Below are 72089 nucleotides of genomic sequence, written 5' to 3'. Positions count from 1 at the left end.
CGCGCCAACGATCACTGAATATTGTAGGATCACATATGCTTCCAATATGTTCATTTGAACCAAGTTCATGACCCCATACCAAAACTTTGTATTACCTTTAATCATAACTCAATTTTCTCTTTAATCGTCTTGACAACAGGAAGAAAGTTGACGGTGTTTTCTTTTTTCCCCCTCTCTCTCTCTCTCTCTCTCTCTCCAAAGAATTGAGTTATAGACTGTCAAGAGGTTCATAAGCCTGGCTTTATTTTCAGTATTTATTTTCATTTCTCGCTTTCAATTCTTGATCGATTGATGGCGGTGTTGGCAGAAGAATAGCGTGAAGTGGTCACGGAAGGTCAAAGGTCATATGACTGCCAATATCTTTACTACCATGATGCAGTCAAAATACCAATACTGAGAGATGAAGTCGTCGTTATATTTTCAACGGAACCTCCTTTTTTCAACAATATGCGTCCTTTTAAGAGCATCGTTTAACAATTGAGATGCACGGCCCTACGTGATATCAGTGTCTGTGATGTTGTGTAATATTGAAGCCCTAAAAAAATTACACTTCAAAATGATCAAGAAATGCCTAAAAAAAGTAAATATCTTTGAGTGACCGGTTTCACCATACTCGTTTTCACCAATAGACTGTAGTGTTTTGAAAACTGTTAGGCAAACACAGCATTTTGTTTCGTTTTCCAATCATAAATATCTTGATAATCAGACAGGCGATCGGCGTGTTATCATTGCAGCATGAGCTAAATCCAGAATTTAAGTTTGTTTCAGAATCTGAGACACTGTTACCTGATCCCTTTTAGCAAGTTAGATTATTGTTTGAAGAAAAAAGAAAAATCGTTGAGTAAAGCAGAAAGGAGGAATAAAGTTGAATATTTACAAGCTAATGGAGGCTCAGGATGAGACAAAGAAGAAATGCACAAAGGCCTACATGAATACAATAAAATCGTGACAAGCCAGTATTTTATGATTGAAAATTGATTCAATGAACTTCTCCATGTAGGCCTACTTGTTAAAGCCCATCTGCACTAGTTTGACCAGGAGGGATTATACCATGCACCCTGCATGGTCCCTGGCAGGTGAGTATCTCATCAACTCAGCTCCGCAATTAACATAAGAAAAAGAGGATCATGGGGGACCAATGATCACCGATAAGGCATAGTCTGCTATATAGAGGGCACAAAAAGCTTTAAGTAGTGCAGTGGGGCTTTAAATGAACTATCAATCGGAAAACATCAGGTAGACAAGGAGAGGCAAGGGGGGGGGGGGGGGGGGTTGGAATAGAAAGGCAATCTTTTCGATACTCTTCAAATTTATTATTCTGAACATGATGAAAAGTGTATACAAAATAGGATAATCTTTGCTACTCAGGTTAAATCACGATAATGTCGAAGTGCCATATAAGGAGAAAAGCGTTCCGGAGTCTGGTAACTTGCTGCAAGGGGGAAATCCCCAAAGATAACCATAGGCCCTGTTGGGAGAACATTACTTTTCATACAGACAGGTATGAAGTCAAAACAAACTTATCACATGTGTTTACGTTCATGTCAATGGGTAGGTTCACACGAGAATCAGTAAACTTTAAATATATGGTTTTAAACTTCAACTTCGAGGGAATCTTGTAGTTACGGACCTTGCGGACGCATTCAAGGTTTAATCTCGAAGTTTAAACCACGAGCGATCTTGATCAAGGTTAACGCGATATCTACGAGCTGCGGGCCCGCTGCGGGGTCCTCAGTTGAAGTGATGCAGAACAAAAAGTTATGTGCCGTGCAGACACGATTAAGTTCGAAGTTTCGCCAGTATTGGAAACGCCCCAATTTCAAAAAATGAAATGGAAGCTCTCATTACCAATCATGTGAAAGAATATGTTTTGACTAATACATGATGATAACAAATTTGCCGGGAAACCGCCTGATAATTCATATATTTGGTAAATTTGTTTCTCTCATGGTCTGTGAGAGATAAAGGGTAGTCCCATATACATCTTTCTGTGTATAGTACTTGTAACTTTACAAAGAATGGGCCAAATTTCTTATCATTTTGATGATTCCAGAACCTTGCAGATGCTAGATGCTAGATGATCAACCTTTTCTGATCGATTCCACAACGTTTCTTTCACAATGCAATCGCATGACCAGAACTGGTCTTTACCTTTAAAGGGAGAGGGTCGTCAGCTTCCATGTGCAGAAGGCAATAATTCGCTGACACCAGACTTGGTGGAAATACCAACACGTTACCACATGGGGGAACGGGTGGGCCTGCTGGTCATCAAAATGAAGGATTATCGTGGTGATTTACTAATAACCAAATGATGTCGAATTGTGAAAGCCCACTTCTATACGTCCTCAAAGCTACGCTGTCCTACTTGTAGCTACTTGTTCCCTCTATATAGAAAACAATGCCTAATCGGTGACCATTTGTCCCCCATGATCCTCTTTTTCTTTTGTCAATTGAGAGCTGAGTTGATGAGATAACCACCTGTCCTGTGACCTTGCAGAGTGGTCTAATCCCTCCTATAAACTAGTACAGATAAGCTTTAAAGTTTAAAACTAGGATGGTGCCGTGTGAACCGAGCTAGGTGAGACTGGACATTGTCAATCAATCACCGCACCTTCACTCAACAATGGTCCGTGTCCAAATAAGGGTGAAATCAACATGACCTCGTGTCACCCCAAATATCAGGTGTCAATGATATATTGGCAAGTTCAGCATTGGCATACTTCTCCTATTGAGGGCGCGGTTCTAAACAATCATACATTGAGGGCGGGGGGGGGGGGGATTTTGGGTTCTTGTTAACATTTTCTAAATGTGCCTCGCGTATGTAATTTATAATCAAGAAATGGGGGAGGGCTGCTTGAAGATATTTTTGTATAGAGGGGGAGGGTTGAGCCCTGAAGCCCCCTTTAGAACCGTTACTGGAGGGGGGGGGGGCATTTCGAAAATTAGGACCAGTAATTGTTCAGGAGTGAGGAAAAAGGGTCCAAAACTTTATTCCCAATGAATAGTTCGAGAAAGGTTTATTTCTACATTAGTTGAGGCAGAATAATTCCAAGGCAAAACTTTCGTACCTTTTTCTATCTCCTAACCTCCACCCCTAGTCCCGACCCTTAATATGAGAATCCCAGATCCCTGATTGTTTTATTATAACAACAGATTCAAATAAACGCATATGGTATGTTCAAGATAACAAACACATGGTAGATGTAAAAAAAAAAAAATTAAAAAAGGATTAACGCTTATAGATGAATAAAGAAATATGAGGAAATCATCTATTTTCCTAATGAAAGGTACTGACGAAACTGAAAACGACATGGCTGAAAAAGTCGGTCATACCATGAACCTTCTACGAATACCATACCTGACGAATACGTATTGTTATTGAATAAGTAGAAATGTCATTTGCTAGTGTCGTATGACATATGGAGTCGTATATCTAGTCAAATCACCGGTGTTTTGTTACAATATTTGTATCCGTCATGTATGATTCATCTCTCGCGCACATGAAAAGTTATACACACAAGTTTAGAAACTACCAGCAAAAATTACTTTAAAGGTACTATGTCCCATTTGCAGGCCCAAAAATGAAAAAGTTAAATTCCAACTGCATTTGAAAGATAATACTAATTTAGAACTTCCCTAAAAAATGTGGGGCTTGAAAATGTCTTCAAGTTGGAAAATAATGACTATTAGTTGTCAAATCGACTTTAGGGCTATAGAGCCCAAAAGTAATAGTCTTGATTTTCAGACAATACCGAATGGTCATACGTTTTATGCTGCGCAAAGATTCAATCAGTTTAATCTTGGCCATCACAAGAAGTGGGTTATTGATGTAGACAAATGCTCATGTACCCTTTACAACTCTTTTCATGTATGTTATTACCAAAGAAGAAAAGAAGCCAGTCAGTCACTCAAGTGTCTGACAGTGAAGTCTAGCAAGTAAACGGGTTTCCTTGCATAATTTGAATAGTAGGACACTGCTAACGTTTAAATTTCACAGATAGGACATACATGGCATATTCATAATTCCTGCAGAGTTCTACAGAATTTGAGGTTGGCTGCAAAAGGGACATATTACCTTTAAGGGGTTGAGAGAGACTGAAAACAATCAATATTTATTGAACTCGGATGTATAGGAGGCACGATAGCTCAGTGGTAGAGCACTGGTCTGGTAACCGGGAGGTCCAGGGTTCAAAGCCGATTCGATGCGCTAGAAACCTTTGGTAAGGCATTAATCCTCATTACCAAGTCATTCGGAGAGTACTTAAATCCGTCAGTTCACAGGTTGCTTAAATACAACCAAACACATGCTGTCTTAGCAGTCAGGTAAAACAAATGTATATTTTTTTAACATTACTTCTTAATTATTGTCAAATAAGGGAATACGAAATGTAGGCCTATATTATCATGTTCATGGTTTTTAAATTGATGGCTAACTCATGACCTATTCATCTCTGACACTTTAGTTTGTAGAACTTCGCAGCTTTCCGAAACTTCAGAGTTTTTTTTGTGTCGTAAAATTTCGCAAAGTCTCCGCACTAAAGGCGTTTTTTTAACACGATCAAAAATGTTAGTGTTTATTTAGAACAATGTCTCTTGAACGCCTTGGGATAATATTCCATTTTGATTTTTGTTTGCCTACGGCCGAAACCGATATTGTACAAAAGAATATTTTTACAGTGGTCATTCTGAAAACACTTGTAGTCCAAGCTTCAAAAATACCTGCCAGCGAATACAAACAAAATCATGCATCAAAGATTTATTGTTAAAATCCATTGTGAAAACCATAAATGCATTATCGCCTCTTTCAACTTTGACGGAGTTTAAAATCTGATGTGTAATGAACGTTAGAGCTCGGAACGCTCATGGAGAATGAAAATTATGAAATTTCGTAAAGCCATCTGCATATTGACCAAAGTAGCACATTCCCTAGTTACGGTATGAGTGCATAACTTGGCGTATAACCATAAGCATCATAAGCCACGAGCTAGTTTTGATTTAAATGGAATGTAACCTCAAATAAAAAAAACACTACCTATACTACTTACTATATTACTTCTACATTAACTATTAATACTACAACTACTACTACTACTACTACTACTACTACTACTACTACTAGTACTATTATTACTACTACAACTACTACTACTACTATGATTACTACTACTACTACCACTGCTACTAATACTACTACTATGACTGTAACTCCAGGAAGCTTCGACGCCGTAGGCGTCAGCGTCGGAGCTTCCTGGAGTTACTACTACTACTGCTACTGCAACTACTACTACTACCACTACTACTACTACTACTATTACTACTACTACTACTACTACTACTACTATTACTACTAATTCTACTACAACGAAAACTACTTCTACTACAACTTCTGCTACCACTATTACCACCACCACTTTTATTTTTACAGGTCCTCCTGAAGATGTGTATTTTTCTTCTTCTTTTACATTGTGTCTGTCCGTAACTACCTATTCTCTCAACTTATCTCAAAATCTCATATAAGCCTAGTTTTCTTATTATTATGTGACATCCACACAGGCTATTTGTTTCATTTACTAGGTTGTGAAAATATAAGAAAGAACGGAAACGGGGAAACACATTATAGAGCTGACAACTTTAAATAAGATGGAAAAAAAAAATCATTGGATAGAAATCAAAATGGAAAGGAAATAAATAAAGACAAAGTAAAATTGAAGAAAAAAATAACTTAGGCTGTATATCAAAGAAGTATCGTATTGGGGTTTGACCTTTGACCCTAAGCGGACAGCCTTGAGTGGCTTGTTTTGTCCACCTTTTCCAGACGACAAGGATAGGTAATACCCACGCCACGCCCAATCACACCAGCAAATTATGTCCTCATAATAAGAAAACAGTCCGGATGGGTCCTTATGAGTGCCCACTATAATGATCCGGGTTTTATTTCTTTATAGATATAGAGTTCGGATTAGGATTACGGTTACAACTGTTGGTACAGTCAAACCTGTCTATAGTGGCTACCCAAGGGAAACACAAAAAGTGGCCTTTGTAGACGGGTGGTCCTTGTAGACAGGTGGTCTCTGTAGACAGGTGGTCATTAGAGCAGGTTTGACTGTAATTATTAAAGTTAGGATAAAGATTAGAGTTAGCTAATACTGATTCGTCGGGGTTTTTTTTTTTTTTTTTTTCTCAAAAAAGATACTAACCGTGCAACGACCGTCATCAAGGAACGTGTGATACAACCTATTATTCTCTTGATGTCACCTTTTAAACAGCATGCTTTGGTAAAATCATGGACCCTATACTACATTACCATGTTTCATAGTTCCCTAAAATAAAGAGTCAATTTTCACCTACCAGGCCAATCAGCTTGACTGTCACGTTTACAACAAGAACAACAACGATACCATCATATTCGGGGGAGGGGAGGGATCGTAAAGTGACGAAATTCAATATGTCCCAATATTGTAGGGACTTTTCATTTCTAGCAAGACAACTATTTTATCAGTGGACAGTATTTGGTGAGACAGCGCCACGCAGTCTGGCGGGAACCAGGTGGCAACAGGTAACCGCAGATAACTAACAAGAATTCAGCTATAGCCTAATACACAGCCGTTTCTTCCTCATTTGATTCGATTGTACACAATGTAGAATATTTTAGCATAATAATTGTAATATCTTGTTCATGTTTTGGGCAACTTTCTTTCGGGGGGGGGGGGGGACGTTTCTAATCTGGAGTGGAAGATAGTAGTAGTAGTAGTAGTAGTAGTAGTAGAAGAAGTAAAAGTAGCACGCGGCAATAAAAGTATAGACGAAGTAGTTGTAGTGCTAGCAGTAGTAGCAATGATAGAAGTAACGATTGTGGTAGCAGACAACTATTTTTGGTCCCGGAAGAGGATTGAGAGAGATAGAGACAGAGAGAGAGAGAAAGAGAGGGAGAGAGAGAGAGAGATGGGGTGAGCCTGAACACGTGATGACGTCATCATCTAAATGACTCATTTGCAGTAGGTGAGAGGTCATCAGACAACCACAATCTGTAGTCTTGTTTTTCAGTCTTTAATTTCATCAAATGCTGGATTTTTCAAACAAGCAAACAAACAACCAAATGATCAATAGACAATACGAAGAAAAGAGGAAAATCCTGGAAAATCAAAGTCCTTAAAAAAGTCTATGCTTATCCATAGGACATGGCGCTAATTTAAATACATAATCGTGTATATATTATAAACCATGTAAAACTATGAAACGCACACTTCACCTAATGAGAATGAATCGTAAAAATGTTGTAAACTCTAGATGTATACTACACACACACATATAGATATATATATTCATACTATATACATGTATATATGAGGCTAGGTAATTTTTTTTTTTTAAATCTAAATGTGTTGACTGTCGGCTTAACAATATGTCTGACGGATAAAAATTAGGATCTTGGAAATAGATCTTGGAAACCACGGAAACGGCGTAATTTCCTCTCCAAATTAATCATGGACCATGTCAGTAGGCGGGCCAAAAGACAACCTTTAAGTTATCCCTCGGGTATCCCAACTCCCTGGTATACATTATTCCTCCCTCCCTGAAGCAATTGATATAACAGGATATATTTAAAGTTAACCGTCGACCCAGGGATTAAAGATAAACTTGAGTTCTGGTTAAAAAAAGAAAATCAATTCTCACAGAATCAAACGAAACTGACACTGAATGTTCAAGATTACAAATAAATGTCATTTGCCAAACAATTTTGATAGAAAATGTATACTGGCTGAGTAATGAGCATAGAAAATTAAGAAATCAAGGTTAGTACCCCCCCCCCCCCCGACACTATTTGTGTAGTCCCATATACATTTTTCTGTGTGCAGTGCTTGTAACTTTACCAAGACTGGGCCAAATTTCTTATCATTTTGATGATTCCAGAACCTTGCAGTACACACCAATAGTTTATACATGCTACATGATCAACTTCTTCCAATTGCTTCCACACAGTTTCTTTCACAATGTAAAAACATGACCAGAACTCAACTTTATCTTTAAACCATCGACCCAGGGATTGCAAACATGCTATGTCTTTTTCATGTTGCATTAGGCAAAGGCATAAGTCTTGCTCTGAGACTAACACAAAATTTCTAATTTATATCAGTGTCTGGCATCAGACGGTTTCAATCCCGCAATCAAAAAAGATGTCTGCGGTTTAGACAAGGGTAACTCGTAAAAACACATCGGTTTGGGGGAAAAAAGGGAATAAGAAAAGGGAAAAATGGGGAAAAGGAAAGAAAAGAAAAAAGAGCTATTGGCGGCATAGTGGGTAATTTTGTTTTTCGGCGAGAACCCTAGATTTGCGGTTGATTTCTAGGGGGAAAGACGGCTCTTTTGTAGGGGTATAATCATTCATCATGTTCCAACTGGACTTAAAATTCAATTTGGGCGGGGTTTTGGTAGAAAATTTAAAGAAAAGATTGCATTTTGGGAAAGGATAAAAAACAATTTGTGAGTTTTTTTTCATTATTTTTATTTTAGTTTGGAAGCGTACCTTAAAAATATTAATCCCTGAAAAAGATGACACCGCAAATGCCGTCATATTTGAAATATGACAAGTAACAGATAGAGATTGTGGACCACGATCTCATGCCTCATTTTTGTGTAGTCCCATATACACATTTCTGTGTAGGGCGCATGTGAACTTTTAGCAAGATTTGGCAAATTTCTTATCATTATAAACCAATACTGATGTGCTACATGATCAACCCTTCCAATCGCGTCCACATCGTCTCTTTCACAATACAATTGCATGACCAGAACTCAACTTTATCTTTAAAGGCATCGTTTAACAATGTTATATCTGAGATGCACGGCCCTATGTGTTATCACTATCAGTGTCTGTGATATGGTGTAACATTGAAGCCCTAAAAAAAAATCGCGCTTCAAAATGATCAAGAAGTGCCTCAAAAAAGTAAGAATTTTTGAGTGACCGGTTTTACCATACTCGTTTTCCCCAATAGACTGTAGTGTTAGGAAAACGCAAAATTTTGTTTCGATTTCCAATCATAAATATCTTGATAATCAGACAGGCGATCGGTTTGTAAAAGTCATGGGGTTCCTGACTCCTCTAAATGTTTATAATTATCATTGCAGCATGGGCTAAATCCAGGATTTTGTTTCAGAATCTGAGACATAGTTACAGGATCCCTTTAAGGGTACAGCATTGCTGAACGCACGTACACCGTGTATCCTCATGCAACGTTTCTCTGAATCTAATGAAAAAGTCATTAGTCAATTTTCTTAGAAAATGCAAATTATAACTCTGATTGTTACCCTCGACTATTGTTAAGTTCATTCCCAGTTGAAGATGTGTTGCCCTGGGAGGAAAGCAAATTCTTTGAAAAGGAATTACATTTCTTTCCTTTGCACGCACACATTATGATTTCGGCCAGTGTGCTGCTATTTAAAGAAAGTTGAGTCTTGGGAAAGGTTAAAAATTACAAAATAATGTGTAAGCCTTTGAATTCTTTGAATTAAAATATGACAGATTATCATATGATAAATAAGAAGGATGGTTTTGCAAGTGCCCTCATATATATGACAAGGAATAGCTGAAGTATTTTGACAAAACTTTCATGCACCATAATTATGTAGCCTAAACTTTTCTGTGTACAGTGCATATCAATTTCAGCAAAAATGAGTGATGTTTTTTTAATTATAATAATTTTGATGATTAAAACAAAGAAACCCCCACTTTATCCTCCAAGTTTTATGTGCTACATATTCAACCATTTCCCTGCATTTTCCTTTCACAATGTTATCACATAACCATAACACAACATCAAAATATTCGAAATACCATTGAAGAAATCCAACCAAACTTTCCTCTTCCGAATCCCTCTTTTCCACGATTAGTTGACTTTTTGTTGTTGTATTTCTTAGTATCCTTGTGATATTTATGCTCCATAACATTTAATTATATACCTTAGTGGGAACTTTGTCTTACAAAGCCATCATTGTTTTTTTTTGTTATTTGTTTTAGATATGAGTTATATCAAATGTTTCAAACATTGATGATGATATGCATTACTTTGTATACTGTTGTATTTTCATTAGTTTGCTATATAAATACATGTTCTTTTTTTCTTCGATTGTATTTTTATGAAAATGAAATAAATAACAGATTGATTGATCTTTGTTATAAATTGTTAGGGTTGCAGCATTATGCATATAATGAAAGCACAAGAAACGGAGCAAATAAATCCCAAAATAATCATGGACTAGAGCCGGGCTAAATTAGAAAATACTTGAAATATCTTCTGTTTCTAATTGAGAACATAATATCCCAATTTTTATTTGAAACGAAGTGTAATGGCATTGTCTGTAAATGATGATAAGCATTGAATATATAAAAACAATTTATAACAGATGAACTATCCAACGGTCCTTTTAAATCAACTCCCCTTAATGGCACCTTTAAACAGACATGTACACTTCACGAAGGCAGGGATTTTTGTCGCAAAAATATGGCACATTTTTATCAAGGGTTAATAACTTATTTATGAGATATTTAGCTGGTTTCGAGAGCAGTAACTTGCGGATCAATTACTGGATTGTCAGAAGGAAGTGATGCATGAAACGCTAAAAGTGAGTATGGCAATAAATCATTTAGATATTGAATAAGATTAAAAGAGAAGAGAGTGAAGACGAACAAAGGGTGTGATTAAGGTTGACAGTATTAGAATAAGTGAAGTGTCGCTCCTCTCTGAAATGTGTTGATATGTGGTAAAAACTCGTCAAAAAGACATCATATGAGACCCCTTATCGTGAATTAAATGATTTCATTCACTAAAAATCCCCCCAAAGGAATGTTGTTTTGCCTCGACAAAAATTGGAGCGATTAGAAACTAGATGCCAAATAAATTACACTCAAATTTGTTAATGTGCAGGTTCGTAGAAAGAACAGAGAACTTTGCAAATAGCTCGCGCCCCAGTTAATAAATACAGAGCTGCGAGGTAATTGGCCTCAAACTTGTTTATGACACTTTAAAATGGCATCGGTAATGTGTCTTGATTTGATCGACCGAGGTTTAGGCTTGTTTTTTTCTACCGAGAAGTAGGATTTGGAGCATGATCATGATTGAAATTTTGATGACTTGTAGAGACTAACTTAAAGGTAAAGTTGAGTTCTGGTCATGCGACTGCATTGTGAAAGAAACGGTGAGGAATCATACTGCAAGGTTCTGGAATCATCAAAATGCTAAGAAAGTTGGCCCACTCTTGGTAAAGTAACACGCACTGTTCACAAAAGGGTGTATATGGGACTACACAAACATGTGGCATAACAATGAGGTCCTCATTTTTAAGTTGTTACATGTCATATTTAGAATATGAAGGCATTTGGAGAGCTATGCTTCTCAGGGAACATTTTCACTGATGTTCTTTCACACTCGCGTAATAACAGTAGATAATAGTAGATTAATAGAATTAATAGATTAGTAGAAGTGGTTATTTTACCTGACTGCTAATGAAGTATAAATGCTTGTTAGTAAGTAATCAGAAGACCGACGGCTTAAGATCCTCTCCGAGGGACCTGGTAATTAGGATTAATGCCTTACCAAAGGGCACTAGCGCATCGACTTGGTTTCGAACTCGGGTCGCCGGAGAGACCACTGCTCTACCAACTGAGCTATCGCGCCTCCTGAAAATGCTCACAAATTATTGTTCACCTCTCCCCAGAACTCAATTTCTCTTTATAGGCATCATTTAACAATGTTAAATCTGAGATGCATGGCTTTACGTGTTATCAGTAACTGTGATAGAGTGTAATATTGAAGCCCTGAACAAATCGCGCTTCAAAACGATCATGAAGTGCCTCAAAAAAGTAAAAATCTTTGAGTGACCGGTTTTTCCATACCAATTTACCCAATAGACTGTATTATAATGAAAACCGTTATGAAAACGCAAAATTTGAGTTCGATTTCCAATCATAAATATCTTAATAATCAGACAGGCAATCAATCGGCTTGTAAAATTCATGGGGTTCCTTACTGACCTAAATGTTTATAATTATCATTGCAGCACGAGCTCAATCCAGGAATTTGTTTCAGAATCTGAGACAAAGTTACCCAATCCCTGAAAGAGAAAGAGAGATAAAGAGAGGGAGAGAGAGAGAGAGGGAGAACGAGAGTGAGAGAGAGAGAGAGAGAGAGAGAGAGAGAGAGAGAGAGAGAGAGATTTAGAGATAGATTAAAGGTACTATGTCCCTTTTGCAGGCAAACAAAATGAAAAAGTTAAATTCCAACTGAATTTGAAAGATAATACTAATTTAGAACTTCCCTAAAAAAGTTGGGGCTTGAAAATGTCCTCAAGTGGGAAAATAACGACTATTAGTTGTTCAAATCGACTTTAGGGCTATAGAGCCCAAATGTAATAGTCTTGATTTTCAGACAATAATAATGGTCATAGGTTTTATGCTGCGCAAAGATTCAATCAGTTTAATCTTGGCCATCACAAGAAGTGGGTTATTGATGTAGACAAATGCTCATGTACCCTTTACAACTATTTTCATGTATGTTATTACCAAAGAAGAAAAAAAGCCGGTCAGTCACTCAATAGTGTCTGACAGTGAAGTCTAGCAAGTAAACGGGTTTCCTTGCATAATTCGAATATGAGGAATATGCTTACGTTTAAATTTCACAGATAGGACATACATGACATATTCATAATTCCTGCAAAGTTCTACAGAATTTGAGGTTGGCTGCAAAAGGGACATAGTACCTTTAAGAGAGAGAACGAAATAGAGAGATAGAGAGAGAGAGAGAGAGAGAGAGATAGTAAGAGAGACGGAGAGAGACGGAGAGTGATTGCGTATGGGAGAGATATCAGAATTTGGTAAGATTGGGTGAAATATTTTTAAATTAACTTTAGATCTAGTAAAAGGACCGTTTGAATGTTCACTGTTTTTCATTACACTATAGTCAAATAGGCCCAAAACAATAATGGACCTGCTTGATTGCGAAGAAAGAGGGTTAGGGGAAAAGCACGGAATATCACAGTTTCTTTTCCCCCTAAAATTACTCGAATTGATAGAATAGTGAAAGAAAAAAATATTTTGTAAAAGTATTTTTCTTCTCCAGAATTGATAGAATTATACCACAACCACGGACAAGAACAAGAACAACACCAATACTAATCATGATAATATCAAGAAAAAGGACAACAACAACATCATCAACGAAAGCAGCAGCTGAAAAACAGCTTTTTCCCATATGAAATTGTTAAATCGTTTAACGACATCTTTTCGCTTGGCTCTTGACATTGAAAGAAATTGACAGGGTACGGTACAGGAGAAGTAAATTACCATAGAAACTAGACAAGAATTCGAGGAATTCCCCTCTCGTAATGTCGTGAACAGGATTCGGCATTACGCCTAGTCCAGCCTCTGTACCGTTTTCGTTTAGCGCACCCAATCAGCTGATAAAATAACACACCCTCAACGTTGAAAGTAGACCTAGCCATTCCTCTAAATCTGGGTCCTGAATACGGTCCAGACGAATCTGCCATTCTCCCCCGGAATTCCGGGGAGATTAACTCCGCCCACAAAGCTATACACGTTCGATGTACGCTGATTGGACGAAAAACCTGACAATCACTTTGGTGCATTACGTAATGCTCCGCCGCCGTCACGAAGCTACTATTCTCATTATAAGGATTCCATACTTATTTAAAACATTTAGGGCGGAGTGTTTATTACGTTAATGCATTTTAAATTTGTATATGATTAAAAAATCCTCTGTTTGTTGAAAGAAATAAAAGTTTAAAGATTGTGGAACAAAACATGAACTGACTATTGCAAATTGAAAACAAACTGAACTATAAATACTGACGTCCCGACGCCTGATATCGAGTTTACACAAACTGTGCTCTTCGAGTTGGCTTTATCGAGTTGGTTTTCTGAGATTTACATTTACATTTCATGATTTTTGTAACTGTTGTTATCATCGTTTGTTTACCAAAATCTGTAAGAACGTCTGTGGATAATCATCATCGTTTTACGGAGGAGAAGATTGCCGAAGCTTTGAAATATGGAGCTACGAAACTGGGACTGAATGACTCTCGAATCTAACATTTATTTATGTTTTATTTATTACAATAGATAAAACAGTGAAGGGTATTCCGATTAAGTTAAAAGAAACTGCTTTCCAACGGAGCCCTCCCTCACCAAATGATACAATCAAAATCAGTCAACATAAAAACAAAACATGAATGAAAACATCAATACAATTCAATATATAAAAAAAAAAACATGTATACATTTTGATTAAACTATACATGGAGCGCACATGAGATGCACGGCGAGAACCCCCCCCCCCCTACCCCATACCCCCCTTCCCCCACAGTAATCAGATTGTCGTGTTTTTTTAAGCATGTTAGAGAACTGTTTACATTGTTTCTTGAAATTGTGACTTGCAATTCTAGACGGACAATTGCAATTTCCGGTGAATAAAAAGGATAATGTTTATGTATTCTGTTTTAGGAAATGGTATTTGTGGAAGGTTTTGGGTGCATGGTATATAATGGCGAGCATTATATACGATAGGTCGCAAAACAGACAATGGTCATCATATTATAATTTATAATCATATTATAATATCACCAAACACAATAGTGTTATTTGTGACAGAAAATACATCATTAATATTTTGTTATAGTATATTAAAGAAAATTGAAGAGTTGCATCACTGGATGGATCTATATCTACAAAATAGGACTGCTTTGGTGCCTTTTTACTTCTAAACACATCTGGGGGGTGTTTCATAAAGAGTTCGTAAAGTTACGCATGACTTAAAGAACGACTTGTGTATGAAGTGCCAGAGAGGATGCCCAAAGTTTTTTCTGATATTTCTAATAACCTCAATTAAATTATGGCAAAAAATATACTTTGCATTAAAAATGTTTGTTATAATAAGAATGTTAATCTACATCTGCACAGTTCAACTTATTAAATAATAATCAAGAATGATTGAGCATCCTATTTGGCTTTTCCTATACAAGTCGTTCGTAAAGTCATGCGTAACTTTACAAACAGCATTATGAAACACCCCCCAGTTCAATCTTGTGACATTCAGTCCAAATCTGTTCTTCTTAAGTAAGATATATTTTCCTTTATGTGGCAACCCACTCCTCCTCCAACTAACCGGCCTCTATGTTTAACCACACATTTATATCCAGGCACATAATTGATTTGATTCATACAATGTTTCGGACTAACTGAACAAATCGTATGTATTATTTTGTCAAAAAATACTGAACATCGTTCACCTTATTTCTTAAGCTTCTGATATTAACATGGGTAATTTCCATCCCTTTTCAATATGGAAATTCACCATCTCTTGTTTCTCCTAACCTTTACCAATATTTTGATCATATTTATCACAATTATTGTTTCCTGCATAATTATGTAGATGACTCATCATTTTTCATTTCGGATCGGCGTGCGCTCTGCAACTAAAAAAGGTTATAAAAACAACGAGACTTTACTTCGCGCAAGGGGCTTTACAGCTGATTTATCAAAAACGCAATTAATACAAAAATAAGATAATATCGTAATTTGCAAGGCAATATATCATACAATCAGTTTGGGAGCACTTTTTACTTACAATTTTGAGGATATCTGCTCTCAAAATGTAAATTTCCAGACCCTTATCGGTAAGTAGATAATTTTTCGGAACGGACACAAAATAATGACTGCAAAATTTACCGATCTTTTGTCAATATTTTCTCAATTTCGCACCCAATCAAAAGAAAATTTCATCTCTGGTTAATTTATGTTCCTCTTTCCACTATAGGCCTATATCAGATTTTCGAAATCTTACCGATTTTTGAGATAGAATTACTGAGGGCACACGCGAACTATGGTCACACGTCCAGAAATTGGATGGCATCGTTAATTTGACCCCGCGAGGTAGCGAAGCAACCGAACAGGAAAGTGGTCGGAAGGGGTTATTCCATCCAACGTCGTGAATTTCGATATCCCTGCTTTAAAAAACCTGTGGTTTTCCTGCATTTCAAATTTTCAATTTTTATTTGTTGCTCTCTCCACATTTTACAGTATAGAGACAGACATAGAAATAGAAATCATATAGCTATGGTAATGGTATATAATCAAGTTACAAAGAAACTCAATTCACATGTACGATTAAGTACGGGAGCCTATTCACATACAAGCTATTTATTTAGGCTCTCCACTGTCCACATTTTACATTGTTTTACCTTGCCCGTTATATCTACATATTTCGAAATTTCGTACTTATTTTCCGTACATTATATTTGATTTGAAATCTTGAATTGTTTTTCTTCTTGTGTGAAATCTACTCTTATAATAATATATGCCTGTATAAAAATAAACAAATTGAAAGAATATAAACTGTTTTTCTGTGAATGTGGAATAAATAAAACTTCAAGTAAAATGTGAGGAACCTATATTAAAAAATGGTGCTTGTGGATTATAGGTTCCTAATAAAAATAGACATTGTAGATTATAGGCGTAGGAAGCTTTCTTGAAGTTGGGGAAGGGGCGTTGACTCGGAAGCTCTCACCCTGAATCACATCACCAGCGCGATGTGTGAAGTCCCTTTATGCTGGGGTCCAGGGCCTTGGGAGCTCTGGGATCCTAGATTCTCTCCGGTGCAATATAAGCCTTATTTTAGTGCATTTTATGACATTTTTCAGAGCAATTTACAACCAATTTATGAATTTAAAAATACCAAATGGAAATTGTAGACATTATATGGGGAGTATAGCCATGTGAGATTAGGTTTTGTTCTTCGAGATTTAATAGTTTCCTCTTACCGTGAACAAGTGCCTTGGCGGAGCAACTTCCTAAGTAGGGGGGCACCAACAAAAAGGGTACTTTACGGAAAAACGGGCACCTATACAAAGGGAAACCTCAAAGCACAATATACAATTATTGCCATATTGTACCCCTACATTGTGATTAGATTATTAGGGATGATTTCATCGTTTGTTTCTCTCTTTAAATTGTCCAAGAAACTGCTTAATCATCATACTTTGCAGTTGGGTGTGATAGTATGAACATGACTTTGTATTCGTGGAATTCTGTCACACTTAAAGATGAAGTTGAGTTCTGGTCATGCGATTGCATTGTGAAAGAAACGGTGTGGCACCGACCAGAAAAGGTTGATCCTCTAGCATATAAGAATTAGTGTGTATTGCAAGGTTCTGGAATCATCAAAATGATAAGAAATTTGGCCAATTCTTGGTAAAGTTACAAGCAATGTACACAGAAATATGTATATGAGACTACACGAACACGTGGCGTAAAAAGCAGGCCCCCCCCCCCCGATTTTTACGATGTTACATGCATATTTAGAATATGAAGGCATTTGAAGAGCCATACTCTTCAGGGAACATGTCTTATCTGATGTTCTTCCGCACTTGCATAATAAGAATGAGTAACGCTCTCAAATAATGTTTCACCACTTCCCAGAACTCAACCTTCTCTTTAATGTGAACCCATTCCCCATACTTTGAACATACCGAAGAGCTTTTTGATTTCGTTTCACTGGCTTACTACAACAAACACATGGATACTTGATCCCCATATCGAAACATGAAAATCAACATTGATTAAATAAAGAACAATATAACACCATTAAGATAAATGATGTAGAATATAACGTCTATCATTATCATTGTTATTATTATCATTACTTTTTTTTTTACTTTTTTTTGTTGTTGTCATTATTATCATTATTATTATTAATCTTATTATTATTCGCAATTTACGTTTATTCCACCTTTTAATTAGAACATGAACTATGCTCTACGAACGTCAAAATAAACATGTCCAAGATAGATATAATTTACATATTATTCTTCCTCCATCCGTCTCTTTCGTCCGCAGATATCTGTTCGTTCCTATTTTCACCACTTCCCACTCAATATATTGCCTCATAAAAGTCTAAGTGAATGAAACAAGGCAACATTTACAATACTGTTCACAGACTAGGTTTTCCGTTATAATATTAACATGAATAATGCTCTACAAAAATAATATTTCTAAGCGAGAATGGTTTATTATTTTAAGTCGAAGAGATTTTTGAACCGGGCACAAACCTTTCAGATTTAATGAAGAATATCATGAGGCTTAATATTTTTTTTTATATCGCATAGAACTTAAATTCCAAATCCTTCTTGAGACTTAAACTGTTTTAAGTATTTAAAGCTTCATTAATCGAATATACGGTTAAAAGTTTTAATGAAAGTAACTTTTGCAAATAAATCATTTAGGACTTAAAAACTTCTCGTACAATCTGATTGATGTCACTTGCGCGCTCACAGCCAAAAGTAAATCGTATTGGACTATCCATCAGACTTTTTGCCGCTCTTTGCTCACTCTCTATAGATGCAAATAAAATAATAAGCCAAAAGAATTGGGAATAGCTAGCCCACTCTTTTTCTTCTTAAACCACGAATGTCTTTCGTCCACTGATGTTCGTTCTTATTTTACACCTAAAGTATTCCGACCCCCCTGTGGCCTGTTCAGATCATCGGTTCCCAAACAAGATTTCCCCTTTTCCCGTCCTTCGGGAAAAATAAAAACGTAAGAATGATATTAATCTTGGTGGTCCAAATTCCTAATACTAGCTCAATATGCCCCAAAGAAAATATGAAAGTTTGCCCCGTATAACAAATACATATAAAACAAGTACGAGTCGTGAACGAAAGATGCCCGAGCGTTTTTGTGCTGAATTAAGTGACCTTCATTATCATTATTATCATTATAATTGATAGTATCATTATTTCGTTAAACGAGGTACATTAACAAAAGTCAAAATATATATATGATCATATCATTACAATCAAAAATGTAATTTCAACTTAATTGACAAATGCAGGAGACCACCATCTTAAATTTACTGCTGATTTATTCATGCAACGAGAGATAATGGCAGTGATTGCAAGTCAGAATCTTATTAAATTCAGACAAGAATACCGTTTGCATGCATGTGAAGAGATCAGGGAGTTGGGCTCCCTGGTAGTAGGCCAAACACCAGTAAGTGGCTAAAACCATGGACTTCCACTCAATGTTTTTAGTGTTTTCCACTGCATTGGGGCAGTGCGTGTATAGTTTCAGCATGGTCCAAGGTTTCAGGCAGGGCTGACCTAATCCTAATGCAAACAAAGCTCGACGATGTTACTAATGCATATTCATTGGGGCATAAGCGAAGGCACTACGTCAGCATACATTAGCGTGAACCTTTGACCCCCGACACTGGCAGATTCGTCTGGACGTTCGTGTGGACGGAAATTTGGGGATTGCGCGATCATATCAGTGGAGAGACCGCGCTGTGTGTGGGGGATAAAAAGAACGAACGGACTGAATCTGGAATTTGGGGATTGCGCGATCATATCAGTGGAGAGACCGCGCTGTGTGTGGACGGAAATTTGGGGATTGCGCGATCATATCAGTGGAGAGACCGCGCTGTGTGTGGGGGATAAAAAGAACGAACGGACTGAATCTGGAATTTGGGGATTGCGCGATCATATCAGTGGAGAGACCGCGCTGTGTGTGGGGGATAAAAAGAACGAACGGACTGAATCTGGACTACATTACGCCAAGAAATTAGTGTTCATTGAATAAAACTCGATGAATGGTCGTGAGTTAGCCTTTCAACCAGTCTCGTTAATTTGTAAAGACTGGGGAAAAGAAATACCCTAAATCATAATCACCTTCGATCATACCAAACGTGAGGTCCGCGCGAGCTTTGCAAGTCAGTTTGACTTGCCAGAAGACGTACATAGTTTATCATGAGAATTCTTTGGTTAAAAAGTCATAATTACATGTATTTTTGCGGCCACCATAAATACTTCTTTTATTTTTGCAGGTGGAGGGGCGGGGAGATGTTATGCATTTGTTGTGTCAAAATGGAGGTAGATGCTTCCAGCAGCAGTTGTGGCTGTAGAAGTTGTGGTAGGCAATGACTATTTATCATGGAACGCTACCATTTGTGAAATATGATTTTATATACTAATATAGCGCCAAATGTAATGAACTTCAACTCATGAGTTCAGTCTATATGTAAGTGACCGATATTTCCTGTTTTTAAGCCTCCACGATACGGTAAGAATCATCGATTAATTTTCCTGATACTCATAAATCTACCTAGCTATATCTTTCATCATGCCATTACCATGTTCATAATCCACATTTCATCACGGGAAAGCGGTTCACCAAAACGGTGACGAATCGCACTTCATGATGCCGGAAAGTGAGAGATCGTCGACTAGACCAGTCAACAACAAATCGTTTTAGGCCAGGTCAAATTGGTTCCTAGTTTCTCGTACGGAGATTCTAAATAATGGGGGAAAAGGGGCTCCATGTTATTTAATATTTTATATTTTTCCTGTACGGTGTATATAAAATTGTGCTGGTCACTTTCAACTGAAATTCTAGAAATTGCATTTCGATATGTGAAATTTGACTTGTCTATAGATACCGAGTCTCTCAGATTTTTATTTGTTGTCATTTTAGAACAAAAAACATTCAATAACCGAAAAAAGGAGGACGAGCCGAGAAACTAGGAATTGATTTGATTTAGCCCCATTATTATTTTCAAGTTTGCAGGCACATCCCTGCCGGGCATAACTGTTTAGGCTGAGTTGAATCATAAGACTAGATATTTAACCTCATATGCCTTATATCATAGCTGATTCAGTCAGAGACTGAAAGGTTAGGGGATGATGTTGTTTAAGTGTCAAAATAGAGTCTCGGTGTGCAGACTACTTTTCTGGGGGAGGGGGGGGGGGGTAGATAGAGAGGGAAGAGAGTGGTGTAAGGGGAGTATGAACGCGGTGGGGTGGAGTGTGGAAGAGCGAGAGAGAAAGAAAGATAGCAGTGTCCCTTTATAAAGGGACATTAAAAGACAGTCGAACACTACCCCCTCAGCGCTGGCCTTAATTATTCGTTAGTTGATCTACCAAGCATGTCCAATGCCGCCACCCCCCCCCCCCCCCCCCAGCCTCCTCACCCCATGCTGCCGGGGACTCCTAAATGTCTGGATAAACGTTGCACCACCGATGATCGTGTTGTTTAATTATTTCGACGTTACCACGGCAACAGCATGTCCCGCTAATATCCCACTACCATGACTACACTGCTTTTTATCTCGAGCTAAAAAATCATGCAGGAATTCAAACGACACTTATTAAGAACAATGACTTCTTTCATTCGTGTGACAAACAAAATTGACTGAAATTCTACTCATCCGATTAGGAATCCTTCTAATATCTCACTTCTCAGTCACACCGCCAAACCGACTTCGATGAACCGATTCCAAACCGGCACATCCTTGGCCATTCGTGATTCTTGTTCGGTCTGTTGTCGGTCTGTTGTCGGTCTGTTGGCGGTCTGGTTTCGGTCTATTGTCGGTCTCATTTTCGGGCTCGTTGGTGTGACCGATGTATCATTCTCGGTCACACCGCCAAACCGACTCCACCGGTCTGATTCCAAATCGACCGCATCTTGGTCTTGTACCTTTGTAACACCTGTGTGACCGACACCGGACAATAGGGACTTTTAGACTTACACCGTCGACATAGAAAGGCACTGGTAGTGCCTTAAAGGGAAGTCACACGTAGTAGTCCACCATGTCGACGTGCAAATCTAAAAGTCCCTACTAAGACCGAACAACAATCGACATTACGGCAAAATGGCCAGAATCGGTCGGTTATTTAGAGGAAAGGAGAGAGAGAGAGAGAGAGAGAGAGAGAGGACAAAAGAAATTTAATGCAAAAGAAAAAAGGAAAAACATGAAATGAAAAGCAAAGCATGAAAGAGAAAAGAAGAAAAAAAGAAAGAAAAGAAGACACAAAACAGAGAGAGAGAGAAAGAAACAAAAAGGGAGATGAAAATGAAATTATTTAGCTGTCATCCCTTGGTAATAGAAGCTAGGGATGATGTTATTCCGCCTCGGGCTGAGCGTCTGTCGAAAATGGATACCTGGAATCTGATACCAATGATGGCTTGAAGAGAGTATGAATTCTATTATCGCTTTATGCAATGACAAACTTTGAATTTAGACTAAGAAAACAATGGATATATGTGAGTTGCGATGATATGGAAAGGAGAGGGAGAGAGATGGAAGGGGGAGAGAGAGAGAGAGAGAGAGAGGGGGAGAGAGAGAGAGGGAGAGAGAGAGAGAGAGAGAGGGAAGGAGGGAAGGGGGGGGGGGGGGGGGGGGGGGGGGGGGGGGAGGGGGTAACCACGGTAGAGAACCGACCATCAGAAATCATGAATATATTGTGTGACACTATCATTTATTTTTTTATCTGTCGCCAATTACACAATTGATATAAATGTATTGTCTGCTATTTATTCGTGAATTTTCTTCATCCTTTTTAACATCCTTTCTCTGCTCGCTAATTAATTTATTATTTCTAGTAGCATTTTAGGAAATCGATTTTGTAAACATTCACAATTACTCCAGTTCTTCTCCTGTCAATCAACATGTACTATTAAGGGTCTTTGATCGAGCCCCATTTTATCTCAAAGTAATCAACCGCCTCGTCTGTTTTCTTCCTCTCAATAAGAATCATTTTTGAAAAATGTGACCCTGTCATTACCCAACGTGAGCGTGCGTCTATTCGCTTTACCCCCAACACATGACCAAATAAGGGCATAAACGAACGCGCGCCCCCTGTCCTTCGCGTGCCGTGTCATGACGCATGCGCACATCAACCAGTCAAATTCGTCTCGAAATTGATAACGCTCGAACCTGTTTACTCAGATTTTCTCCCATGATTTTTGTTCTTCTTTTCGGTTTCATGTCCCCTGTTGATTTGTGCCGTTGAGATAAGCACCGCTGATAAAATAATAAGCACACACGCTATTTTTTTTATTCGAGCGTCTGCTCGACTTTCTCAAAATAATAATGAAAAAACAGTTTCATTTTTCATTTTTGTCTTTTGTATACCGGTATGGAGGTGCGTAATATTGATATTCACGCACTTGTCTCTCAATCCTTGGAGTGAGAGTTCGAGTCCCAGTCCGGCACTAACGACTTTTGGCAACATATTAAAGATAAAGGTGAGTTCTGGTCATCCGATTGCATTGTGGAAGAAAAGGTGTGGAATGGATCAGAAAAAGTTGATCATGTAGCATGTAAGTATTGGTGTGTACTGCAAAGTTCTGGAGTCATCAAAATCATATTAAATTTGGCCCAGTCTTGGTAAAGTAACAAGCACGGTACACAGACAGATGTATATGGGACTACACAAAATGGTGTCGGGGCTACTAATATAACCTTGATTTCCTAATATTTCTCTGCTCATTACTCAGCCAGTAGGTACATTTTCTTCCAAAATTGTTTGGCAAATGACATTTATTTGTTATCTTGAACATTCAGTGTAAGTTTCGTTTGATTCTGTGAGAATTCATTTTCTTTTCCTTTTTACTAGAACTCACCTTTATCTTTAACCCACCTCTCTCTCTGCCACTCTCCACCCAAGAGCCTATGGGTATCTGACAATCGCTGGTAAAGTACTGATAGCTGCAAGGCCCTCAGGAAGAACAGCATTTTTGTTAATGAGGCTTACCTGGGTAAATAAAATTATCATTGTTATTAATATAATAATTATTATTATCATTAAAAAGACAAGTATTAGTAGTAGAAGTAGTAGTAGTAGTAGTAGCAGCAGCAGCATCATCATCAACGGCAGTAATAGTTGAAGAAGTAGAAATTAAAATAAAATTGATCATGTGTGGCGTTATTCATTATTCCATAGACAGTTATAAATTCATTAATCTAGAAGATTATTTATTCCAGAAATTATTGCTCTTGAAAAAAAATCATAGCTCCTATGAAATAGTTTAGGGTTCTAAATCATTTTCGGAATTATTGACCTTCAGACTTTTTAAAACAGTAGGCCTATTTCATTTTCGGAATAACAAACTTTCATAGTGGTGAATATTCGGTAACTATACGTATCGGTGAAATAATCGAATTAACACATTCGGAAAAAACCGACACGTGACCAAATACATGCATATGGAATGATTGGAAACAGACCATTTTCTGGTCACGTTTGACATGATCTGACCCAATCACATCCGGGTGAGATCACGTGACAGCCCAATCATGAGCCCACTGGAACTGATGTTGTGTTGCCATGGCAACGACCCAAACAATCAAAGGAGGAAAAAAAATGAGTAAAATTAGGTTGATTGGCATAAGTAATGGCGCGTCGGATGAGTGACAAACTACAATCACATGCAATGAAATGTGATCCGAAATCCCACAAGCTCGAAAGAAAGAAATATCAAAAAAGGAGGAAGAAGAAAAGAAAGAAAAAAAGAAAGAAAAAGGATAGAAATCAAGGTAGATTCAACTCTTGATGTGTTCTGAAAACCGCAAATTTGGATAAATTCCAATTTGAAGGTAGTCCATTGACTGTAATTGCAAACCACGTCGGCCCCGATTGTTACGGTTAAAGATATTACATTTTGAACAATAATATAATGAAATGAATATATTGCAATTTCGCAAAGTACGGTGGATGTGTTCGAATACGGCTATTATTCTGTCACTAAATATCACATCAAATAAAATAAAATCAAGTGCAGTTTCAAAAGCAATTCTAAAGCTACCTACCTCACACAAAATCAAAAGTAACGCATATAGTGACGCCGCTCCAAAGCTTATAGGGAAAGCCTCATCTGGTGCCGTCTTCAAAGTTTTGTTGAAAAGACGCACTTGTTTTCAGGAGCTTTTGAATAGTGTGTTTGTATGTCTGTAAGTAATACTGTTACTGTTAGGAATTTTGTTTCCAACCCAGCGATGTAGAGTTTATGTATAGATTACCTACAATATTGATTTGATCGTAAATTTTACTTAGATCAATTTTATAATTTTATGTTCCTTTTGATTATACCTTTATTTGTATGTTTTAAAGGCCCACTGCACTACTTGTAGCTACTTGCGCCCTCTATATAACAAACAATGCCTAATCGGTGACCATTGGTCCCCCATGATTCTCTTTTTCTTATGTTAACTGAGAGCCGAGTTGATGAGATAACCACCTGTTCAGTGACCTTGCAGGGCGGTCGAATCCCTCCTGTAAACTATGGCAGATAAGCTTAAATAGAAACCTCATAGAAGACTCCTTTAATTAAGCTTAATGAAAAATAACCATGTATTATTAATTTTTTTCCTTCAGATAGAAGTTCAGTTACATGTACTTTATATAATCCTTTGAATTTTGAAAAAAAGTGGATGATACTTACATTTTAATTCCCAATTTGTTGATGTTATAAGCAATATTTAGATGTTATCATTATACATGTATAGTTCCTTTCATTTGCATTCAAATCTTTTTCTCGAATATTGTGTATGATCCTTCTTAAATTGTATGATGTTTTTAATGTTTTACATTCTGTAAATTCATTTGTAATTTAGCCTTTGGCTACAATGAGTGAATAAAATACCGTGAATTGAATTGAATTGAACTGCGCTCTATTAATCTAATTATTATTAATAGCAGGATTGTGTAGGTCTAAGCCACTTTTATACTCAACCATGAGAATGAAACTCATTCACTCCCTGATAGAATTAATATTCTCGGAGAGAGAGAGAGAGAGAGAAAGAAAGAGGAAGAGAGAGAGAGTGTGAGGAGGAGGGGGGGGGGGGGGGGGGGGGGGAGAAATAATCACTAGGGTAGCATCTGGGAGGCAGACTATTTGGCAATATTGTGGCTGGAGGTTAATTTGCGGTCAACTACGCAGGGGGTAGGACGCGACGACTACCTGGCACGTGACCAGGCTAGTTACTGATGTGACTGTCTGGACCGGTGCCAAAGACTTTCGAGGGGAGGGGGGGGGGGGGGGGGGAGGGGGCTGGTAGGAGAGCTTCTTTATAGTTTTCTTCATGCACATTCGATTTCGCTTTCCTTTTTACTTTTGATCACATGACTTTTGCTTTCGCCGCGTCTTGATAATGATTGTCAATCGACAACTTCTCATTTACTTTCTCTACTTTTTTTAATATGAATATCCTTCTCGAATCATTTAGTTAGGGCCACTCTTTGTAATAACCTCCTCCACTCTCTCTCCCTCTCCCCCCCCCCCCTCTCTCTCTCTCTCTCTCGCTCTCTCTCTTCCTCTGACCCTTTCTCTCTCCATATCATAGTATCTTTAATTCAATCTGCCTCTTTCACTACTCCATCCATCTTTATAATGTCTATTTCTCCATCAACCCATGGTTTCTCCCTCGTGTTTACTCTGTCTATCCATTGTCCTTTTCTCCACCTCTCTCTCTCTCTCTCTCTCTCTCTCTTTTAAATCTCTCTCTCTCTCTCTCTCTCTCTCTTTCTTCTTTTTCTACCTCTTTCCCTCTCTCATAAAAAAATATATATATATATCATGAAAAGGGAAAAGAAGACAACACAAAAGTATATTTCGATGCCTTCCTTGCCTTCCGCCAAAACAGCGCCAGCGACAACATCCAGACCGTCAACTTCACGACGTCGCCATAGCAACCGAAGCTGTCATCTGTCGTCTACCAGACCAGCTAGGGGTGAGAGATTGACCCCTTCCATTCGTGACTTGAGCCCAAGTTTAAACCTGTTTATCACCCAAACGGCACCAGCGGAATGATGGCGACCCCCATTTCAAAATACTACTGATTTTGTTTTTCGGTTCGGTCCACTAACGTATTTGAAAAAAGGGCATGAGGGGCACTGTGCCCCTAGAAAAATCATAAGAGAAGCCCCCCCCCCCCCCCCCCAAAAAAAGGAGTGTTGTAAATCTTTAATTTGCGAGTCAATAATCTTGACAAGTTTTCAAACTTCAAAGTTTCAAAGAACCTTTCTTCCCAGAAAAGTTATCTTTATACATGCACCCCTAATCTGCCACCCAAATCAAGGCCTTCGAAATGGTGTTTCCTTATTTCAAGCTGAAATGTTTTACCCCTCCTAAGGTCTGGATACTTCACTGCATGGCTGGTTCATAAATGTCTTGAGATTGAATATTATTTCACAACTCACCTGGGGTTTCCAACGACCGCTCTCCGTACCTTAATAGCGCCCCTTGTTGGTATGAAGTTCATTCATGTCTAACTCTGGCGTACTTCAGAGGGCGTTACACAGGCGTAGCCGCCGTACCTCGTACATCAAGACGTTAACATAGTCCTACTTTGGGTACTTATCTATGTATACTTATGTCTGATGTGCACATTGAGCCATCCCCATAGCACTCCAAATTGTTTTCATGTTCTAAATCAAAATCAGTTTGAATTCCCTCCCCTATCTTGTGTCTCCTCAACGACGCAGAATTTTGTTGTTGTTGTTGTTATTTTTTAAAAATATTTTGTCTGCATTTAAATTAACATCTTTAATTCCGAAAAAAAAAATGAAAACCACACGTCGAATCCACACAGAAATTGTTGCTCAAGACAGTGTCGGAGGAGTCGCTGGTATGAGGAAGTAATCAGGAGATGGAAAACTGAAATATATCATGGTATAAGCCCCCTTAGTCACGCTCTAGTTCTAGGGGTTGAAACAGTTTTCTCATTTTGGCAAGTAACCGCCAATTGAAAGCCTAGAAGCCATGTCAAGAATTATTTATGTGATGCCAAGTAAAATTGATTCTTAGTTTTCTCGTCCAAATGTTCAGATCCAAGGAGGAAGGAGGGGGAGGGGTTCTACATCATTTATTGTGATATTTTCTTCTATACATACAATGTCATTGGGTAAATTTCAACACAAATCATCTTCACAACAGTTCATTTGTACGATGCACCTCAGAGGCGAAAAACTAGGGGAAATTGCATTACAAGTATGATTTTGTGTTATCACATTTATTTGTCTTCAGAACATATTTAGTCCATTTTATAACAGAAATATCTCAGAATACTCCCCCCCCCCTCTCCTCCTCCCCCTCCCCCACAAACACACACATGTGGCTTGCCGACAAACAGGAAGGAGGAGAAGAGAAACTAGGTTGCATATACAGACTCAAATTTGAAATTTTACCCCATTTTCCAAAGCCTTAAGGAGAGCCTATCTCTGTCAGTCTCTGACTGTGTTCGAAGCAGCTTAAGTACAGTGCTTATGTTGTATGCTCTCAGCTTAGTCTCACATCGCAGACACTGTTACTCACAGCGACTGACAAGGGTCTGTGCCTGAAGACTAACGAGACACTAAGGATTAATGTTACTTGGCCTTGTATTTGTGGGCGTGTCTTAATGTCCAGACACACTCGAACAACAACATCTAAAATCAAATAAAAATAAAAGGATTGTGAATCATAGCTTTAATGTCTCACTATGCTATTGACAAGAGGGATTTGGGATCGTTAATTAACGGTCTTAGAATAATGGGCACCTCATTGATATGTTTACTTTGCAAACGCGTCATGGGTGACTGTACCTTGTTTACCATCATGTAACGGAACAACCTTGATGAAAACAATGCAAGGGAAGAAAGAGGGAGAGACAGAGACAGAGATAGTGAGAGAGAGAGAGAGAGAGAGGGGGGGGGGGAGGTGGCAAAAACAAAATAATGTCTTGGGTATTTTCGCAAGCCGGAAATAAGAATAGACAAGGGAAGAAAGAGAGAGAGACAGAGAGACAGAGAGACAGAGAGAGAGACAGAGACACACAAACAGACACAGACAGGGAGAGAGAGAGAGAGAGACAGACAGAGACAGAGACAGAGACAGACAGACAGACATAGACAGGGAGAGAGAGAGAGAGACAGACAGAGACAGACAAACAGACAAACAGACACAGACACAGAGAGAGAGAGAGAGAGAGAAAGAGAGGTGGTAAGAACAAAATAGTGTCTTGGGTATTTTCGCAAGCCGGAAATAAATGACATCATGGATATAAAATTTTAAAGAGAACAAAAATGAGGAATATAATCAGGAAAAATGGTTAAATGGTGTCGTAGCCGAGTGGTTTAAAGGGATAGTTGAGTTCTGTTGCAGAGGGCGCTACACAAAATATAAGAATAAGAGCAAGAACCATGCACTTTGAAGGCATTTGCGGTCTGAAAACAGAACTCAACTATCCCTTTAGGCATTTCGATCCCCGACACGGCACCAGTTCTTTGGAAAGGCTTTAATCTATAATTGCCATTTCTTACCCATGATAGAAATAGGAACTTTGTAAGGTGATGCAAGTCTGTATGTTAGTAATTGCCACATGCCTTCACGGTGACCATAACATGGTAGAAATACCTTACAGGGACTGGAGATGGTGCACATTGTACGTGAATGAATGCGATGACCGGGTTTTAATACATGTATATATGTACATTAAAGCACTTAGAAACACGGTATTTCGTATTTAGCGCTATATCTAAATCTCAAATATTAAATTCTAGCCTTCATAATGTACATTACCATATTGGCAGCTATAAACATTGGCAATCATTACGGTAATACAAATATAAACAAATTGTGACACAAAGAGTTACCTAAGTACTTAATACGTAATGTAAATTAGTGTGTTAATCGGACCATTTATTAGTCGGCAAAGTGATCAACTCATCTATTTTAACGCATCATGATGATGTTAATTACCATTATTCGTTTAATTAGAAACTTAATTGATTTGTTAACCCATTGTTTACTGGAACCTGGTGGTCCCTGTGTTAAGCCTATGGGAATTAGATAATTCAGTAGCCAACGGGTTAAGACCAGGTTAGATTTTCATTGTGAGAAAAGGCGCGAAAAACTAATAGTGTCAAGTCAAAACTCAAGCAGACTCCAATCTTTTAGATCACTTCATCTTCGTCTGCCTGTCCTTCCTCTTTCTCTCTCTCTCTCTCTCTCTCTCTTCCTCTCTCTCTCCCTCTCTCTCCCATCTCTCTATCTCTCGTCCCCTCTTTCTCTCTCTTTCCCTCTCTTCTCTCTCCTCTCTCTCCGTTTCTCCATCTCTATCTTAATCTATCTTTTTGTAACTGAGAAAAACTCAGGAACTGGGAATTTACAGAAACGCCGAACTATGCCAATGCGTAATAGACCAATGCCACTCTATAAAGACACAATCGGCATAAAGTACAATCTTATTTTTACCCGTTGATATTGTAATTACTATACTAAATAAATAAAACTAAAAAATCACTTGGACAGACGCCAATCTGAAACAGGAGCATTCACTGTTGTGAGAAGAAACAGAAATCATCGACAAGATCATTGACAAGGTTATTTTAAGCACGCAGATATCCATTATTGATTTAAATCATTGAACTCGAGTAATATCAAAGCAACAAGCACTTGAAAATAAACATGTTTTCCTGAGAGTCTCATCAACACGAGCGAGGGCTGCCTGTGACTCATTCTATTCAAATAAAGATACTATTGACTTTGGAAAAGACGTGACCAAAAATCAGCCTAAATGGTCGCCTATACTTTGTATGGGCGGTGTCAACGGTAACATATTCCTTCTTAAGGAGGAGTACGAGGGTGTGTCATGTTTTTCCTCTTTTTTATGTAAAAAGTATCGCTATTTGGTCAACTCAACACAAATTTAGTTCATTGAAATTATATTTTTCTATCCACTCTATTGAAGGGTAACACAAAACTCATTGACTAGATATCCTGCGATTGTTATTTCTTAAAATTAAAAATCAAAAAAATTGGAAACAATTGAGGCGTGGCGAAAAAAGGAAGAGGGGCGGGACGAGAAATTAGAAATTATTTCTATTTGACCTAACATAGAAAAAAAAACGGGGAATTGAAAATCTACAGAAACACCGACAACTTTTAAAGTTTCATATTATGACCATGAATGAAAAGACTCTTTAACGGCACAATAGGACAATCCACAAAAATTACTATCTTATTGACTCGTTAATAATAGCGTAATCATTATACTGAATAAATTAATCTGGCATGGGCAGAGTCCAGTCTGAAACAGGAGCATTCGCTGCGAAAAGAAGAAAACAACATTGAAAATATCATTTTAAGCATGAAGATGATTGCTTTATTTCATTGACTCAAGTATATTATAGCTTCCATAAAGCATAGGAAAATAAACATATCACTATGAGAGTCTCCTAGCTATATGTGCTGCCTGTGACTCGTACTCTTCAAGAAAGGTACCACTGAATATTTAACAAAAATATAACGCAACAATTAGTCTAAATGGTGGTTTATAAGGCGGATTGCATGGACGGTGACAATGATTTGTAACAAATTGATATGTGATTGCTTCATAGCTAATGACGGTTGTCTATGATTTTGTGAATATTTGTATCGAGGTGCAAACAGAATTCGTTTCGTACACAGCTAAATTGAACATGAAGAAAACTAAGGGGGAAAAGGAGACTTCAAAAGATATCTGTACTTTTAGAGTAATTGTCATGATGTTTAAAGAACATAACTACTTGAATGACCAATTAATTCAAAAGGTTAAAATGCCTTTAGAGCCATTTAGCATGATTCCGATACAATACGTAAATAATAGTCTAAAAATTGATAGAGAATAAAGTCTCAATCTTAATGACGTTTTTGTTTTCATGTCTGCTTTTTGTTTGCTTTTTGTTTGTTTTTTGTTTTTGTTTTTTTGTTTTTTGTTTTTGTTTGCCTATTTGTTTATTTGCTTATTTGTTTGTTGATGTTTGGTCAATTTGTTTCGTTTGACTTCAAATAGAGTCTGAGGAGATTGCCTTTCCTTTGCGCAGAGTTTCTCTAAATTCGAAGATTGATACGTCATGATTGTAGAATTAAGAAGAAAAAAAATCAGCGTCGCCTAGAAGTCAGACTACGATTCCATGTGTCAAAACAAGTCGAGTCGTTTCATATTTGACGTTCTTTATAACGCTCTGACGTAGAATACACACAGACGGACAAACAACTAGCGCAAACATGGCCAAATTAATATTTTATTATTGATTAACAAGTTGGCAATAATAGTCCGATTTTATAGCGTTACGTGGCAAGTGGGAATTATAGAAACATTACAGAGAGGGTTCGGTCCTGGGAATTGGTAATCATGATGATGATGAGGAAAAAATGGTGAGCCCTCTCAACCTTTCAATGTCAGGAGAGAGATAGGAAGGAAGGAAGAGATGGAGAGAGGGAGAGAGAGAGAGTGAGAGATAAAGAGATGGAGAGAGGGAGTGAGAAGGAGGGAGGGGAGAGACAGAGAGAGTGTGTAAAAAGACAAAGAGAGAGAGAGAGAGAGAGAGAGAGAGAGAGAGAGAGAAAGATTCAAAGATTCAAGTACCCTCATATTCGAAATATGACAAGAAGTATCCTTCAGGTTTGTACCGAACATTTTGTGTGTAGTCCCATGTACCAAATTCTGTGTGCATTGCATATGAATTAAGCAAGATTAAATATATTTCTCTTCATTCAGATCGTTCCAAATAGTATACGTGAATTCCTTTGAAGTATATAACCAACCTTTACCAATATTATTGCTTCCCGTTAATTTCTTTTACAAAAGTATATCCCCATAATCATTACTCAAACTTTATCCTTAAACCACCAGGTCATATTAATATCATAATCGCTTACGATATCTTTAAAATAACTAAATTTGATAGCCAAAGAGCTTCTTTTTTATAGACCGAGAACGCCAATGTTCGCATTTAATAAACACTACATTGGATAAGCACAAGAACTATGAAAATCTCAAAAGTGCTTCTTTGTTTAATAATAGAATAAGGAACAAGCAGGCGAAGAGGAAGTGAACAAACTGTTGCCATACCAATTAGAAAAGAATGAAAATGAAAGAGGAAATGTGGAGAAAGAAATGAATGGAAAGATAAAAAGGAATTGAAGTTTTAAAAGGGAGATCGTGATAAGAAGAAGACAACGGATGAGAAGAGAAAGGAAAGAGGAATACGATGACAATGATAACTTCAACAAGAAGGAATAGACTCAATGGAAATGATACGAGACAAATCACATTTAGATATTGAGGAAAAGAATTAAAGGGAAATTCAACTTTGATAGCAAACCAAAAGCAAAAGCAACCAAAAATATATAAGAGAATTGGACTGGTGGAAGATCGAATTAAATCGGACAAAAATGAGAAAGTTATAAGTATGGGCTCTTCGAATTGGATGATTCGGTTATGTCTCTGTAATGTAGGGGTGGACAACTTTCCTATATTGTTCCAACACACAATTTTTTTTTTTTCTCGTCCATCCAAAATTTATGATTCAGACGCATCTTTTCTCTTTAAAGCCCCACTGTACTACATGTAGCTACTTGCTCCCTCTATATAGAAAACAATGCCTAATCGGTGACCAGTGGTCCCCCTTGATCCTCTTTTTCTTATGTTAACTAAGAGCTGAGTTGATAAGATAGCCACTTGTCAATGACCACCCTGGGTGGTCTAATCCCTCCTTGCCAAACTAGTACAGACGGCCTTTAAAAGACATGTGATAATACATTTTTAGTAGTGCCCCAAATGAGAAAGCACCTAGGAGAAAAACAGAAATCAAAGTTATTTTGTTACACGCCACACGATGGAGTTATCCGCATCTACGTCAAAATCCACTGCCTGTTAGAGATTCGTATGGACTTAGTGATCTCATATTTCAAACACTCATAACTTTAAAAAAAAAAAAAATTCTATAGCATACTATAACACGATTTATTTCAAACATATTCGCCACTCTGTTTCTCTTGTTTTTCTGTTTTCATAACAAGGGTTAACTTGCGCTTTAACCTTTGTATTTAGTATAGTGCTAAAGTAAGCTCGTTTCTATCAAGTATTTAATTATTTAAATTGTAACAAAACACAGAATGCAACATCTTTGAAAAGATCCCTACACTACTCTCTACATTATTTACCGAGGTCACTTAGATTGCTTTAATATCGTAGACTACAATTGCAAAGAGCATGCAACGTAACTTACTTGTGTACCACTTCTCATATCCATGTTGTGAACAAGATGTTACTTTTTTTTAATGACAAAGCCATGAAATTATGTCGAAAATTAATAAACGTTGAAACTTTGAGTTTACCTTTCTTCTCTTTAAATTCATATTCTGCGTTTCCATTCTGAATAAAAGAGCCTACTGTTACGTCACCACAAATTCAGTTTTTAAGTAATAATAATAATAATATATTTGTATACCGCAGATAGAAAATTGCCTCTTAGCGGTTTAGAAGAAAATAGCTGATAAGTAAAGGAAACAGAAGTAGGTGGAAATAAATCTATCCTATTATTAGTATTAAAACATGACACCACTTTATCTTAGTTAATAGAATCTGTTTTCTCTTTCAGAAGGCATTATTCATTATATGCTGACATAATGTGGACATTACAAAACATGAAATGATAAATCAGTTTATATTCCTGGTTGCCTACAACCTGCCTATACAAAATCATCATTACCATAATAACTTCCTCCAAGCTAAAAATATGATATCAAATAATAAATTGCTTTTAAAGGGAAGTTTGAGTTGTGATTAAAGGTGAAGTTTGAAGTTGTGAGCTTTCTTGTTCCTTTTCTGTCAGTTTGGAAGAACATCAGTCGAAAAGTTATGTCACCTGAGAAGGATCGATCTTCAAATGGACAATGCAGTAGCACCTGATACTGCCATCTGTCGCCATTTTGTATCATACTCCTTGTTTTGATATTATGTTAAAGGCCCACTGCACTACTTGTCGCTACTTGCGCCCTCTATATAACAACGAATGCCTAATCGGTGACCATTGGTCCCCCTTGATCCTCTTTTTCTTATGTTATTTGAGAGCCGAGTTAATGAGATAACCACCGGTACAGTGACCTTGCAGTGTGGTCTAATCCCTCCTTTACACTAGTACTGATGGGCTTTAAAGGGTTCTTTTTGTCATCATTATTCTAACATTGCACTTGTTGCACAATAATATGTCATGCATCTGTAATCTTCCAATATCGAAATGCATATTATAATGGTAAATGCATACATTTCTTATTTTTACGATGTTATCAATATGTTTCATTTATATGTTTTATTATCAATTTGGTCATTAACGTTTTAACATCACAAGTCTCGTTTACGCTTGTATTGCAAAACGTATATTTTATCTCACACATAATTATGTATCTTGGAATAATTCATTTTAAATATTTGTTTGTTTATAAACGTTTTGTTTCCAAAGCTTTATACCTGTACGAGAGAGCGACTCTGATTTGTATAGTATCTTACTTTAACTCATTATTAATTTTAATTTTTTTTTTAAATTGGTGATACTATTTTTATGACGATTTTTACATTGTAAACATTGTGCAATTACTCCCTGGACTAAACTACTTTGTATTTCTAATAAATCACATTGAATTGAATTGAATTGAATTGAATTGTTTCCTTATTATTTTTTTTTAATTTTCATATTTTATTCTGGTAGGGTCAAGTTTGCGTTTAGATCTAGCATAGTATTAATGACTGCTTCACGCCGAGGGCAATAGCCCAATTATAAGCTTCCCTTGGGCGTATAAAAACAACTATTTCTCGAATATTAAAGCAGTCATTAATACTTTTATATGACGAAAACAAAAGAGTCAACTTATGACACCACCTTGGCCTTTCTCTAGTTTATCTGCACGGTTGTTTTTTATGAGTGTATCTTTGAGAGTAGACTAGATCTAGATTCTAGTCTAAGCAAGATATTTTTACAATTTTGGGGGTGGGCCGGCCCTGTGGGGAATATGGAGAAGAACCTGCGCTTTCATATGACACCTTACTTATTGAGTATCACCTTCAGAATCACGAGCAATATTAGTTTGCAATGCCAATGCATAATCAATGCAATGCAATGTCAGTGCGCAATGCCAATGCATAGGGGTGTGTGCAATCTGAATTCCGTGTAATCTGAATTCCGTGCAATCTCTACGGAAAGGATTTTAGCACTACTAGACCTACTTACTAGAATCTAGGCCTAGACTTTTGACAAATTTATAAAGAATTTAACGGTGCTCTGTCTAGCATGTCCCTGCTGTCAGCAAGTCTTGCATTTGATCATCATCAAGAAGCTGAAATCTTGGAAGAGTTTCTTCAGCCATTTTTTCCTTCGGTTTGAAGTTACCGACCAATTCTTCGCACACGTACGGTATCCGCGATCGCTCAAACCATTTTTTAATATGTGAACCGATGGGTATTTCACCAAGACTGAACTATTTTCCCGGTAACCATGGTAACTGGGATTTTAGAACTATTATTTTAGAACTATTACATGGGTTTGGAATTTTACCGGGAATTTTACAGGAATAGTTAATGTTTATAAATGCAATTTCGACCAATCAGATGGCTGGATTTCTTAAGTGAGGTATATAATTGCTTTTATGTCATGCAATGTCGCCTTACTGTGATATAAGTGTTCACTTCCATACCATTACCTTGCGTGTTCCATAAATTCCGTATGTTACATGTGTTAGTAATGATTAGTATTTTTTTTGTTTTAAACATTAGTGATACACCAGGGAACCGTTTCACAATGCCTTTTTTGTCAATGACAAATGACAAAAAACAGTGACAAATCTGCTGATAGCCAATCAGAAGCAAGGATTTCAGTAGCTTATAACAACAACTGTGATTTGTCACTGATGACAAGTTTTGTGAAAAAGGGACCCAGGTATATAACATCATCTGAGCAGCAGCGAACCAGTTAGATTGGCCTATTTTGGACTCTCCTTACAGGGACTGCTGATGTGATCAGCTGTCAAATGTTGATACCTGGGCCCCGTTTCACAAAACTTGTCATCAGTGACAAATGACAGTTTTTGTTATAAGCTACTGAAATCCTTGCTTCTGATTGGTTATCAGCAGATATGTCACTGCTTTTTATTACTTGTCATTGAAAAAAGGCTTTGTGAAACGGGTTCCTGAACTGCTATTATTCGTAATCTCACAATATATACAAAATAGTCCTCAGATTCGAATAACGAGAAACAGCTCAAACAGCTAAGGTCGATTTTTAAAAAATCTTATGTGTGTTGTCCCATGTATGCACATTCATGTGGGCACTGCGTGTGACTTTTGGCAAGAAGAATGAGTCAGTTACTTCTTCTTTTGATGATTTTAAAAACCTCACAGTAAAAAAAAATTCGTTTGAACTACATAATCATATACAGTAGGCTTGCGGGTGCACCATGTGAGAGAGAGAGGAAGGATTGAGAAGTCCTGAAAAGGACTCTCGGTAATCTTTCTTGAGGGTGTGAAGTCCTGAAAAGGACTGTTGGGGGTAGTCTTGAAAAATACTGTTGGTTATCTTTCTTAGCTTATAGTTCTAAGGAGAACTATAGCGCCTGAAGAGGATGAGGGGCGGGAGTGGCTCGACGTTTTGAACAGGTTGACTATCCGTTGTCAGGAGTGCACCCGCAAGCCTACTGTATATCTACATTACCATGCAAGCCGATACTTACACGCAGTACATATTGATCATACTTTCGAATTGCTTGCAGTAGTTGCTTTCACAATGGTATTGACATGATCAGAAGTCAACGTTATCCTTCGAAGTGGTATTAAATTACCTTATCGAATCGAAACCATGTTCTGATGTATTTTTAGAAGATTTAGTTAATTATTTTTACTACATGTACATTGGCATGCACATTTATGTTGTTCAGTAGAGCGAGGGGGAGGGAAAAATTGTACAATGTATATTTACGTATTTTAACCGCAGAGGATATAATATCCACTCTTGTTAGGGCTCGTTCAGATTAAACAAAACATGTAAATTCTTCACATTTCTGTATCTTATAACACAGAGCTCAGTGAATACGCATACGACCTGTGTTGAGCGCAATTGCCATTCATTTACACGTTAAAAATACCGCGGCGTTTGTTGTTGTTGGTGTTGTTTTATTACTTTCGCACTTTTTCCAGTAGCGTGAATGTCAGTCAAAGAATTCGACGATTTTTAAAACAGTGTTTGGGCTGTGTAAATGGACCTATTGTTTAACCTTTCTTTTCCACAAGAACTCTAGTTAATAATTAGATATAACACACACCCAGATGTTTATAATTGGCGTTGTTTCACACGTCTCGAATATGATAAGTTGTGGTATGTAGAATTAGTCTGCAGGCACAAACTCTAATTTGACATTAAACAAAAAACATAATTCTTAAAGCCTTGCGCAGAGACTCGCTCTGTCAATCTCAGTACATATATTTTAAAAAGTAAATCTAATTTGAAGGGAAAAATCCTAACAGCAAATATTCACCCCTAAAAGATAAATGCATATAAACCTAAACAACAATAATACCAGTAGTTTCAGTACAGAGCCTATGCAGTATACTGTCATCATAGTCTTACAGTACAGACATTGCTATGCACAGCTACTAACAAGTGATTGTCAGGCCTACATACTAATATAGAATCGGGATAGGCTGGCAGGTTGAAATAAGTGTTGCCCCAACATTTGTTCAAGCTTTTAAACATTGGGTAGAAAATTTGCTTTAAAGGTAAAGACCAGTTTTTGAAACGCCCCAATTTCAAAAGATGAAATGGAAGCTCTCATTACCAATCATGTGAAAGAATATGTTTTGACTAATACATGATGATAACAAATTGACCGGGAAACCGCTTACTAATTCATATATTTGGTAAATTTGTTTCTCTCATGGTCTGTGAGAGATATAGGGTAGTCCCATATACATCTTTCTGTGTATAGTGCTTGTAACTTTACGAAGAATGGGCCAAATTTCTTATCATTTTGATGATTCCAGAACCTTGCAGATGCTAGATGCTAGATGATCAACCTTTTCTGATCGATTCCACAACGTTTCTTTCACAATGCAATCCCATGACCATAACTGGTCTTTACTTTTAACTTAGATTCTGTTCGTACATGTACATGTAGAAAATGAAAACAAAACAAAACCTGTTGCCAAATATGGTAATGTAATTCATAGATCTTGTAATTAAACTATGACATTATTAAAAGTTGAAATCGGCAGCACTGCTATATTATTGGCTTTGTCTTAATCAAAATAAATATTAAATAAAATATGTTTTAGCAAGTTTATCACAAAATAATTTATGAATAAAATTAGCTTTCGGATTAGAACTCATTGATATTGTTAAAGTTAATGTGTTGTAGGAATAAACATGAGCAACACCGGGAAGAGCCCCTTTTCCTGAAATGTGAAAATGATGCAATTTAATAAAGGTTAGTGACTTCCAGACAAAATGCCGCAAAGAGTTTCAGTTCAGGAAAAGAAAATAAGATACTTACAATAATTATATTCCAAAGGGAAATATTTGTGATTTGCAAGGTTTATAGGGTAGGGTTGGGGTTGGAATAGGGTTTAGGATACGGTTGGAATTAGGTTTAGGGTTAGGGTAACGGATGGAATTGGGTTCAGGTTTAGGGTCGGGTTAGAATTGGGTTTAGAGTTAGGATTAGTGTTTGAGCTATGATTGAAGTTAGGACTCTGGTCAGTATTGAAAATTGATCACGGAGCAACTGATATACCTGTCAATCAGGGAAATGTTTAACTATGATAGTAGTCGTATTTGTATGGTGTTTTGATAATATCATATGTTTCCTGTACATAAACATACTAATGGGTCAAATTCTACACTTCAGAGCCGGCTCAACAAAATGTGAAATTAGAGGGAAAATGGAGGCGGTTCTTTAAAAAAAAGAAAGGTGGAGGCAACGAGCAACTACGAATACATGAAGTATAAATACACGTTATGCGCTAACTTGTTAGCAAATGTACATAATTCACACTATTAAAATAGTTAGGCCTATACACTTAATATCAACCTCAATCCGCATAAACTCCAAGCCTCTCCTTTTTGGTCTTTTAAAAACTGAATTAGTTCCTTTTGTCTGTATCTCTTGAGGCTATCACAGGCTGGGATTACCACAGGAAATGAAAGAGAATCTCGAAAGGAAAAATAAATGGGTGGGGAAAGAAGATGTGAACATAATATAATAAAAACGCTATGAAATGTCAACAAAAAAGCATAGAGATGACAGCAGAAGAAACAAGGAAAAGGAAATAGCTGAGAAAAACACGAGGTCAAATATTTTTTTTATCTAAGACTGAAGTATACTTTCTCTTCCCTTTCTTAAGTCTTTATTCCCCTTTTTTAAAATTTCATTTTGTTGTTGGTCAGCATTTCATTTATTTTCATTTTCATAACTTCGCTGTTCTGTCCTTTAGTTCTTCACGTTTTTTGTTGCGTTATCTGCTACATTCAAAATCGTATTTGTCGACTGATGTTTCCCCGGTTCTTAAAGGAAACCAAAACCTTGATACTAAGTTACTTTTATTGTAAAGTTTAAGATATTTGAAAAATATCAGTGAAAATTTGAACAAAATCGGGCAAGGAGTAAGAAAGTAAGAGCTTTTTGAAATGACTAGTCACTAGAGGGCGGTATTCAATTTGATGACATCATCTGTGGACAACTCTCCATGCCTTTTGTACATCAAATTTCATGTTTTTCCTTCTTTCTTGTGATTGAGATAATATACTCCCCTGAAAGCAAGATATAGAATGCAAAATGATATTCTACTTCACATGTTATGAAGTCGGATCAAGAACACAAATAAATACGAAGAAAACAAAAAAATTGTGAAATTTTATTTACAAAAGGCATGGAGAGTTGTTCACATGATGTCATCAACTAGTGACTAGTCATTTCAAAATGCTCTAACTTTCTTATTCCTTGCCCGATTTTGTTCAAATGTTCACTGATTTTATTCAAATCTTTAAACTTTACAATAAAAGTAACTTAGTATGAAGGTTTTGGTTTCCTTTAATGGAAATCGGAAAAATGAACACGGGGGGGGGGGGGGGGAGGTGTTCGCATCTTGCCCCAATGTTTCTACATTTTGACAGCGAGCGAAGCCCTTTGGAAAATGTGTGTTCCTTAATTATGTAATTCCGGAATGTTAATAAATAAACACACAAATAGCCCAACTTCCTGCTAAATATATATGCCCGACAATAGGTAATTTAAGAACTCTGGAAAATGTTGATGAATTGCATCAGAAAACTACAATTAATTGTCCCTCCCCAAATTAATCTTCTTCAAATCAAATAGTAACTGTGAAATAAAAAGTAATCCATTTCATATTACAGATATATAAATTTCTAAGATTGATTGCAGCAAGATGGTAGACATAATCATGACAGTGGAGTTTTGTAAAGGTTGATTGTTAGTCGATTTTCTGTCCCATGCAGGGGCCAGGGACCCTTGGATGTTTTACTTCTATTATGTGTACACCAACACAATGAATATAAAAAATGTCAATAAACTGCACGCACCATATTCATGCTTACATTATTGCCAGAAATAATATGGCTATTATAATACAACGTGGTGGTTTCACTCACTAGCGAGTCAGAGAAATTAATTTGGTTAGATTGTCTATTTCAGAAATGTTTAACGAAAGTACTCTTGACTGTTTCACTTTATGAGTATATAATAGATAACATATCGCCCACACACTCTTAAATGAATTATGTATCATGCATGCTCAGCACATGTAACACTTTCGATCTACTTTTGATGCTAAAATAAATCTATGTTCACCTTAATATATACATGCATGTATTACGCTTCCCAGATAAAGCAAGAAGCATATATATATATATATATATATTAAAAATATACTTTTAACAAATTTGATGCAAAATTGAGAAATTAATTCAAACGTTTCTTCTACTCCCATTCTCTCTCTCTCTCTCTCTCTCTCTCTCTCTCTCTCTCTTTCTCACTCTTCTCTCTCTCTCTCTCTTTCGTTCTCTCTCTCTCCCTCTCCCGTTCTCTCTTCTCTCTTTCTCTCTTTTTTTCTTTCTCTATTCTCTCTCTCTCTCTCTCCCTCTCTCTCCTCTCCTCTCTCTAGCTCCCCTCTCTCAATCTCTCTCCCCTCCCCTCTCTCTCTGTGCCATCATGGACCTACTACTTGTAGTAGGTCCATGGTGCCATACACATATATCAGAACAATACTATAATAGAGGTGTTTTTTGCAAAATTGTGAATCATAGTGAAATCTTTGAACAGTTATGTGTTTCACATTCTAAACTACAGAGTGAACAACAAGGGGGGGGGGGGTGGAGGTCATCAACTAGAATTGATTTTTGATTTTTAAGGCTGGACACGCCACAGAAGATTAATATAGTCTCTATGAGCCGATGAACATGTATATTCTCACAATCAATTCATGCTGCGAGGTAAACCTTATGACAACGTTTCTCATGGACTATACATAAATACATGATTCATCTTTCCAAATTGCTCCAAGATAGTTTCTTCCGCAATGTTTGTTGCATATTAAACCAGAACCAAACTTTATGTTTGAAGTACATGTATTAGCTGATATTGAACTCTAAACTGCCATTATACAAACAATCGTATATACATTACAAACAAATTTTGAATCAACAACCCGTAGTTCAATAAACGACTCATCATATGTTTACTTACTATGCTATGTGTTATTCATACTTTATTTTTAGCTTTTAACAGACCAAGTTTAACTCAATTTAACATATATTTAACAACATATACCCTCGTTGAATGGAGACAATGACTTATCAGATGTTTTGAAGTGTTATTATCAAATATAAAGTTGAGTTCTCATCATGCGGTATATTATTGTGCAAGAAACTGTCAGGAATCATTAGGAAAGGCTGATCTTGTTGCAGATAAGTATTGGTGGAGGATGTTTGGGAAAGACCATTTTAAAAAGAAATTGACCCAGTTTTGCCAATAGTCACATGCGATGTACAAATAAATGTCTATGTGGCACCACACAAATATGCAACATGGAAGTTCCGCCTAAGCACTTAAAGATAAACTCTAGTTCTGGTTAAAAAAAAAATAATTCTCACAGAATCAAACGAAACTTACACTGAATGTTCAAGATTACAAATAAATGACATGTGCCAAACAATTTTGGAAGAAAATGTATACTGGCTGAGTAATGAGCATAGAAAGACAAGGAAATCAAGGTAGTACTAGCCCCGACACCATGTGTGTTGTCCCATATATAGCTTTCTGTGTACAGTGCTTGTTACTTTACCAAGACTCGGCCAAATTTATTATGATTTTGATGACTCCAGAACCTTGCAGTGCACACCAATACTTACATGCTACATGATCAACTGTTTCTGATCCATTCCACACCTTTTCTTTCACACTGCAATCGCATTACCAGAACTCACCTTTATCTTTAAGCTCTTTTTTAGTCATATTTCGAATATGAAGGCATTTGAAGAGCAATCATATTGGGGAGATATTTTATTTAAGGACATTATTCGTCACTTTCAAAGAAAGAATGAAAAAGCTCATGAATAAATTTCAACTTTCCCAGAATTCAACCTTTCTTTGAACTGAAAGTTGCCTCGCGGGCATTATGAATACTAGCTTCATGGCATGAACAAATACCACCCCCCCTTCAAAAAAAAAACAACAACAACAACAACACATCAACACACAACTAATGCCCATTCTTTCTTTTTTAAATATTCGTTTGATCGGATGGTATTTTCGTTTGTAACAACACGATAACAAAGTGTGTAGAAACTCATGGAGAACATTCCCCCTTTTTTGTAAAGATTTATAGTAAATGAGAAATTGAGTAAAAAACTAAATATCCTATACGAAAGACGTGGGGGGGCAGAGGGGTATTCGTGTCGGGGACTGTGACAATATTTTATGTTTTTTCCCTCAATTTAACCGCCTTGGTTCGATTGGCACTGGATTTTTCTTTCTTCGGTTTTGGAATAAAAAAAGTACATGAATGGAGTGCTCAGATATAACATAAGCAGCCATTATTCTCACATTTCATTTCGCAGCAATTCAATTATTAATTTATTTCCCCGACTGTTGCCAAAGCTGTGAAAATTGTAAAGAAATAACCTATATATATTACATATATGTATACATGTAAATAAATATGACACTTCTACTACATGTGAACATTCCATTTCTTAACACAACCTATAAGCATGAGCCATGGTACGAGGTAGATTCCAATGGATAGGGATTCTGCGGTTAACCAAATAACCAATGTACCCATGTATACGACCCATAATCATATACGAATTCATGAAAGGTAACAAAGGGGCGGGGTCAATAGTTTACATGAGAGATCGGCGTTCTCAAACAACCTACAGGCCCCGCCCATTCCTATCATATTACATTCCACAAATAGATAGTCATAGAATAAACAATTATGCTCAATAACAAACCAATAACGCTACCACAATACTTCATAATTTAATGACATTCGCGAAAACGGTAGCCTTTGTACTGGGCTCTCGGAATATTGTATTCCAATTCTCTTTGTGAGTCAAAAGAGAGTGACATTGATTCCTAAGTCACGAACATTCCATACCAAGTCTTTAAGCCCCACTGTCCTACGTGTAGCTACTTGCTCCTTCTATATAGAAAACTTTCCCAATCGGTGCCGGTTGGTCCCCCATGATCCTCTTTTTCTTATGTTAGTTGAGAGCTGAGTTAATGATGAGATAGCCACCTGTCAGTGACCTCGCTGTGTGGTCTTATCCCTTCTGGCCCAGTAGTATTGACGGTCTTTAAGACAATTGTTGTTGTGATTTTTCTTTTCACCGATGTCATAGCACAACTAAAAAAAAAATTGCCCCAATTTTTACGTCATTTACAAAAATATATAACGCGAGTTGTTTGTCAAATTTCGACTGTTTACTCGCAAACCACAGACCCAAAGTTCACCCAGGGACCTAGTCTTTATTTACAGGCCTTAACAAAAAGGAAAATCACCATTGAGTACTGCAAGTGTCATCCAACGACTCCTAATCGACTCCAAGCCGACTAACTGTTTTGCAATTAGGGGTAATGTAATAGATACCGAAATGAATGGGGGGGGGGGGGGGGGGGGGGAGGTAGAACAGGTAGATTTGTTTTCCATTGACATCATGTGATATTTTGTTCAGTAGAACTTCGATATGAGAAATGCTGTTAAACAAGCACATTCGCAGACTTCCAAATAAGAACAAAAAACAACAACGAAATGCGGTTGTGCAGTCTATTAGTACAATATTGGAATGTTATTGTGCAAAATGTTATCTGTGCTTTTATACATGTATTTATAGCTGTATGTTTAGTTAGTTTCAAACACAACAACAACAATCAAACACATAAAGAAGTAAAGATTAAATAATATGAATAAATAGATAAATAAATAAATAAAGAATAAAGAACTACAGAAATAGATAAACAAATAAAAAGTTACACGAATATAATTATTGACAATACAAATGAAGACATAAATATAGTAAATAATAAATAAGTAAAGTAAATTATTATACATCTTATGAAAGAGTGTTTTATCCCAAATCATTTGGTATCATTTTTGTGTGGTATGTGTGCACGTTTGGATGAACAGAAGGCATTGTTTGCGAGAGTGCAAAAGTCGACTTGCGCCAAAGTGATGCCTACAGCATGTACTGTGTTGGGATTAGCGGAGTGAGAGAATGAAATGAATGTATCAAATGAAATGCATTGCGTATGCTTTTTGTAGCGCACACAATAGTTGATATCTGATATTCGATATTTCATATGTGTGGCATAATTAATTTTGTGAGGGATGTTATTTGGACCTGCAAAAACCGATTTAATACCTAAATCCCAATTGTTTTATGTAAACATCACATAAGCAACTTTGGCGCAAGTCGATTTTTGCACTCTCGCAAACAATGCCTCCTGTTCATTCAAGCGTGAACACATACCACACAAAAATGATACCAAATGATTTGGGATAAAACATTCTTTCATGAGATGTATAATAATTTACTTTTCATAGATGTTTTTAAAAATAATTAGCAATTTGCTAGGTGTAAACTTGTTTTTGACTCACACTGTACAGGTACTAATGTTTTAAAATCATGAAGTCCTCGACCGCTCGTTGGTGTTTGAGCATAGTCCTCTATCCCTACATGCACTACTCTACTGTATTTTTCTTATGCCTATGGATACTCAATGTATGTGAGCATTTCTTTTCTCTCTTTCTGTTTTTTTTTTTTTTGGGGGGGGGGGCGGTTGAAATCAACAATAATACAAGCTCTACGATTTATTTTTTCTTTTAAAATTAATGAATCTTAAATTAATCTCAGGGTGGACTTTCCCTTTAAGTTGGACAACAGCACACATATTTTTGTTTTAAATGATATTGTATTTCCTTCCTCATAATTTCACATAAGAAGAAATTCACATAACAAGAAATTATCAAAATAAGCAATATAAAACAAGATCTTTGATACAAAACACTTCATGAGTTACATCTATCAATGAACATAACATAACATGTTTTGCATGTAACAGTGTATAATCAAAATAACAGTAGAGGAAGGTTTACAGTTACATATTACCATCCTGTCACACACTCTCACACCAACAAACTCATGACATCTCCCCCCCCCCCCCCCCCCCCCCCCCCTCTAGCCCACCCACACCACACCCCCTTTCACACACATAAACACACATACAAACACACACACACACTGCATGCAACCTGTAGCTCCGTTTAGTCTCATTTGAGAACGCCCCCTATTGTCAGAGTCAGCAGCCTATAGACATGTTAGCCTATATATGGAATTTTACCCCCCAAAAAATCATAAAAATTCTTTTTTTTTGTTTAAACGAAAAGCACATCCAACCCGGCGTACGTTGACTCTAGCTCTTTCATTGGAACCCTCATGTCCCATTGACTTTTGAAAGTTCACCCACCGTAATTTGATCAAAATAGGTCGTAAGCTCGCCATTGCATATATAACACATACAGGCGCGTACGCAGGGGGGGGGGGGGGGATTAACCCCCGCTTTTTATTTAAACAAATAATAATTTTTAAAAATGTATGGCAATGGTTGACCTTAAAAAGGTGACCTTACCCCCCCCCCCCCCGTCCCCGCTTATTCAGCGGCTGGCTGAGTCGTTGCAAAATTTTCGGCCCGATTTAAAAATGTTAAACCCCCCCCCCCCCCCCCTCCCTTGAAAAAATCGTGCGTACACTACTGAACGCATGTGTAACAAGTCGAACTTTGGACGCAATTTACCACGCGTTTGTAAGATTTGGACGCAGGTCAAGCACACGAAGGATAAGAAGCATGAATTATCATAGATCAGTTCTGTTTGGTTCATTCTGTCCACTTCAGCCAACCCCCCCCCCCCCCCCCCCCCCACCGTAATTTTTCCATTTAGTATAGGCAAACATTTTGACGAGGTAAGCAAAAAACATGAATATTCACACCCTGGACTATTCGATTATTAACAGATGGGTGCAATTATGCACCACATCAAACTCCCCTAATTTCAGTCAAGTATTTCATTGTATTATGTAATTTGGTAGGTTTATTTTACTAACTGTTTTATTATCAGATATCAATGATAGTTTAAAGATATGGAAAAGGTTCTTGTATTTTATATTTAGCAAAGCAATCTCACATACCAGATCAATATCAAGTGTCGTCTGATCCGCCGATTTCGGTCTGCTATATACGTTCTATAGACGGCGAACTAGCTACGTTTGTGCTGGCGAAAATGAGTCAACCGGAGCAATATGTATCGTTTTGTTAGGCGAGCGCCGAGTTGGCCTACCTATGTGTTTTATCTGTTGATACTTATCCTTGATTCTGGGTAGGCCTAATTTTCAATAAATTTCACTGCTTGGATTCCTTAGACCCTTTTTACTTGTTATTAAGTGCATTTTATAATACTAAAGTAGTTGGAATATTTTTATGTTGTAATTAGGGTGAGGTTCTTTCGTAAAATGACTCTATATACTTTGATAAGATATGAAAAACTAATCTGTATCGAGAGTGGATTCTTAAATTGGCATTTAAGGGTAATAAATGTACAGGATTACAATTTTGAGACAAAGAAGCTTTACAAACAATCATGTAAAAACTAATTTGCATACATCCAAGAGAAGGAGGTGATAAATCCGTATGGTCTAAAAGAAAAAGCACACCGTTTTCAAGTTCCACTCAAAATTCTAGAAGTCAATTTGACAACTGCACTAGATTCACAGGGCAATCTCTCGAAACCATCAAAAGTCTTAAAGGTAATACAAAGTTTCGGGAAATTTTGAAAATTGGGTGGATAGTGATTCTGTACAATTTTGATATATTCGGATGACCCTGTGAATGAATTATAAGCACAAGGAAATTTAGCCCCTAAAACATTTCTGCTTTCGAGAAAAATTGAATATAACAATTGACCGGTGCTCCCGGTAAATGTTGATAAATTTCAAATACCGCTTACGGCCATACAATGGTAACTGCGACCATGAAAATCTCAGAATGTGTAGTTGTGGTATGTAATTTCCAAACGGGAATAGCCAATCGGTCGATTTTAGTCAAGAAACATCGTTTGATGGCTTAATTAATATCTTGACCTTGAGAGGGAGCTATACAACATAAAGAGTTTATTATTTACAATTTCATAACTTTAGACTCGATTTCAACCGCAACAACGATCCCTGAATATTGTAGGATCGCATATGCTTCCAATATGTTCATTTGAACCAAATTCATGACCCCATCCCAAAACTTTTTATTACCTTTAAGTTTAGATAGCGGACGCCTCATAGAAGCGTGTGTTAATTCTCTTACATCACTGAACATGTCCATGAAGTCGGCTTACTTCGTTCCATCGGGTCATCGCGTCGGGTCGGATTGTCGGGTTACACGGCCTTTCATGAAAATATACCCCCACATGCACGAAAGTCGGGTCATTTACGTTGTCACTACATTTTGTGAAAACATGCCCCCCCCCCCCCCCCCACCACCATATGCACGAAAGGTTGGTTAAACTGAATGCAAATAATTCAAAAATGTTCAAAGATGGTCCTTGAGATAACTAAAGGCTAATTGTTTGTACATGTTCCTTTTTGTGAAAATATGCCCATACAATGACGAAATATCCACCGCTAACCTTTTAACGAACTCTTGTAATTATTTATTGCGTAAAAAAGAATAGGGTCGAGACGCGGATTTGCGTAGATTTACTGTAGGCTTATTTTTCAGAAAGTGTCGGGTAACCTGACCCAACGCTTTGGCGATAAGACCATTGTATTTCACAAACGTTACACCTGACCCTTTGGAAATAAGGACTTGATAATCCACGAATGAACATGTAACCCCAAAACGCTAAGACTTATGGAACGAAGTGAGCCGAGAGTTTATCAAGACCAGTTTAGTTTCTTACCTAGTCCCACTGTTCAGGACCAGGACTCAACATCAATCTGCTCCGTTCAAACATCTCTAGGGCAAGCTATTGTCAACATTTGGTCGACCAAGTTTGAGGCATGAGGTTTCGGAGGATGGGTATTCGGTTTGCCAAGTTGTCCTTTACTCATATCCCAAGCATCCAGAAAATGTATCTTTGGATAAGACTTGAGGATGCGTCTAAGGGCTTCTTCATTGTCTCGTGCGTAGTGATCATTTAGATACTGGACCCTCGGCCCGTACGGAGTTTGGGTATTTCCACCCTTAAACATGACAACTACCGTTGGGTTTCTGTTCAGTAGCCTCAGGGCAGCGTCAGCGATGGATTTAATCCGCTGCTCGTAAAAGGACCTGTATAGAGGTTGAAAATGCGCCCACAAACATATGACAACAATCGCAGTCTCATTAGACCCGATTCCGTCCAGTTCATTGGTAATGAAATAAAGGGTACTTAATTTATACCAGAAAAATTTGCGTATAGGAATATGATGGAAGCGGTAATGTAAATGAATGTCGTGTTCCTCCTTCCCTACCGTTAAATTGGCTCCAAATAATGATTTAATCAAATTAGAGTGCACAATTCTGATGGTCGAATCGCCATAAAAGTAGACGTTCTTGTTGGCCAGGCAATTCTTTCGCTCTGGACCGTCTGATGGGAAGTGATTCACTTTGCAAGTGGGAGGATACCAACGTTTATTCTGGTAGAAGCCCGCCACCCACGGTATAACTTGAAGGCTGTCATGTTGTTGGCCACACACTGGTAGACGATCCACTTGTTCACTTATAAAGTCACCTGATTTGCTGTTTACTATCACGTGTTTAGGGAAGCCCTTGATTCGAACTGCAGGGCTACATGAAACATGGAGGGGAAAAGTAAACAAATGGAGAGTGAATTTGAAGTGGGTGCATGGATCTTGTCAGCTTTTCCAGGATAATAAGAAAGCAGACAGTGTCCTACATCGTCTTCCATTGTATCTGCTGTCGAAAAGACAATACTGATGAGATATTGGGTCTTGGCAAGTATAAGCTTTCTTTCACATGACCAATCAAACACAAATTGGCAACTTATAGTTTCCCTTAAAGGGACTTGGTAACATTGTTCAGATGAGAGATAGTGGTGCTAAGGTAGTGACTTCAATGCTAGATGTACAATTAAAGATAATCTGAAAATTTGAGTGAAAACGGACCATTGTTCATGGTACAAATTGGGAAAAACTGATATGATCGATTCCTTAATTCTCCCAACTATATTATTAAAATATTTAATTACATTTTAGGTGAATGGAAATCTCACAAAGCAATAAAACGGCTCTACATTCCATTCCAGACATTTAAGTGCTGACAGATTTTTTATAGCGTGTTTTATGTCTTTTTTTCATGGAAAAACGGTTGGGAAAATTCAAAAATGGTTGGGAGAATTTACTCTTAATCACTCAGTGTTAGAGGGTGTCGTACATCGACGCTTCAAAGAAAACCGTAGATATCTTCGTGGTTTGAGGATTTGTTCAATATTTTTTGCATTTCAGAGGTTTAGTATAGTAGAAGGAATATAATAAGTAACATTTTATACAAAAATTAAGCAATTTTTTGTTATCAACCTTCAACAATGTTACCAAGTCACTTTAAGAAAATTACACATTTACCCTGAATATAATTGTTGCAAATATGTTTGTATACAACCCCGTATGAAACGAATCTATATCGTGGTCAATAACTAAGAAAATGGAAGTTTATGACATTTTCTGTTCAAAGCAAAATAGAGATATGCCACATTGTTGCCAATTTGTGCTTCACTGATGACAAGTTAAAAATTAATAACTTTATCATTTTAATCGAATATAGCTCAAAGTTTCATTAATAAAGCAATATTAATGTTTCTCACATTTTTCAGCTTTTATGAAAACCAACTTAATATCAAAGTGGACTTCCCCATTGAATGTTCTGAAATTTGATCAAAGAATTAGTATTTTAGCAATTAAATGTCCACACTCAACTTAGATGGCGGGGCAGGGTGGCTCATAGTATTTGACGGGAAATGACATCATGGGTGAGTGAGGGGAGGGGTGGGGTGCAGACACAGTTCTTGCTCGGTAAATGTATTTTTTAACAAGTAATCAAATAAATAAAGGGGTCGTATTGACAGCTTTCCTCGTCCTTCCCCCTCTCTTTCGCGCTTTCCCTAAAATTACCCCTAAAACTAATACCCCTAAAAATTGTCTTGCAATCCAACGCGCCCCTCGTATCACCGAGGCTCCTAACATAACACTTACCGATGAACTACAGACGATCTCCTGCTGTAACCTTCGTCTTCAATCCTTTTGTTGGACGGCCATTCAAGTGTCCTAAACGCTGTCCAATCAGAGCAAGAGAGAAGGCTTGATTTGGGTTTCTGACAGTACCATGTCAATCCCACGCTAGGATTGGATAGGTTGCAAATCGACGTCTGCATCAGGTGAGAAGACACAAACACCATGGGAGTGTTTCACAAAGACTATGAATGACTTTAAGTTGGACTTAACTATGGCAGGCTATTCATCATGCCACTGGTTGCTGTCACCAATGGTCTCTCAATTATGATCTTTAGATAATATGTTTCCCTTCATTAATCAATTATCAAAAATATAAATTCTGTACATTTGTGACCATGAGTTGTACGTCCCTTGAGAGACCAATGCCATTAAATCGTGAGAGCAAACAATGGCATGAACAGCCTGTCATAGTTATGTCCAACTTAAAGTCGATCTTGGTCTATGTGAAACACCCCCCAGGATAAAATAACAGAACAGTTGTTATATATCGCATTATACACGATCGTAACTAATTTCGGGAAATCAACTCGAGGGCAATGTCAATACCCTATTGTATATCCTATAGAAATCAATACGTATTACATCATTTTAATGTTCGCCCATTTCTAAAGGTATTTACAAGACTTTTTGAAGTTGCCTTAAAGATGAAGTTTAGTTCTGGTCATGCGATTGCATTGTGAAAGAAACGGTGTGGAACCGACCAGAAAAGGTTGATCATCTAGCATATAAGAATTTGTGTATATTGCAAGGTTCTGGAATCATCAAAATGATAAGAAATTTGGCCAAGTCTTGATAAAGTTACAAACACTGCACACAGAAAGATGTATATGGGACTACACGAACACGTGGCGTAAAAAGCCGGCCCCCGATTTTTACGATGTTACATGCATATTTAGAATATGAAGGCATTCGAAGAGCCATGCTTTTCAGGGAACATGTCTTATCTGATGTTCTTCCACACTTGCATAATGAGGATGAGTAATGCTCACAAATTATTTTTCACCTCTTCCCAGAACTCAACCTTCTCTTTAAGTCGATTTTTCGAAAGTAATTGCGCTGTTTGTTTGTTGTTGTTTTTTTGTTTTTTTTGGGGGGGGGGACGTTGAAGATAAATTAAAGATACATTTACAAAATGTATGGATTTTCTTTTTGAATTATGTATTTGATTCATTAATTTTTTAAGGGGTTAAGAGATGTCTTTTGGGCAAATAAACACCTCAAATGACCAGGGAATGTTGTACCCACTTTGCTTTTTTATTTAATTCTATTTATATTTTTGTTTTTATCAATTTGTCGTTATTTTTTATTTGTGCCATTCTTTATTCATTTATTTATTATTTTATATATTTATTTATTCACTTATATATTTATCCATTCTTTTATATATTGTATCTATTCTTTTTTTTTCTTACATGTTTTCGTGCATTGTTTACCCCTCTTCCCACATTTTTTTGGATGATCTCTAGCTCTTTACTATATTAAAACTACTATTATTATTTTAAAAAGGTAGGAGGCTAAATATCTTGCCAGAACAGTTAGCCCTAAACAAATGGTTCATCGCTACTTAATAGACCGGTTTACTATCATATTAAATTCCATAGATGTTTCTGTCCTAGTGACGAGACATTCCGTTAGCCATTTATTAATTAATGAACGACAATACTTGGTATCCAGCCTGCATACATCAATTGTTTCTATGTCGAGAAAGCCTCAAACCAGCTATTAGATTGTCAAGAACAACATTTAAAGAGTATGTAGGAAATTTCAATATGTTAATAAACAGGTCTATTCACCGCTTTTGAATAAATGAATATTCTTTTGCCTGCTGCATACGAGGCGTCAGTATGATTACGTCATTAGCTAAGCTTAAAGAAAAGGTTGAGTTCTGGGAAGAGGTGAAAAATAATTTGTGAGCGTTATCATTCTTATTATGCAAGTGTGGAAGAACATCAGATAAGACATGTTCCCTGAAAAGTATGGCTCTTCAAATGCCTTCATATTCTAAATATGTCATGTAACACCGTAAAAATCGGGGGTAGGATTTTTACGCCACGTGTTCGTGTAGTCCCATATACATCTTTATGTGTACAGTGTATGTAACTTTACCAAGACTTGGCCAAATTTCTTATCCTTTTGATGATTCCAGAACCTTGCAATACACACAAATTCTTATATGCTAGATGATCAACCTTTTCTGGTCGATTTCACACCGTTTCTTTCACAATGCAATCGCATGACCAGAACTCAACTTCATCTTTAATATATAGTTTACACAGACGAATACAAAATACATGCGCCATTATTCAAAGCAAAGGCTGCTCACTTGATGACGTATTCCAACGTCAAGAAATGACGCCTCGTTTGCAGAAGGGATAACAAAAGCTCAATGAATTACCAATCTTCTTTCGGGCACGGGACCACATAGCACATCTTCTTCTACATTGTTTCCATCTATCTCCTTCTCAAATTTCCCCAAATAATTCTCACGAGGCTGCAGTGTTTCCTTCAGGTTTTGTAGTTCGAAAACGGCTTCACTAGGGACTGCCAAAATGACATTGATACTGACATCCCCGGCCCACTTCAGAGTGAAGAGGGCGCTATACTTCCCATTTCCGAGGTCAATGACCTCACCATCTGTTCCCGAGCCTGCACTAAAAGACGCGTTCCGAGTGAAGATCTTGGCACGAAATAGATCTCCACCGTAAGTCTTGGGCTCATCGTAGCCGTTCCGTGCTTCGATTAAGAGTTCGAGTTGGTCGCATACAGAATAAGATTCCGTGTCATTGACGATGGTAAATTGGCTGAAGGTACTGTTTGTAGTGTCCATTTGTGTAATCCATTGCCTTGGTGTAGCGGGGGGATAAGAGAAATGAGGAAAATGTTTCCGTTTCCGATTCGGACATAAAGGATGGTTCTGCAAAGTTTCAGGTTCAACAGGCGATGTTTTGTCCAGGTTACATGATATCACCCCCTATAATAAAACATAAATCATGTGTAAATTCATTATGGGGTGAATAGGGTGAAACGGGAGACGAATAATGACGCGAGACTTATAACCTTACTACTGCATATTGCATCCTCTCCATGTCTGTATGGTATAATAATACAAAATAAGAAACCCTCCTCATATTTTGTTTTCATTGTATTAATCACTTAAAATGAGGTCTTGAACGGGACGGGGGAGGGGAGGGGGGGGGGGGGAGTTCCGCAAACTAAGAGTGAATTTGGGACAGTCATGGAGTAGTGGGATAAAACTAAAATCACCATATTTACAAGTAATGGTCCCAAGGTCAGTGCTGAAAATATTAATGGTAATAAATCAACTTAAAGGTAAAGACCAGTTATGGTCATGCGATTGCATTGTGAAAGAAACGTTGTGGAATCGATCAGAAAAGGTTGATCATCTAGCATCTAGCATCTGCAAGGTTCTGGAATCATCAAAATGATAAGAAATTTGGCCCATTCATCGTAAAGTTACAAGCACTATACACAGAAAGATGTATATGGGACTACCCTATATCTCTCACAGATCATGAGAGAAACAAATTTACCAAATATATGAATTAGTAGGCGGTTTCCCGGCAAATTTTTTATCATCATGTATTAGTCAAAACGTATTCTTTCACATGATTGGTAATGAGAACTTCCATTTCATTTTTTGAAATTGGGGCGTTTCCAATACTGGTCTTTGTTCTTTAAAATAGGGGATTTGTCAGGCGCTTGTTATATACCCATTGTAAAACTATTTTTATCTGAGAAATACAAGCAAGCTCACTGAAATGTCATGCAAAACGACACGGTATAGAAACAGTCCGTTGCCATATCTAGTCAGATTGTTAAACGCTCATAGTACTGAATAATTACCAGTTTCACCTTCGACGAACACATTCATTTTTCTCTACTACTTTCACTCTCTCAATATCCCTATTTTCTCCTCTCTGTCAGTGCTGTGCTGCGGAGCGGGGAGACCCTCTTCATGGCTTCCAATTGTTCTCTAGCTCTCTGTCTTGTTACTCTCATTCTTTGTCTCCCCTCCCTCTCTTTCTCTCTCTCTCTCTCTCTCTCTCTCTCTCTCTCTCTCTCCTCTCTCTCTCTAGCTCTCTTTCTCTCCCTATCTCTTCCTATCTCTCTCCCACCCTCACCCCCTCTCTCCCTTTTCTCACTCTCCTTTTTTCTCTCTTTCTCTATCTCTCTCTCTATTTCTCTGAGATAACTTCCTAGATAAAAGGATGACATGTGAATGCATTTTTGAATAATGTTATAGAATTTTACTTTTTTTAAACTAAATCAGATTTAATTGTACAAAATCCTGTTTGACTTTTTAACGATTCCCAAGATGATTATATCGAATATTACAATGGCAACCTTTTACCCATGTTTGTATGCGAAACTTATCTTACCATATTTTTATGCAATATTCTACATGTACCTTTTACTAAATTGGCCCAAATACAAAATGTTCTGCATTTTACCTACAATGTATAATTTGTATAATCTGTTTAAATCATTGGAGCATCTATTTGACTTTATAATTCCTGGATTTGGTTTCTGTTGTTGTCCCTGTTGTCCCTGTTATAACACCATAACTATACCTTACCCATCTGGCTATGCATTTTCCAACCAAAACATTTAATTCTTTTGAATATCAAAAATGTATTGCTATTCATGTATTGTATAAGTTTAATATATCATTTTATTGCAAATATGGTAATACAATTCGAATTTCTGTATATGTACCAAGCAATTTGCCAAGGTCGTTAAAGCATAATTATATATCATTTGTACAAAAGAATTCCAATTTTACTACCATAATGCTACCATGCATAATGTTTTACGTGTAATTTTACTTTGTCACTGATGTATACCTTGTAAAAGAAACTGCAATTCGGCTCTCGGGCCGCGAATGTTTTTTAATGAAATAAACCATTTTAAATAAAAAATAAATAAATAAATATTTGGGTAACAAGTTTTAAAGATGAAGTTAAGTTCTGGTCATGCGATTGCATTGTGAAAGAAACGATGTGGAATCAATCAAAAAAGGTTGATCATCTAGCGTATAAGAATTTGTGTGTATTGCAAGGTGCTGGAATCATCAAAATGATAAGAAAGTTGGCCAAGTCTTGGTAAAGTTACAAACACTGTACACAGAAAGATGTATATAGGACTACACGAACACGTGGCGTAAAAATCCTACCCTGGATTTTTACGATGTTACATGACATATTTAGATTATGAAGGCATTTGAAGAGCCTTGCTTTTCAGGGAACATGTCTTATCTGATGTTCTTCCACACTTGCTTAATAAAAATGTCAACGCTCACAAATTATTTTTCACCTCTTCCCAGAACTCAACCTTCTCTGAATGTTACAATTTTCTTTTCACAATAAAATTGTTCTTTCAGAGCATGCCCCCGACATTTTATACATGGAGATGTGTCACGTGTGTGTTTCAGAAATAAGGATAAGCACGATACCCACAGACTTGTTCTAGATTTTTATGAGGGGGGGGGGGGGGTCGCTTTGCATGCATCTGGGAAAGAATTTTCTAATTAGCATGTCGAGATGTACATTTGCATAACCAAACATAACAAAACAAAACTAATCGAAGCAAAACGAAACAAAACAAAACAATTTAAAAAACGATTTTGGATTCTTCTCAATCACAAATTTCTAAAAAAGAAAGGGACAAAGGGGGAAAGAAATATAGCTCGTCACGTTTTGGGCTTTCTTTTTCATGAAAAGAAAGGAAGGGTGACTAAAAATCAATTTGTTTGTCTTGCTATTTGGTCCAAAGCCTTTTGGCCCAATACCCATATCGTACAACTTCATTTGGCCTATACCCAGTTCGCCCACAATACAGGTGGTCCAAGCAACATTTCACCCTATCATCATTCGGACTAATAACTACCGTGTAGTAGGTACAATCTGCCAATCGCCATTTAAAGCTATGCGTGATTAGCTATACCGTTTCGCGATAGTCCCCCTGTCCACACACAACATTTTCCGTGATTAAGCGTGATTAGTTATACCGTTTCGCGATGAAATTGTGTGTGTGGACGCTCACTAACGATACGTCGTATAACGAAACTAGTCTAACGAAACGCAGGTTTGGGCATCGTTTCGAAAGAATCACGCCTAATCACGGAAAATGTTGTGTGTGGACAGGGGGAGTGTAACTAGTGTAACTAACTGGGCGGGGCTTAACGTGACCTCGAGCGAAAGGAGACCAGACCTCTTATACGACGTATCGTTAGTGAGCGTCCACACACACAATTTCATCGAAAAACTATCGCGAAACGGTATCACTATCGCGAAACGGTATAACTAATCACGCCTAATCACGGAAAATGTTGTGTGTGGACAGGGGGATAGAAGTTAGCTCTCATGGGGAATTCGACACCGTTCGGGTGTTTACCCAATAACAGGTGTTGTCAATCACCAGAGTTAGCCTTCAGTTTTATGACCATTAGACCTTATGTAATGCTTCATTTTTCCCTCACCCGAAGCTCTCCGAGCGATTGGTTTGTACTCCCACCAAGTCTGGTGTCAGCAAATTATGGCCTTCTGCACGTGGAAACTGCCGATTCAGTCACTTTTTCCATCGATGTTATTTGCCCCTTGGACCACCAATAAAAATTTGGTCCATTACCATTATTAATCGCTATTAAGTCTATAATATCAAACGGTCTAAACACATTTGGTCTAATAACCATATTATGGTCCAGCCATCATTTAGTCTTATCATCACTCGGTCTAATAACCATTTTGTTTAAGTACCATTTAGTCTAATGGGGTCTAACAAAATTGGATACAGTTTAATTCGTGTACGAACCCATATGGCATAACGCATCTACACTGTTGGTCATAAAGGTGGAATAATTTTGTTATCCCAATTTATGGAATAATTTTGACAATGATTTATTCCTAATAGATCTAGATAATAGTATATATACATTCTCAGATTTTTTTGGGGGTGTTTATTTGAACCCCGTAAGTGATGTTTTCCTGGCATCTATTAACACAATGGAGACCATAAAAAGCAGTGCATGATAACGTCTTTTTAAATCAAGTAACAGTTAAATACACAGTTATATCCAGAGTTATCATGTGTTTGGTTAAGTTACCAGATGAGTTGAATATCTTCTCACAATATTTGCACTTGAAAGGGTTTCTCTCCAGCGTGCGTTCTTTTTTCTTTCTTTCTTTTTTTTTTTTCTTTTTTTCCCCCCCTTTTTTTTTTGTTTGTTTTTTGGGCCGCCCAAGGGGGGGGGGGGGTTTAAACCCCCTAACCCCCCCCCCTCCGTAGATCCGCGCCTGTTTAATCTTGTGGTTATCTTGTGGTTTCCAAACCACAAGATAACCACAAAATACTTGTAAGATTTTCTTTTTTTTACCGTCTGAATTGGCTTTCACCGTGTGAATGCGGCTAATAACAATAAACACAATTACAATAATGATGAGGATTATTATTATCATCATCATAATTATTATTATTATTAATATTATAATTGTTATCATTATTATTATTACTATTATTATCATCATTATGACTTATTAAGTAAGCAAATATCATTCCCCAAAACCTGGGGGGATGACTGTACATGCCATCCCCCTCATCACCCCCCCCCCCCCCCGTTGTCTACGCCCCTGTCCTGGGGCCTCACAGTTACGAGGCCATTGCTTTGCCACTGAAATATTATTGTACGCAACTAACGGGGGCTAGGGTAGGGGGCTGCCTCCACAAATAAAAAAACCCAAAGAAACTGCAATAAATTATCAAAAATTCATTGCATTTCCCCCGGTCCCCAACAGAAAAAAAAATCCTCTGTGTGGCCATGCCTTGAACCATAACGCATGGCCGTACAAACTGAGAATCGGACCAAATGATTATTAGACCAATTAGAGATTGGACGAAATAATATTGACGTATTGGTCAATGGACGAAGTAGTGAGTAGTCATGACGAAAAAGTGATGATTGGACCAAGAGGATATTGGACGAAATGGGTTTATCCGAAACCGCTATTAGAGCAAATTGATATTGGACAAACTAGGAAAAATAAAGTGGTAATTAGACAAAATTAATACAGACCAAATGGCATGTAGACCAATGCATGGGAGTGTGCACGCTTTTAGGATATGGGGGATTGAACCCTACTGGCCCGAATTCACAAAGGAGGTTTGTCGACAAACCTTGGTTTTCGTACGTCATAATTATGACGCGTTTTTACGCGTTTTTACAAACCAGGTTTCTAAAAAAACGCGTAAAAACGCGTCATATGACGTACGAAAACCAAGGTTTGTCGACAAACCTCCTTTGTGAATTCGAACCAATGTCTTGTGTCCAAGTAGAGTGAGCTCGGCGTCTAACGATGTGGGGTCAAGGGTCACCTCAGGTCAAGTGGGGAAAAATGGGTACGTACGTATGAAACTTATGAAATATTTATTCATTCTCTGATGAAAATTTTCTTTTCCAAAGGGGAAACAAAGTTTATTCATGAAGCCTTCATCAGTTTAAGAACTGATTATTCTAACATTTCAAATACGGGACCTCTCCGTGTGTAGGATATTTTTGGGTTCATTTGGGATAGAAATATGTTTTTGCAGGTATGGTGATTAAGGGAATACGTCACAGAAATATGGATTACATAATTCGCGGTTCGATTCCCACCGCGACACAACTGTCCTTTGTCCTTTCGAACAGGAGTGTGTATTCAAGAACCCATTATTAGTATGTGTACCCTGTGCAAAGTAGGAACTGACCCGCGGCTGTAAACTTGTTTAGTTAAAGCATGAAATAGAGCATTCTTACGTTTTTAATCGACAGAGGTATTACTGCAGCAAGACGATTCATAGATATAATGTCATCGTTCCACCACATTATGATGATAGCGATTGCAGAAAGCAACATCAAGAATCCAAGGATGGGTCGAGTCCTTTTTGCCATCTGTAGCATAATAATAATAATAATAATAATAATAATAATAACAACAATAATAATAATAATAACAATAATAATAGTAAAACATTTATATAGCGCTTAACAAACTCATGACTTGTAAGCACTTTACATGAAAACTTAAAAAGTAAACATTCAATGGCGTCGAACGCTTTTTCGAAGTCAACATATAAAGCTGGGCCTTGCAAACCATCTTGCCTATAATGATGTATCATATTAATTATCAATGAAAAGGCGTATGTTTTTACCAATTTATCGATTAAAAAAAAACAGTTTGGTCTCCATCAATAATTTTACCCTGTTGGCTAGAAATTTAGCCAAAATGCTGTAGTCCGTGTTTAGGTAATTAGGTGTGATATGGGTCACAATTTGTTTAAACTCAAGGTATTTTTAAATATTTTATGGGGGAGAAGTGTAATCACTCCTCTTCTCATTGAAGAGCAGTGTTCTCCTTGCTGATAGCACGGGTTGAACAGTCTACAGAGAATCTTTTTTTTATCAACCCAAAATTCTTTATAGAAATTAGCAGGTAGCCCATCTGTGCCAGGTGTTTTATCTGATGGCAAGTCTTTGACTGCTTCATAGCATGCTTCATAGCATTCTTCTTCAGTTATGGACCCTTCACAAAGAGAAACAGATTCATTGTCTAATGACCTTAAGTCCAGCTTATTCAATAAATCAATAATTCCTTCAGTCAGGTGTCGATACAATGGCCGTCTTCTCGGCCATTTTGTCTTCCTCACACTTCATTTCCTCTTCTTCGGTTTCGAAATGGCCCTTACCATTTTTCAGATCTGTGTAATGCTTCTGGAGCGTGTTGATGCTAGACTCTGCCATGTCCAGACGTAGGCAAAGTTTATCAATCTTGTTTACTAAAGATTCAAGCAGTGGCATTTTCATCCAAATATCTTTGAGCATCGCACTTTCACTCGGCAATTGAAGCATTGGGCCCCGTAGTGGCAGACGTGTAAGGGGCGGCCATACCTGCAATGGAAATTGAACGTGAACATTCACTTACTCTTTGTTGAACTCGTTATTCCTTCTTTCGGTTACTAAAAAACGCCTCTAGTGATGCTTGCACGTAAATTACGAAAATAGATCAAGTCCAGTTTTCAAAGAAAATTGTTACTAATGTTGTAATAGAACCAAAACCGTGGAGAATGCCATAACTGGAGCTAAATGCATGATCGATGAAATAATAGGGCGCCCTCTGTTTAATCAGATACTGCTCAAACTTTCACTCATATGTTCTTTCATTGTTCTTCTTTTATTAACTCATTGCCTACTGGAACCTGGTGGTCCCTGTGTAAAGCCTATGGTAATAATAATTTAGTAGTCAACGGGTTAAAACGAAGTTAATTTAAGAGTGGACTTACCCTTTAATATATGAAATCATTGAAATCTATATAATCAGAAACACATGTACGCACGAATTTTGTCTTTATATGAACTTATGTGACTTTCAAATTTTAAAAAAAATGTTAAGATGGTTTCCGAAACCACTCATACATTTCTACCAGGGGCGGCGGAGCGTCTTTCAAAGTAAGGGTGCAACCAACAAAAAGGGCACTTTCTGGGAAAAGGGGTAGGCCTACTTACCAATCATAACCTCAAGACAAAAAAAAAAAAAACGTTTAGACATTGGTTTATACCCCTACATTGTGGTTAATACATTATCAGGGATGATCCTCTAAATGTTTCTAGATACTGCTTTAATTAGTACAAATATTCCTGATCCGTTACCATGGTAATAGCCTAACGGTAACACCCACCATTAACTCTTGGGCAAACAAGCAAACAAGTAACAGAACATTTACTAACAGAAAATTTTCATATAATATGATTGTGTCTATATGCTATATGGGGATGGGGCCTTTCCGGTTTTAGGCCCATGTATTCGTGGAAATCTAAAAAGGATCTGATTTTACTTACCACTGGTAAGAATCTACCTGGAGATACTTTGCTAAAGATCCTTAAAAATAACAGTCAAAGCTAGTGGAGAAGTGTAGGTTGTCACTGAGGAAAAGATCGATACTTCTTCTGTTTGAGTGTTTGAGTATTTGAGTATACCGAAATAGACATTTTAATGTGATCCTATTACACCAGAAAATAGTTTAAAGGGATAGTTGAGTTCTGTTTTCAGACCGCAAATGCCTTCAAAGTGCATGGTTTTTGCTCTTATTCTTATCTATGACATTTCATGCCTTTTTAGAGCCTAAAATTGCTATGAAGGTAATTTTAGACCCCAAAATGTGTAAAATTTAGCCAATACGAGCATACCAATTCATCTCCATTTTCAAAAAAACACGGTGACCGTTAATTAATTATTTAATTAAAAATAACAATACATGGGCTGGCTGGTTATGCGTAATAATACGACGTAAAAGGCGTTATTTCGTTTTTTCAACGGTTTTTTTTTCATATTTTCTAAATATCTAATATTTGTGGTGGTACACAAGTATTAGAAATCGTTATATTTCAGCCGTCTCTGAGCCGATTTTGATCAAACAAAGATGATTTTGTCATTTAAATATTATGTTCTTTCAAATTTGACACTCAGTTTTTCATTGTCTCACAAAAAATTATTTTGTGTAGTGCCCTCTGCAATATAACTCAACTATCCCTTTCAAGCAATCCTCTTGACTGTCTATAGAGTTGCTGGTCCTTTGGGCCCTTTTGGAGCAACTCCGTGGCCCCTGTGGTCTATACCACATTTCACTGTATTGTTCATAGTGGATTTTTTACACCAAAATAATTATTATACAGTAGGCTTGCGGGTGCACCATGTGAGAGAGAGAGAGAGAGAGAGAGGATTGAGGAGTACTGAAAATGACTCTGACACTACATCACCTTGCAAGCCGACACTTACAAGCAGCATCTAAAATGTTCTGACATGCATCAAAACACTAGTGGGCCCCTAAAAACATAACATTTGGGCACTTCGGGCACCAATTTCAAAAATCAATCGGCGGCATCGTTTTTAGCATCAACTTTTACTCAGGAATCCGGAATCAAATTAAAGGTAAAGACCAGTATTGGAAACGCCCCAATTTCAAAAAATGAAATGAAAGCTCTTATTACCAATCATGTGAAAGAATATGTTTTGACTAATACATGATGATAACAATTTTGCCGGGAAACCGCCAACTAATTGATATATTTGGTATTTTTTAGTTTATTTATATGGTCTGTGAGAGATAAACGCACGTGTCGCGCATGTGTGCGTATAGTCCCATACACATCTTTCTGTGTACAGTGCTTGTAACTCTTCCAAGATTTGGCCAAATTTCTTATCATTTTGATGATTTCAGAACCTTGAAATACACACGAATACTTATATACTAGATGATCAACCTTTTCTGATAGATTCCACACCGTTTCTTTCACAATGCAATCACATGACCAGAACTCAACTTTATCTCTAAGGTGAACACCATTTCCCTGTTGGAGCCGCCTGTGTACCTAACTATAGCATGTGTTCACAAAAGGTCGGGTACCGCGACCACCCGACCAAACTAGACTTTGGGATGACCACTGAAATTGTGCATTTTCTTTGGGCGGAAAATGCAACCACGTTTGTTTGGCATGATACTTAGTAATATGTAAACAAAAATAAACAGAAGCAATTTAGACAAATTGTCAACCTTCACACCGGCTCCCGAACTCAAATTGAAAAAAAAGTATTATGCGAAATTGTACCATCGATTCGACAAGTCTGCCATTTACCGCGCGTATATTCTAGATTTCACTACGCGCGCAATAGTAAGCAAATATTAATTGACTACGAGGGTAATGGTACAAACTATCATCACCGAGGCGATGATAGTGTGTATCCATTGCCCGAGTAAAGGAGGTTATTATTGTTTTATATCCCACATCTGCCATAAGGTATATTAAAAGTGAATTTTACATAATTAAAAGAACTGATTCTGCAGACAGTTTAGCTTCAGCTAGATTTTACAAAGCACGCTCATTTGACATTGACATTGACATTTCGCGTGACCTACTTTGCTACGCTTATTCAATGGGCAAGTGGGGCAGCAGCAAAAAATTACTGTACAAAAATCCTATCGCATGGAGTACGTATCTATCAGTGACCATGTGACCTCGTTTAGACCAATCAGATTTCAAGATTCTTAGTATGCGGGATATAATGTGCGATAGCATTCGGTCTGCTCAGCCTCGTTCGCAATTATTTTTTCTGAAGTTAATATTCATGTATTGAAGAGGATTTTTGTTTTGTTTTGATTGCTTTGAATGCTCAGTGTTATCAAATAAAAAAAATTCATATTGGAGTAAAAAAAACAACAACACATGATTAATGAAATGCAATGTACCTGTTTACAGTTAATGGATTATCATGAAGTACATGTACATCAATAGAGTTCAAACAAAAGTTAAACGAACCAAAATAATGCGTCAAAATGATTATTTAATTCTCAAATGTTTGTTTGTTTGTTTGATTGATTTTATTTCTGCGTTCAAATAACAAATACAAGGTTATAAATTGTTTACATAAGTATTACATACATAGCAAATCATTTCTAATAATATCATACAGTAAACAAAATACAAAGCATACACACAAGTATAACAGATATTTGTATATTTGTTTCATTTCAGAACGCAGGAGACCGTCATCGTGAGCGGTTAGGCTGGAAATGGACAGCGGCCTCGTAAAAAAAAAAAAAAAAATTAGCAACAAAACTCTCTTGGGCTGCGTTTATGCTTAAATTTTGAAAGCAGAATGAGCGATTTGTAACGCTCATCGTAAACGCTCATCGTAATCGCAGTTCCACGGTGTACTTCTCTGGCTCCTCCAGGCAATTCTCCCTGTGTGGCCTTAATTGGTCTTCCAGCTGGATTCGCAAACCTTCACTGTGCATGCTACGTAGACCCACTAGAGGTCAGTGCGTTGACCCCATTTAAACGCGTTTACAAATTGTAAACGCATCTTTTTGTGAGTTTACGATCGGCGATCGTGATCGCCGTTTTTTCGGTGATTCTACAAAAGTGAGCATGGACGCAACCGTGTTTTAAACTAAACGCGTAACAGATGCCTGATTCTGGCCAGAAAAAGTGAAACATAAACACGCCCTTGGTAAATGTAGTGATCAAGTGGGTGCCGTGCAATTGCATTTGCGGGTGCAGCAGACGGCATTTGAGTAAAAAGGAATATTAAATCATGGTTTCGGACAAAGCTATTATACTAATTTAAAGCGTTTGGCACATATGATTGTATTATTTTTCGTTTAAGTGTGGCTTTCAAGGAATAGAGGGTTGAGCAAAATTTGATTTTGTCGGGAAAATTATTCCAAATATCCGGACCACAATGTCTAATGGATTTGTGCGTAATTAATAATTTGGGTTTGTTAGATGGAAATTTCTAGATATGCGGGGTAGGAATGAACAGAACAATTGAAACTAAACATGTTATCAAAGGATGGTGGAAGTTGTTTATTAATATATACTTGAACATAATAACTGCTACTTGAATAGTATTCAAATCAAACAATTTTAGTGTTCTAAGTTTAGAGAATAAGGGGTCTATGTGAGCCAAAATAATGTGATTCTGTACAAATACGGACAGCTCTCTTTTTTAATTTAAAAATAGAATTGATTTTAGTCGAACCGCAATTAGTCCATACAATATGTTGTGTATGGGAGTACTAGCGTATTAAATAATAAGAATAAGGTTGCATGAGGTAGAAGAAACTTTAACTTTAACTTTAACTTTAATCTGGAAATTATTCGTTCCTATCTTTCTCTCTATCTCTCTCTTTCCCCCTCTCTCCCTATCTCTAACTCTCCCCTCCCTCTCTGTCTCTCTCCCCCTCCTCTCTCTCTCTCTTTCTTATTACTATTTGTTTGCTCTTCGAATCGTTTCTTAAAGGTAAAGACCAGTTATGGTCATGCGATTGCATTGTGAAAGAAACGTTGTGGAATCGATCAGAAAAGGTTGATCATCTAGCATCTAGCATCTGCAAGATTCTGGAATCATCAAAATGATAAGAAAGTTGGCCCATTCTTCGTAAAGTTACAAGCACTATACACAGAAAGATGTATATGGGACTACCCTATATCTCTCACAGACCATGAGAGAAACAAATTTACCAAATATATGAATTAGTAGGCGGTTTCCCGGCAAATTTTTTATCATCATGTATTAGTCAAAACATATTCTTTCACATGATTGGTAATGAGAGCTTCCATTTCATTTTTTGAAATTGGGGCGTTTCCAATACTGGTCTTTACCTTTAAGCTTTCCCTATTACTATGTAATTTATACTTATGCTTTTTTTGTTAAAGCATGATTCCGTGTGAATTTATATACATTATGTGACGTATACACCTAAATGTTTATCAATTATTGTGTAACTACTTTGTATTTTGTTAATTTGCTGCCAGTGGAGGCCAAATTTCTATGTTTTGAATATGGATCATTAAAATTATTTATCTATCTATCAATGCTTTTGGAAATGCTCATTGTAACGTGGTGTAGATGCTCATTCCATGCCAAAGCTTCATCTATAATTACACCCCAAAATTTGGACTTTATAGTCTTCCTCTCTATTGTCATATCATCGATCTTAATATGAAATATATGAAATCCCCAATGCCAAATGAGTCCGTGGTTTTTATATCAAATTTCAAATTTCAAATTTATTCAAGTTTCCAACAAAACATTAAAAATCAATTATAAGCATTTAAAACAAATTTAAGAAATACATGTTGGAAACAGAGGGGTCCACTAAAAAGCAATGCTTGTACGCGTGTGAACACCTCAAATGAAACTTAGGAATAATGAGTAAATAAATTAATTAATCTGTAACTACAAAAGGAACTACAAAATAGGGGAAAGAAAAAGGGGGATGCCAACAGAGACGAGAAAGGGACAAGACAATACGTTACACGACAAAGATAGAAGAAGACGGTCATAATACAAAGAGTAGACAATGACAAAAAGAAGTGAGAGATCGAGAGTACAGAAAATAATACTAAATGATGAGCTGCATGTGGGGTAGAGAAGAAGATAAGGAAAGAGAAATGCGCGTTTAGAAAGGAAATAAGCAATGAATGATACAAACCATTGTTTGTTTTTGTATTCAGATATGAGTGTGCATGTTAAAGCTACGGTCATAAAGATTCGTACGATTGTCTTCCCGAATTTCCATTGTCTGGTAATCGTTCGGACGGCGTTCGTAGCAGTTCGTAATGGCATTTGTGACCGAGGCTTAAAGGGATCGTTTAACAATGTTAAATCTGAGATACACGGCCCTACAGTGTCTGTGATATGGTGTAATATTGAAGCCCTAAAAAATTGCGCTTCAAAATGATCAAGAAGTGCCTCAAAAAAGTAAAAATCTTTGAGTGACCGGTTTTACCATACTCGTTTTCCCCAATAGACTGTAGTGTTATGAAAACCGTCCGGCGAACGGTTTTCAAAATTTGTAATTCCAATCATAAATATCTTGATAATCAGACAGGCATAAAAATCCGTCCCGATTTGTATGAAGTTACATGTCATATTTAGAATATTAAGGTATTTGAAGAGCCATGCTTTTCGGGGAACATTTTCTATCTGATGTTCTTCCACACTTGCATAATACAAATATAACGCACACAAATTATTGTTCACCTCTTCCCAGATTGTGTTTGATTTGATCACAAATTCACATTTTTAATCCGAATTCGCTCAAATATTCACTTACTTGTTCCTCTCGTCTTATTAAAAGAATTCATTAATTTAGTATCAGGGTGGACTTCCCCTGTGAACATTTGTGCTGGTATAAAAATCAGCTACCCCTCTTGCAACATATCCTTTTCCGCCGATTGGTAAACCTTTCGAATGATTTTAATATCTCCATGCATATGCTTTAATAATTTAAATGACAACAATTATTTCACAACTTGAACAGTGTGTTAAACCAGACCGGATAGACATCAAGAGTGTTCAAACATATTTCAAAGTTATTAACACTTGCTGTGCCGGTGTTACAATTATGTGAGAAACAGACACGATATTTTAACCTACTCCTGTCCGCTAACAAATATGTAATATGGTACGTTAATTATATCACTGTTTAGAGTATGCATTATAGTATTCTAAATAAAAAATTATCGAAATATTATCTCCCTGTAGATACGTTTTTTTTTTCAACTTGCAAATTTTGAACAGGATTTCCTATAATTGTAACGAACAGAAACATGAAATGACTAATTAAACCCGTTTTTATTCTGCAATCTTTTTATTCATGAAATCGAAGACACGACGAAATTAACACTACAACAAGAACTACTACTACTACTACTACTTCTACTACTACTACCACTTCTACTACTACTTCTACTACTACTACTACTACTACTACTACAACTTCTATTACTACTTCTACTACTACTACTGCGACTACTTCTACTACTACTTCTGCAGAAGTAGTAGTAGAAGTAGTCGCAGTAGTATTAGTAGTAGAAGTAGTAGTAGAAGTAGTAATAGAAGTTGTAGTAGTAGTAGTAGTAGTAGTAGTAGTAGTAGAAGTAGTAGTAGAAGTAGTACTTCTACTACTACTACTACTACTACTACTACTTCTTCTACTACTTCTACTACTACTACTACTACTACTACTACTACTACCACTACTACTACTACTACTACTACATTACAACTATTACCACTACACCATGACTATAAAAGTCTCTATTATTGGATTTTAACTAGGCGTTTTGGCGTGCGCCTGTAATACAGCTAAAAGTGGAAGTTACAAACTGATTCAGCCGAGGACACAGGTTCGAAACTGAGTCACGTCTTTCGGATGGTGACGTTTAAAATTCGGTCCCCAGACGTAAATAATAATGTATAATTGATACACGTCTGTAAAAACCATATACACAAACTCAGATTGTCATTATTCATTTTCAAAAGAATAATCCCTTTCGTGGTGTTTACTGTCTTATTTTTAATAACCTCATTTGTCAAAAGGACTATAAGTATATTAATACAACTAATAAACGACGTCAGGTATCATTAAAATAAAAGGTTTATCCTTCAACATGTTCATTGCAGTTTGAGAAGTCAACCTCTCAAACTTAATTGGGTGACTATAACGATTATGCAAAATTCTACTCTCCTCGCTTTACAAAAAAATGAACAATTGGATTGAGGAAAGCTGACTTGCTTCTCTAAACCCTAAACCCAGACAAACAAAGTCGTAAAAAATGATACGAAAAGAGATTATGGGAATTGATACACACTTATCGTTTTGAATGCAGGTAAAGCACAGTATCATTATTGAAGGGTCTGTCCGCATCGCAAATATGAACGCGATAGCGGGCGCGTTCACAATTGCCAAACTCTATATAGCTTGTAGATGTTACAAATGAAAACTCGCGTAGTGGATAGTTCACATTATAACATTTTTGTAATAAAATCCCCGAAAGTCTGATGGTGACCCACTATAATTGGCAATATGGACAACACGTCGCTTTGCTGTCAAACAAAAATGACAGTCTATACGATATATCCGACATATTTTATAATAAAGGGAGAGATACAGTTACGTTCATCTTAGATTGAGGAGTATGATGATTTCCTTCTTGGGAAAAACTTAATGAAACCACATGAAGACACATACAGTTGATGATCTTGATAAATGCCTATATATCAGCGTTTAAAGATAAAGGTGAGTTCTGATGACTCCAAAACTTTGTAGTACACACCAATACTTACATGCTACATGATGAACTTTTTCTGATTCATTCCACACCTTATCTTTTACACAATGCAATCGCATGACCAGAACTCACCTTTATCTTTAAATAGACATATATTAGTTTAGTGTACAGAGTAAATAGGAGGGGACCTCGCAAAATACGTCACAGAGTTGCCAATTCGTGTTTGATTGATCGCAGCTTTTTACAAAAAATGTATTTGTTATCGTATTTTGCTCAAACTCTCACTGAACTGTTCCTCTCCTTTTGTCCTGCTTCTATTATAAATCCAATTTAATTTCCAGGTGGACTTCCCCTTTAATATTTGTTTCATTCCAACCACAGTATCTTAATGGTTAATCAGATTTCGATTTTGAGGTCATTAAAAGCATTTAAATGGGATTCACAATCAATTCATATGGGAGCCTAATCATGTATATAAGTACAAGGTGTGCTTTTTTATTAAAGGGATCCGGTAACTTTGTCTCAGATTCTCAAACGAAATTCTGGATTAGCTCATGCTGCAATGATAATTATAAACCTTTAGGTCAGTCAGGAACCCCATTACTTTAACAAGCCGATTGCCTGTCTGCTTATCAAGATATTTATGATTGGAATTACACATTTTGAAAACCGTTTGCCAAACGGTTTTCATAACACTACAGTCTACTGGGGAAAACGAGTATGGTAAAACCGGTCACTCAAAGATTTTTACTTTTTTGAGGCACCTCTTGATCATTTTGAAGCACAATTTTTTAGGGCTTCAATATTACACCATAACACAGACACTGTAGGACCGTGTATCTCAGATTTAACATTTTAAAACGATCCCTTTAAGGCTTCTCACATTTTACATTATTTCTTCATACACACTAAGAAAAAATGGTGCAAATATGCACCTTTAGGGGTTCAAACCGGTGCAACAATAGCAGCACCTTTAGGGGTTAAATCCTGCACCCTTTTTAAAGGTGCAATCCTGCACCCTTTAAAAGGGTGCTAGATTGAACCTTTTGGGGCAAATGTTAGTACCCTTTATGGTTCAATCCTGCACCTTTAGGGGTGCAAACCGATGCAACAATAGCAGCACCTTTAGGGGTTAAATCCTGCACCCTTTAGGAGGGTGCCAGAATGCACCTTTTAGGAGACATGTTAGTACCCTTAATGGTTCAATCCTGCTCCTTTAGGGGTGCAAACCGATGCAATAGCAGCACCTTATTAAAGGGGTTCAATCCTGCACCCTTTATAAGGTGCAATCCTGCACCCATCATCAAGGAATACTCGTGACATTTGCTCGTACACATATACATATTAAACATGCATGATGTTTCTTGGTTAGTAATCATATAAACAATATATATATTGCTAAAACGTGAATGTAATTGTAACATGATCAGACAAAATAATCTATTGGTTAATTATTGCCGAAGGGAAATACAAATCACAAAATTGATGTGCATTGTCATAATTTGCTTAACAAATCATATGATAAATGTATTTTTATGTGAACACGTGGAAAGTAATCATGAATATGCATGCAATATGCAAACTTTTATTTTGCACCTTTTTGGGTTGTTAGGGTTCATTTTTGTGGGAAGGGTGCAAAATCTTATATTGCACCCTTTTTTGAACCCCTTTTCCTCCAATAGGGTTCATTTTTATGTAAAGGGTGCAAACTCTTATTTTGCACCCTTTTTTGCACCCTTTTTCTTAGAGTGTACTGCTTATCTTATCTATATACTTTAATTTATGTTTGCATGTTGCGTACAAAGATATGATTCGAAGTGAAGTGTTTTTCTCTTTTCAACTATCAAAGGTAAATTTAAGCCTAAGTGTTGATCAATACCCTATATAAACAAAATTTCTGCCTTGACACGCCAATTAAGATCAGTAAATAGTTGCAATCATACATTAATTATGAAACACAGTACCACCAAATGAATTC

The 72089-nt window shown here is 37.0% G+C and overlaps 1 protein-coding gene across 1 annotated transcript; it reads right to left on the bottom strand.

Annotated features, from left to right (window-relative positions):
• Positions 1-48457: 48457 nt before the first annotated feature.
• LOC100888367 (NXPE family member 3) lies at positions 48458-61627 on the bottom strand. Its single transcript, XM_003728116.3, has 5 exons — positions 61458-61627; positions 60293-60427; positions 53879-54454; positions 51445-51617; positions 48458-50023 (listed from the first exon to the last, which is right to left on the bottom strand). Exons 2-5 carry the CDS (start codon positions 60425-60427, stop codon positions 49201-49203), a joined length of 1707 nt encoding a protein of 568 aa, XP_003728164.1. The 5' UTR covers positions 61458-61627; the 3' UTR covers positions 48458-49200.
• Positions 61628-72089: the final 10462 nt, after the last annotated feature.

The sequence above is a fragment of the Strongylocentrotus purpuratus genome, unplaced genomic scaffold, assembly GCF_000002235.5.
Source record: "Strongylocentrotus purpuratus isolate Spur 01 unplaced genomic scaffold, Spur_5.0 spur5_scaffold_17, whole genome shotgun sequence".
NCBI classification, from domain to species: domain Eukaryota; kingdom Metazoa; phylum Echinodermata; class Echinoidea; order Camarodonta; family Strongylocentrotidae; genus Strongylocentrotus; species Strongylocentrotus purpuratus.
Note: the sequence above shows the minus strand (reverse complement) of the source record. Positions and strands in the feature narration are given on the sequence as shown.

Coding starts and splice junctions, on each gene's coding strand:
- LOC100888367 (XM_003728116.3), bottom strand. CDS start 60,427: ATGGCAAAAAGGACTCGACCCATCCTTGGATTCTTGATGTTGCTTTCT. Junction 54,455..60,292: donor TACCTCTGTCGATTAAAAAC/GTAAGAATGCTC, acceptor GTTTTATTATAG/GGGGTGATATCATGTAACCT. Junction 50,024..51,444: donor AGATCGTCTGTAGTTCATCG/GTAAGTGTTATG, acceptor TGTTTCATGTAG/CCCTGCAGTTCGAATCAAGG.